This window comes from Lathyrus oleraceus, chromosome 4 (assembly GCF_024323335.1).
Source record: "Lathyrus oleraceus cultivar Zhongwan6 chromosome 4, CAAS_Psat_ZW6_1.0, whole genome shotgun sequence".
NCBI classification, from domain to species: domain Eukaryota; kingdom Viridiplantae; phylum Streptophyta; class Magnoliopsida; order Fabales; family Fabaceae; genus Lathyrus; species Lathyrus oleraceus.
Genome location: NC_066582.1, coordinates 237,743,185 through 237,815,273, shown reverse-complemented (window position 1 = coordinate 237,815,273; position 72,089 = coordinate 237,743,185). Strand labels below are relative to the sequence as shown.

Below are 72,089 nucleotides of genomic sequence, written 5' to 3'. Positions count from 1 at the left end.
ATTGAGAGTTCTTGGACTTTTTGGAAATGGGAGAACAAGATCTTCAACTTTCATGTTGGGCAAAAATTCATTTGAAGCTTGTATCATGATGTAAGTTTGAGGATCAAGACTTTCCATTTTCGGTAAGTTTCAGTTACAGGTCCAGTTTCCATTTTTGGAAATTTCTGATCTGGCTTCAAATTCTTCCATGATGGTGTTTGACATGATATATGAGGCCTATTGGGACATGAATAAGCTCTCTCAAACCATTTCCATTCATCAAAACACTGATTAAATGGACAGTTGACCAACAATTGACTTTTAGGGTTTCTGACTGTCTGTGCATTGACTGATGACCTCTGAGCCTCCAATCTTTGACCTAATCACTTCAAATGGATCCCCAAGTCATGTGAACATGTTGGACCAACCCTAGGGCCTTGGCTCCTTGAGAATTGTGCTTGCTTGCTTGGTTGACTGATCTCCTGATCAGTTTGACCTAACTTCTTGATTGGCTTTGCACTTGAGGCAAAAGAGGCAATGCAATTCTATGCAATGGACCATGATATGCTATGACCTAATATGAGAATGTATGTACAATGATGGGTGCAAATTTGAGGTGCTACAGCAAGGTACTGAATCAACCAACTTAGCTGGGAAAAAGAATCGGAACTCCGCTAGGAAACAAACACTTTGCAGGGGAACCAGAACAACACAAACAACTAGGGATACCCAAAGGGTCAACTGCTTGGGGAACCTCTTATGCTTAGCACTTAAGGACTTGCTGCTCTTTAAAGTGTTGTTGATACTTCCTTTTAATTGCTTTGAAAATTTCTTATTTTTATATGTTTTAAGAAAAAGATTTTGATTAAAAATTTTAAAAATCCAAAATGATCATAATAAAATTTAAACTATTGGCTGAAGTAAATAAGAGTAGAAACAATTGGATAAAAGCTCAACTTTATTTAATGGGATGGTAGTCTATAAATGACAAGACTCCATAGATTTTTACAAAGTTGAAAATGATAATTTACATGGAAAAGGGCTACATTGAATACAAATGATCCTTAATCCTTCTACCAACTTTTGATATTCATTGTGCTCTTGACCGCTGCTGGGATGATGAATCGACGTCAACCCTTGTACTCAAAGTTCTCCAAAATTGGACGATCAGTAGACTGCAATTACTTGCCATAATCCCTAATTTTTGCATAAGTTTCCCCAAGGTGGGGTACTCAACTTATCGGGAATTTTTTTCTGTTTTTATGTCTCTAATTTTTGCCTGGATCGCCCTTTCGGGTTTTCAATCCACCGAGACGCTCTTTTTTGCCTAAGTCTCCCTTTCGGGTTTTCAACTTAGCAAGCTATTCTTTTCTTTTTAGGCGAAGTATTTCTTGACTGCATCGGCATTCACATGACGAGTGAACTCTTCGCCATCCATAGTTGTAAGAATCAAGGTGCCACCTGAAAAGGCTCTCTTAACAACATATGGCCCTTCATAACTAGGAGTCCATTTTCCCCTAGAATCTGGTTTGAATGACAAGATCTTCTTGAGCACAAGGTCACTTTCTCTGAACACACGAGGTCTGACCTTCTTATCAAAAGCTTTCTTCATTCTCTGCTGATATAATTGACCATGACACATGGTAGTCAATCTCTTCTCTTCAATCAAATTCAGCTGATCAAACCTGGTCTGACACCATTCAGCCTTAGTTAACTTGGCTTCCATGAGCACACGCAATGAAGGAATCTCAACCTCTACGGGGAGTACTGCTTCCATACCATACACAAGAGAAAAAGGGGTTGCCCCTGTTAAAGTGCGGATGGATGTACGATACCCATGCAAAGCAAATGGGAGCATCTCATGCCAATCTTTGTATGTGACAACCATCTTCTGAATAATCTTCTTAATGTTCTTGTTTGCAGCTTCAACATCCCCATTCATCTTGGGTCTGTAGGGAGAAGAATTATGATGTGCAACTTTGAAGTCTTTACAAAGAGCTTCCACCATATTGGTATTCAAGTTCGATCCATTATCAGTAATGATCTTGCTGGGCACACCATAACGGAATATAATCTGATTCTTAATAAACCTTACAACAACTTGCTTGGTTACATTCGCATACGATGCCCTTCAACCTATTTTGTGAAGTAATCAGTTGCTACCAAAATGAAACGATGTTCATTCGAAGCTTTGGGTTCAATCATCCCAATCATATCAATTCCCCACATGGAGAAAGGCCATGGGGAAGAGATAACATTCAATAGTGTTGGAGGAACATAAATCTTATCAGCATAAATTTGACACTTGTGGCACTTCTTCACAAACTTGCAACAGTCAGATTCCATTGTCAGCCAATAGTAACCTGCTCGTAACATCTTCTTCGCCATTGCATGTCCATTGGAATGAATACCAAAGGAACCTTCATACACTTCAGTCATCAACAGGTCTGCTTTGTTTCTATACACGCATCTGAGCAAAACCATGTCAAAGTTTCTCTTGTAAAGTATATCATAATTCAAGTAGAAATTACCGACTAATCTTCTCAAAGTCTTCTTATCTTTCAATGATGCCCCAGGCGGGTAAATCTGACTTTGGAGGAAACATTTGATGTCGTAATACCTTGGCTTCTCATATTTTATCTCTTCAATAGCAAACACATGAGTTGGCCTATCAAGACGCATCACAGACAGATTGGGAACTTCATTCCAATACTTTACCACAATCATTAATGCCAACGTCGCAAGAGAATCTTCCATCCAGTTCTCATTTCGAGGGATATGATGAAATTCAACCTTTGTAAAGAAAGTTTAAATCCTCCTCGCATAATCTCTATATGGTATTAAACTGGGTTGATTTGTCTCCCAATCACCTTTGATCTGATTCACAACCAAAGTTGAGTCTCCAATGACATCCAAATACTTGATTCTGAGATTCATGGCCTCTTCAAGCCCCATAATGCAAGCTTCACATTCTGCCATATTCTTCATACACTTGAAAGGCAATCTAGCTGTAAATGGTAGATGTGTGCCTTAAGGAGTAATGATCACTACCCCAATGCCATTTCCATATTGATTAACAGCTCCATCAAATACCATGCCCCAACGGGAACCAAGTTCTGGCCCTTCTTCAAGCAATGGTTCATCACAATCTTTCATTTCAAGTACAAAATCTCTTCATCAGGAAAATCATACTGCACTGACTGGTAATCTTCAATTGGTTGGTGAGCCAAATGGTCTGCCAAGATACTACCTTTGATCGCTTTCTAAGATCGGTATTCGATATCATACTCTGATAACAACAACTGCCAATGGGAAATCCTCCCAGTTAAAGAAGACTTCTCAAATATATACTTGATCGGATCCATTTTGGATATAAACCAAGTGGTATGATTCAACATATATTGATGCAGACACTTAGCAGCCCAAGCCAATGCACAACAAGTCTTCTCAAACATAGAATACCGAGTCTCACAGTCGGTGAACTTCTTACTGATATAGTAAATTGAAAATTCTTTCTTTCCAGTCTCATCTTGCTGACCAAGAACACAACCCATACTATCTTCAAGCACATTCAAATACATGATCAATGGTCTTCCTTCAACAGGTGGAGACAAAATTGGAGGTTCAACCAAATATTCCTTGATACTATCAAAAGATTTCTGGCAGTCTTCGGTCCAATCACAAGACTGATCTTTTCGAAAAAGCTTGAATATAGGCACACATGTGGCAGTTATGTGGGAAATGAATCTAGAAATATAATTCAAGCGGCCGAGAAAACCTCTGACTTGCTTCTCAGTTTTGGACGCAAGCATCTCTTGTATTGCTTTGACCTCGGCAGGATCAACTTCAATACCCTTCTCACTGACAATAAAGCCCAACAACTTACCCGAACGAACACCAAAGTACATTTATTGGGATTCAAGCGGAGTTTATACTTCCTCAAACGCTAGAATAGCTTCAACAAGTGCTTAACATGTTCCTCTTCATCAATTGATTTAGCAATCATGTCGTCGACATAAACTTCAATCTCTTTATGCATCATATCATGAAAAAGAGTAGTCATTTCTCTTTGGTAAGTTGCACCAGCATTCTTTAGACCGAAAGGCATCACTCTATAATAGAATATTCCCTAAGGTGTAATGAATGTGGTCTTCTCCATATCTTCGGGTGCCATCTTGATCTGATTATATCTGGAAAATTCATCCATAAACGAAAATATTTTGAATTTAGTAGTATTGTCTACCAACATATCAATGTGTGGCAGAGGGAAATCATCTTTCGGACTGACTTTATTCAAATCTCTATAATCGAGACACATGCGAACCTTTCCATCTTTTTTCGGTACAGGCACAATATTGGCCACCTATTACGGATACTCATCGTTCACAAGGAAACCGGTGTCAATCTGCTTCTGCATTTCCTCTTTGATTTTTACAGCCATATCAGGATGCGTTCTTCTCAACTTCTGCTTGACTGGCAGACATTCTGGCTTCAACGACAATCTATGCTCCACAATCTCAGAATCCAAACCAGGCATGTCTTGATAGGACCAAGCAAACACATTTAAATACTCTCGAAGAAGATCAATCAACCCCTTCTTGACATCTGAACACAAGCGAGACCCAATCTTGACTTCCTTCACATCATCCTCGGAACCCAAGTTGACTAGCTCAATCTTCTCTTCGAATGAATGAATGGTCTTTTCATCTTGCTCAAGAAGACGAGATGATTTATCACTCACTTCTACGTCACTTTCCTCCTCGGCCTCAAACACGGGGAATTCAAAATTTGGAGAAGGAGAAGGATCATTATATTCAATGGGGTTAGGAACCAACATGCATAATGATTTGATATTTTGATTTTAGAGAAGAGAATTTGTGACTAAATATTATGCAGATGGACAATTATATTGTTTATTTATGTTTTTTGTGATTACCATTTTCAGAATAAAGCAAAAAGTAAAAACAAAACATCATAGATGTGGATGAATAGAATTAATTTTATTAATGATCAATTTAAAAATGCTTTAAACAATGTTCACTTATCCCTTAGGCATAGGAGAAGGATTTTAAAAACATATAAAAGCAATTACTTAGATCGATGCAAAATAACAGGAACATCCACAGCAGTTCAATTGTTGCAAGCCTTCCCATGGGTCACAAAATTGGTGCAGTCTTCCTCTTCGTCATCTTCTAGCACAACAGCTAAGTGTTGTCCATTGCCATGAACGAACCCTCCGCTACGAAAGCTAAGTTGCATATCTTCAGACCTTGCGGTTGATGAACCTTTCTGGAACCCCAAACCGGTTCTGCCTTTGTTATCGGAGACCTCTACCATGCGCCCCCACTAATCAATAGTGCCTTCTTCCACAATCTTCTTAGCATCTTTCAATGAGGACATAGGTGCCCTAACTCTCTTTTCAGCAGCAATAGATAAGGCCTGGAATGGAGTTCCAACCTCATCCTCAGCTTCAACATAAGAGAAAGATGACAAATGGCTAACCAACAACGCCTTCTCTCCACCAACAATCACTAGCTTTCCATTTTAAACAAATTTGAGTTTCTAGTGCAATGTGGAGGTAACAACTCCTCCCTCATGAATCCATGGCCTTCCCAACAAGCAACTGTAGGCCGGGTGGATATCCATTACTTGAAAAGTAATTTGAAAATCACTCGGACCTATCTTAACTGGAAGGTCCACTTCACCAATAATTGTCTTGCGCGAACCGTCAAAAGCCTTGACGATTACACTACTATACCTCATAGGCGCTCCTTGGTATGATAGCTTTGATAGAGTTGACTTCGGAAGCACATTCAGTGACGACCCGGTGTCAACAAGCACATTTGACAAAGCATCCTCTTTGCAATTCATAGAAATGTGCAAAGCCATGTTATGATTTCTGGCCTCCTCAGGGAGTTCTTCATCACAAAAGTTGAGATTGTTGCAAGAATTGATGTTAGCCACAATATGATGAAATTGATCCACTGTAACATCATGTTCAAAAGCTTGTTCCAGAACTCTCTGTAGTGCTTCTCTGTGCGCTTCAGAATTCATGAGCAGAGACAACACTGAGATTTTTGAGGGGGTTTGGAGCAGCTGCTCTACCACATTAAACTCACTTCTTTTGATCAACCGAAGTACCTCATCATCATTGTTAGCTTTCAAATTGCTGGATTCACCAGACTTACCCTTTGAAACACCAACTGGATCTTCAACAGGCATTTCCACCTTCTTACCAACAACTAATTCTTCCTTATCCTTTGGGAACACCGGCCCAAACACTCGACCATTGCGGGTCACCTTGGTAACATCAGCAATGCTCACCACGGTGCTAGTCGTAGGCAACAGAATCTCTTGACCACCTTATATCATTGTAGCATTATACTGATACGGAACAGCTTTATCAGATGAATACGGGACTGGGCCCGCTAACCATATAACCAACGACGATACTGATTTATTGTTGACATTGTTACTGTTGATGTTGTTGTACTGGATTACTAATCTCTCTGGCTTCTTGAAAACAGGCACTATGACATTTACATCTTCATCTACGTGACGGGATTGAATAATTTTAATCATGCCTTCATCCATCATTCGCTGGATGTCCCTTTTCACAACTTCACAACCCCTCGGGTTAACACTACAAATAGCACAACCCTTATGGTCATGCTCACAATCACTCACCAAACAAATTTCCTTATGCATCTGCACCAACGACCTCCTGATAAAACGCACATCGAAAACTTTAAACTCGCCAGGACATCCATCCACCATATTCACAAAAGAGTTCCCATGGGCGGGCAACAGATTTTCTTTCACATTCGGCGCACGGTCCTCGAAGGACACCATTCCACTCTTCATCAGCTTTTGAACCTCATACTTGAGTGGGTAACAGTTCTCTATATCATGTCTGGGTGCTCCTTGATAAAAATCACAATGGAGCTCAGGCTTATACCACCATGGAAGTGGTTCTTGAATCTGTGGCGGGTTTCTCGGTTGGATCAGGTTCTTGAGAACCAAAGACGGATACAATTATGCGTACGACATAGGAATCGGGTCGAAAGAGACCTTCTTCCTCTCAAAGTTTTGTTGATGATTATTTTTATTGGTATTGTTGTTGTTGTAGGTGTTTGCTCGTTGTTGCGGTTGTTGTTGTTGACATTATGGTTGTTGCACTGGTGTTGATTGTTGATTAGAAAATACCGGGATAACGGAAGATACTTGATGGTGGTGTTGACGGAATGATTGATTCCTTCTGAATGAGGCCTCCTCTGCCTCTCACTACTTATTGCATTCGCTTCGTTGTCCTTCTTCCTGCTGAAATTATTGTCATACCTCTTACTTGTTGATGCCTCATCTTTCGACAAACGTCCCTCTCGGACTCCTTCCTCAAGCCTCATCCCCATGTTTACCCTTTCGGTAAAGTCACTGGGGGCACTAGCAATCATTCGTTCATAATAAAATGAACTCAGGGTCTTTAGAAATATCTTTGTCATCTCTTTTTCCTCCAAAGGAAGAGTGATCTAGGCAGCCAATTCCCTCCATCTCTGCGCATACTCTTTAAATGTCTCCTTATCTTTCTGAGACATAGACCTCAGTTGATCTCTATCAGGCGCCACGTCCACGTTGTAGTTATACTGCATGATAAAAGCCTCTCCCAGGTCATTGAAAGTGCGAATGCTTGCACTATCCAACCCCATATACCAACGGAGCGCAGCACCGGTCATACTATCCTAGAAATAATGAATCAACAGTTGATCATTATCGGTCTGAGTAGACATCTTGTGAGCATACATCACTAGATGACTGAGTGGACAAGTATTCCCTTTATACTTTTCAAAGTCAGACACTTTGAACTTCACCGGGATCTTGACGTTAGGCACTAAACACAACTCATCAACACTCTTTCTAAACAAGTCCTTACCCCTCAATATCTTCGATTCCTTGCACAGCTCAAGAAACTGATCTTTGATTTCATCCATTTTCTCGTAGACATATGGACCCTCAGACGGATCGGAGTGATAAATGGTGTCCTCTAGACGAGGTAAGGTGTGCACAACGGGAGGTGGCACAGACATGACCGGGCTAGATGTCGGCATGGAAGCAAATGTAGGCGCAAAGCCTTCAGGCATAAAGTTGGACGGCAGTCCCCCACGGGAATCCGGTTGGAATGATGGGCACAAAAATGAACGGTAGCTGCATGCATGATAGAGGTAGCACCTCTGAAATAACCGTCTTCGCAGGAGGAGTTACAGGCGTTGGAGAAGATTGACTCTGATCAGAAAGAACTGACTCCATCATGGCAGTCAGGCGGGCAATCTCGTCCTTCAGCTCTTTGTTCTCTTGCTCTAGATGCTCCATAATTCTGGGATGATTGGCGCGGGTGTTGTATCGATGAGTCAGCTTGGCTAAAGCACAGAAGAAACACCAATGAGACATCTGGCGAAAGAGAAACCTGCTTATGCAAATGATGCATGAAATGTAATGCTTGATTATTTATTTTTTGTTTTCAAGGAACTTACTATATCATTTGCAAACATATATATCAACAATTGCAATATTTTTTATATGACCAAAAAATCTCTTTTCATTTATATAATTGGAAGGATTACACTGAGTACAATTTCAGAAACCAAATGAAAAATACAAGAGAAAAGGAGACTAGTCATCCTAAGGATCCCTAACAATGTCATAAGATATGGCTGAAGGCGCGTACTTCCTTCGAATGCGACAGATCTCGGTCTCAAAAGAAGCCTTCATCTGAGTCTTCTCGAGGACAAGCTGGTCAACAATCTTCTTCCAAGCAACGGAAGGCAGAGGCATGCTAGAAGATGAAACCTCTGGCTCTCTCTGTCTCTTTGTCACTCGGTCTTCAAGTAGCTCAATAAGTGCATATTTGTCCTTAGACTCCAACTGCAACTCTTCATGCTTCTTGCTCAAAGCACGGAAACGCTTTTCCCACATATCCTTCTCTTGCTTCATCTTGGCGAGCACGTATTCCAACTCCTCTACATCTTGGTTAGGGAGAGTTAATGGCTCAACCACAACCATAGACATAGGTCTTTCACAAGGATAAGGCATCTTCAATTCCAAAGCTCTCTTATTCACCCAAAGAGTGTAGGCTTCCAAAGCTACACAATTGTGCGGACCAAGCTCAGATCTTCCTTTCCTATGCACATTATGCCAAGCATGCACAATCTTATGCTTCAAATGTTGGGGATCTTTACCCTCTCGATAGAAAAGACCTTCTAACAAAGTGTTATTAGGTTTGTCTCTCTAGGGGAACCCAAGTTGACGACGGGCCAAAGCAGGGTTGTAGTTAATTCCTTCTTGTGTACCAATGAAAGGCACATTAGAGAATTCACCACAACTATCAATAATCTCCAAACTGCTTAAAGACGGATCATACCAAACTATATCGTCATTAGTGAGAGACATAAGTCTCTGAGACCACCTTAGACATTGTTTGTTCTCCACAAAAGCAGGTGTCTGAGGCAAGTGTGAAATAAACCACTTGTACAGAAAAGGAATGAAACAGTCGATAGTTCAACCACCCTTAGAATTCCTTAGATGTAAAGAGAAATACATATCACCCAACAAAGTAGGCATAGGATTACCAATCAAGAAAAGTCTAATAGGGTTAACATCAACAAAACCGTCCATGTTATGGAATAAAGCTAATCCATAAATGAGCAATACAAAGATAGCTTCAAAAGCATCCAGACTACTGGCTTGACCAAAAGTAGTAACTTCCTTGATGAGGAAATCAGATGGCAACCCAAACAATCCTCCTTTCTTCATCCAATGAACCTCTATCTCAGACTTCTTCAAGTGAAGAGCTTCAGCAATAAGATGAGATATGGGAATCTCTTCCAATCCACTAAAAGGCACTCTACTAGAAATAGGTATCCCCAAAAGATGAGAATACTCCTCCAATGTAGACACAAGCTGATAATCTGGAAACGTGAAGCAGCGGTAGAGAGGATCATAGAACTGCACCAATACACTCAAGAGTCCTTCAACCACATCAGCAGACAAGATGGACAAAAGCTTCCCATGACGTTGTTTGAAGTCCAAGGGATTTAGTACAAAAGATGCTAGCTTCCTTAACTCTTTCAAGCCGGGACATCTGAAAATGTACTTCTTAGTGTTCCTTCGTCCACAATCCATGGTCTGAAAATATTTGCAAATGACACCTCGGTTCCTTAAAATTTTCGTGTGATGAATGTTAGTTCCCTTGCTATGAGAACATGCAAAGGTAGTTGTGGCTTAAGAGGATTGAAAAAATAGGTTGACAAATCATCATATGTAGGTGCCCTAGCACTCTCAAACATACATCCAATTCAGTAGTGTAATATTTTGGATAAGTAGAAAGTGCTTATGTTACATAAATGTATTCATAATCATTAACATTGTCCATCATTGATGTTGGTTTTGGTGCTTGAGAAGTTTCAGAAGAAGCTGGTGTTGGTGTTCGGGGTTTCATGTTTTCAAATAAACCATTGTTGTTGTTCGACATTTTTCAGCTCAACTATGTGTTTTCTAAATGAATTGAATTGAGTGAGCATGATTTTGTAACATTGCACTCTTCAAACTTATAGTGTCAGTTTAAAATTTTATTTTTCATTATTCATTGAATATTAATAAGTTCACCTATCACAAATTATATTGTTTTAGAGAAATATATATTTTTTAAAATTATATGTTATTTTACAATATTAATAAAATATTGATGTTTATTTTTTATTATTATTAATTGTTCAAATATTTTGTTATGTAATTATATTAATAAAGGTCATTTTATAAATCAATTATAATTTATTTATATAATATTAATTTTTTGAAATATCAAATATAAGAATATATATATATATATATATATATATATATATATGTTTATATATATATATATATATATATATATATATATATATATATATATAAAATAAAAAATAAATTAGTTTGATTACAAAAGACATAAATAATCAATTTTTTCAATTTTAATATTAATTTGAACAACTTTAACACCTAATTTCTAATATAATAATGTTTTAAACAAATATATATATATATATATATATATATATATATATATATATATATATATATATATATATATATATATATATATATATATATATATATATATATATATATATATATATATATATATATATATATATATATATATATATATATATATATATATATATATAAAACATCAATTCAATTGGCGCCTCCTCTTTAATCCATTTTTCTATTTGAAACATTTTATATTAAAAATTATACAAAAATATTAGTTTATTTGATATAAAAATTGAAAAACTTAGTTATTTAAGTAAAATTTTCTTCAAAAAGATACCTGAAAACAAAAATTATTAAAAGAAGCCCAGAAATACATACGCCGAACCACCAAAAATTAATATCCAATTTTTTAATTTTTCTACTTTTATTACATAAAGTTAATTCTAGATATATCTTTTTTTATATTTATTATTGACTTATTACATAATTGATATAGATAGTATTTACTTCAAATTAAAAGAAATTAATATATTTAAAAGATAATAATAATAAATAATAATAATAATAATAATAATAATAATAATAATACTTAACTATAGTTTGGTATCCTATTTTACCTGATTCATGAAATTAATCTCTCTATTTTAGATTTAAACAGTTTTGTCACCTCATATTTTTGCCCTTAAATTATTGATTTTATTTTTAAATAACAAATTTCATGACAAATAATTGTATATAAATATATAGCGGAATTTTTTAGACACAACTATAAGTTAAAAAACAAACATTTTATAGATTTCCTATGAAAAAACGGTTGAAATTACACCCAAATCTTGGAGAATTCTGAATCAATATTGACGAACAATAATCAATTTTTCTAATTGATTCATTCTCTTGTTCTTCACTCTTCACTCAAGTGAATCAACCATATCTTCATTGCAAGATGGTTCTGCTGCACAACGATTATTAAAGAAGAAAAGAAAAGATGAATTGGGGAAGAAAAAAAAGAAATTAGGATTTTTGAGAAAAGGGGAAGAAGGAGAATGTTTCTGCAGTGTTTCTCTCTTCCTTCAAACTGAAGTTTTTATTCGATCTTTTCTCTATGCAACTGCATTCAAATAATGATATGGTACCTCTCTATTTATAGGTTAAGATTGCTTGCACACCAAACAATCTCTAACTAATATAACTCAGCTAAAAACACAATAAAGTTAAGTCTAATAATTTATGTCGAGATACACTTCTTCGACATTTCGACAATTATACAATTTCTAAATAGATCATTTCGACAACAACCTTTCGAAATGGTGCTTTGACACAAAGAATTATATTCTCAGCAAACACATAAGAGGGAATCAAATATTGCTTAAATTTAAAATAGAGAGATTAATTTCATGAATCAAGTAATATTGAAGGACCAAAATTGCAATTTATCCTAATAATAGTTAATGTTGTATATTCTAGACCCTAAAATTTTATTATAAATCATATGAAAATTAGAATTATTTACATATCACAGTCAACTATGTGTATGATTCTAAAATTAATTATATATTAAAAGTTAAATATTTCTAAGGATCAAAAAATCATACTTGTTTGACAATATACAAATTATTTTAAATGACCATATATTATAATTTTCTTAATTTTATCTATAGAAAATTAAGTTTTGATACGACCTTATTAATGTTTATTTTATCATTAATTATTTTTTGAAGAAAAAAAATATACCTTGATAATCGATATCGTAAAATAATTTTACACTGTCAATCAATCAACAACATGTATTTTGCTAAATCATGCTTATATTTTAAAATTAAGTTAATGATATGAGAAATAAATAATTTGTTATTGGATCACAATTTAAATCTATTTTACACTGTCAGTCTGCTACATTTAATTTCCTTTTTTTTTGTTTACTATTGTATCTGATTTTACTCAAATAGAAAATATAAATTGAATATTACAAATTGAATTCATTTTCATATGTGTTTATTGGATCTCACACTACTACAAAAACTACCTTTCATCTCGGTTGAAAAAGAATTTTATTTCAATTGGGTGACCGAGGTAACATGGTGTATCATGGAAAGTTCGTTTTTTTCCTTCTATGACCACTATTAACCGAAGTGAAAAGTGGCACTGGTCATATCACTACTACAAGTAACCCCGTGTCACCTTGGACGTGAATGAGATATAACTCTGATTACACAAGTGAGGTAACAAAGGACAGCGTGAAAACTTCCACTTTATTCCTCAATTTTTGAATAATTGAGGGGAAAAGTGACTTTGATCATGAGTTCGATCCCAAGCAATTGTATTTTTTAAATTTTTAAAACTGCATTATTTTTTACCTCGGTTTTAAACAATAACCGAGGGTAAAGTTCTATTTATAAAATTTTATTTTTAAGCAAGTTTTTTTTTGTTTTAATCGCAAAGCATCAAATTTGTTGACAAATTCTAAATTTTCATCATCATCGTCAACAACACCACCAATAATTACAACAAAAACAAAATCAATAGAATCCTTTAACAATAAATCTCAACAATAACAACAACAACAAAATTTATAGAATATTTAAACGCCAAATCTCCAAAACAAGAACAAGAACAACAACAACAAATAAACAAAACCAATATAATCGTTAAATATTAAATTTTAACAACAACAACAACAAATAAATAAAACCAATAGTATCATTAAATATTAAATTTCAACAACAACAACAACCTTAAATATTTTACTTGATACAACTACAATTCACATTAACAAGTTACTTTCATGATTTTCTAGATAACATTAACCATTTTTAACAAGAAATTACTAGAAAATGTTACATTAAGAAATCAACCTTGAAATATTTTCCTGGTCTTGCTTTCATTATCATTGTTTTCAATATATTATGTTTAAATTTCAGAACTTTGTATCCAAGATGGATAGTTATGTCATTCACGTTTTGATTGACTAGGGAAAGTTTCATGTGGATAACTAATATTTCATGTTGATTGATGAGTTGAGAATGTTTTGACCATTGTTACTTTATAAATGGATGACAAAGATTCGTTACTTAATTTATTTATCAAATTGGTCATAAATAAAAAAATAAAACAAAATACGCTACTTTGCCCGTCGGTTTCCAGCATAACTGAGGTGATAGATCATAAAAAAAATTTAAAAACTAAAAGATGATAAAATATAAATGTTGGGATTCGAATGTATTTCTTTTAAATACTTTATCATTCAGTTTCCAGCTCAACCGAGGTAATAGGTCATTAAAAAAATTAAATATTAAAAGGTACTAAAATATAGTTGCTGGAATTCAAACTGATGGGTCATCATGAGGGGGAAGCATATAATTTGTGTCAAACACTTACCTAAAAGTCAAAGACTCGCCCAAACAAGTGAGAGAGGCACCACACATTCACCTAAAATCTTAAGATGATAGGTGTACGACTCATCTTACTTATAAAGTGCTTAACCTCTACTTTTCTAGGCAATGTAGAACTTAGAACTCACAGTTGTTTCTCAATAAAATTCACACTTATTTCCCAATAATATCCCCCTCAGTTGTGAGTCCATCCACTATTCTTTCCCTCAAGCGAAAGCTCTTTCATCCATATACTTGTATCGCCATTGAGAGACACCATTATCTTGGTATGGGCACTTCAACGGGACACGCCGCCAGACCACTATACCAGGAAGACTTTCGACACAAGGAGTCGGTCTTTTACTAGAACCAAGATCTGATACCACTGATGGGTCATAATGAGGGGGATCATACATATTCGGTCAAATACTCACCAAAAGGTCTAAGACTCACCCAAACAAGTGAGAGAGACACCACATATTCACCCAAAACCTTAAGGTGATAAATATATGGGTCTTCTTACTTATAAAGTGCTTAACCTCCATTTTTCTAAGAAATGTGGGACTTAGAACTCATACATGTTTCTCAACACATCTCACACTTGTTTCCCAACAGGCATGTCCTCTAAATATTTTACCCATTAGTTTCCATGCAAATCCAGGTAATAAATCATAAAAAAAATTTAAAAATATTAAAAGGTGCTAAAATATAGTTGTTCTGATTCGAAGGCATGTCCTCTAAACACTTTACTCCTCGGATGCCAACTCAACCAAGGGAATGTATGGTATTTTAAAAAAAATGTGACGCGTCTATGTTTTACACTTCAGTTTTTTGTTGGGTGAGGTGTATGTTTTGTCATAAATATATTATTTGTAGTAGTGTATATTCGATTTTGAGCAATAACATTTTCAAAATGAAGCATTAGAATGAAATCCTCACTTTCCCCCTCGGCTGGAATGACAACCGGGTTTAAAAGTAGCAAAACGGTCAACTTTACTCATCAGTTGGGACTCTGAACCGAGGAGATATGTACTAGGGAATCACTTTTTCCTTTGGTTGGGAGATCCAACAGAGGAGAAATCCATTTTTAAAAAGATATAAATTTTATTAATTTTACATATTTTTCATTATAACATAGACTTTTATGAAACATAACGGAAATGGTACCATTTTTTTAATATATTTTGTGAGTCAGGCATAAATGACATTTGTGAAACAAAATTATACATTATATACCAAAATACCAAAATGCAACACATTTTGATTTAAAACTATACATTATTTACATCATAATCAAAATAAAACACATTATGTACCAAAGCCATACATTACATACATCAAAATCAAAATGGATCACATATTATATCAAATGGTTAACAAACAAGAAAACAACCAACAAATCAAACCAACATCCACGTGACACATTAAACTCAAGAAACCAAGATGCTCAGCGTGAATAAGCGTCATATATGTCTTCTTCTATGATCCATTTTCTGCAACAGCATGACCATTGCATCTGGTCATGTGTTTCCATCACTAAAAAATAATTTATTTGCATGCATCCAATGAAGTCAAATGTCATAGGTTTGGTTAACTATTTTCATCCTTGTTAACATTGGTCTAAATATTTTTTATCTGCATATTGAATCATGCATTAGTTTGCATAAGAAGAAAAGTCAAAGTCAATGTTTGACTTTTGACTTTGATTCGTTTAGATGTTTATTGCATTTTAGTTTTAACTTTCCTTTTATTTAACTTCTCTTGTTAATGTATATAATGATTTGTCATTTTTATCAAATAAAGTTACACATTTCAAAAATAAAAGAAAAATATCTTTTGTTTTTTTTGTCATCAATAAGAATTAATTAAAATGGTTTTCTTTTCATTATTTCTTGAGACATCCTTTTTAATACAAAAAAATCATAATTTAATCTTTTATTTACATCATATATTCACATCTATTTTACAACATAATTAATGACACAAAAACATTTAATAAAGTTTGTTTTACATTACTAGCACACTTTATATCATAAATAATAAATTAGAATAAAATTGTTTTTTATTTGCATACTTTGCAAAAGAAAGGAGTATTACAAAAAAATAGACAAAATAGATAGCATTTTCTTTTGACAGCTTCTATTACACATACTCGTCATGTGCTCATCATCCCACCATCCTCATGCTTCATCATCATCATCATCATCATCATCATCATCATCATCCTTCCATCACATGCCCTCCAAAAGAAGATTATCACATGAGCTCATCAACATACCATAGGCATTCCACATACATCCATAACCATAAAACCATAGAAAACAAACTCAAACCAACTCAAAATAGGAAACAAATGAGTGTTTCAAACCATGTGAAAATCATCATCAACACGATACACCATCCATGTACATACATATATCTTTTATTTGAATTAAAACCAAAGAAAACAAAGAAAAGAATCTCATAAGCAAGAACAAAACACGTGAACCACCACATGCCATACCACTCACCAAAATTCGTCTACAGACATACACAAAAAACACACCAGGAAATCACAAAATACAACAGATTTTCACTTAATTCAGTCACAACCTTTGATTAACAAACTTCACTCGGATCACCAAGTCATTTTCCCCCTAATTTCATTTTCTCATCACAACTTCCCCCCCTAAAATCTTCACTCACTTCACCTCACTTTTGTTGGTGTAAGCCCTAGAGGCCAATACATTTTGGTACTTGTATCGAATAATAAAAGGCATTCTCTTTATTATGGTTGATTAATAAAGTCCCTGGAATAGATAGTCCGTTTAATGTATCAAGTGTGACTTAATCATGAGAACACATTAAACATAAGGACACTATTCCTAAAGTATCCGTAGTCGAGCTTTAGTGTGAAGTGGGATAACATTAAAGCATTAAGACTATTATGTTTGTAGACTGATGATCACATCTCATGGATCATGGATAAAGAGTTATCAAGTCTTAAACATAGGTATGAATATTAGGAGTAATATTTATACCGGATTGACCCGCTATGAGAATACTATATAGAACGTTATGCAAAGTGTCATAAGTTATTCTCATGGTGATAATAGTGTATTCCACTCTTCGACCTGAAACCACTATGGATCCTAGGTGTGGAGTCGAGTGCTTTATTGCTGATCCAACGTTGTCCGTAACTGGATAACCATAAAGACAGTTGATGGGTACTCCACGAAGCATGCTGAGGGACATGAGTGACCTAGATGGAATTTGTCCATCCTGCATAACAGGATAAATGTCTATGGGCCCAATATTGAACTAGACAAGGATGACACGGTCTATACCTTGTGTTCAATATAGACATAAGGGCAAAAGGGTAATTATACACATAAGTATTATCACAGAAGGTTTTGTCAGATCACATGACATTTTCGTGTCTTGGGTAGCAGTGATGTGTTGCTAGATACCTCTCACTGTTTATTATATTAAATGCGTGATTTAATATAATTGCCAACGTCACGAAAACCTACAGGGTCACACACAAAGGACGGTTTGATGAGAGATAGAGTAACTAAGGAATACCGTAAGGTGCGGTGCCCTTAAGTAAGTTATAGAGCATCGTAAGGTACGATGTACTTGAGTAGAATACGAAATATGGTAAGGTACCATGGGCTTAAGTGATTTTGGGCATATTATAAGATATGGGCCAAAATACACTTAAGTGGGCTTTTTAGCTTGAAGCCCACACAAGTGGTTCTATAAATAGAACCCTTGTGCAGAAGCAAAAATTTTGCGGTTGCATTCTTTTCGTTTTCTCTCTCTCTCTCTCTCTCTTACTCAAAGCCTTCATTCGTACCAGCTAGCACTGAGATTGAAGGAAACCGTTCGTGTGGACTGAGTAGAGACGTTGTCATCGTTCAACGTTCGTGATCGTTTAGTGGATCTGCATCAAAGGGTTTGATCGTCACAAGAGATCTGCATCAAAGGGTTTTGATCGTCAGAAGAGATCTTCACCAAAGGTTTCAACCGTCATAAGAGGTAAATATTCTATCACTGATCATGACCATTCGTAAGGATCTCTAAAGGAGAAATTTTTTAATTTCCGCTGCGCTTTGGGTCGCAATTCTCCTTCAACTTTCACCCTATATAAATCACCTCCTGTTCACTCAATAGAATATGTAAACTATCCTAATATCACTCTGCAAAAAACCTCTTAAATCCATTCACATCAAAGCTCATAAATGAAGAGTTGCTCAGGTTCATCCCTAGAACCTAAGATCACTCATCGGTTGGTTTAGGCTTATATTCATGTTCAGGGGTTTGTTTAGGGTTAGATTTATTAGTTATTTAGGGGATTATACGGTTTCTAGGAAGGGTGTGGTGGTGTCGTTGTGGTGTTCATAAGCACCACCATGCTATTCTTGAAGCACCGTTGTGTTCAATCTTATTTTAAAGGGTTTTTTTTTGTATTTAAGTACAGAGAGCATAGGAGGATGGCATAGAGAAGTAGAGGTGAGGTCTTAGACTCCATAGATGGAGTCCCTCCATTTTTCTTATTTTCTCCCAATATCCCTTGGTGCCACATAACCAACATGTGACAGCCTCCCCTCTAGCTCTCGCAATGACTTCTCCCTATTTTGATTAGTTCGACACGTGCACTCCCACGGTACTAGCATGCATCCACACACTTACTCTCATTTGATCAAAATGGACTTAAGATTAGTAGTTAGATCAAATGGGTAAGAGAAAATTCAAATCCGACTCTATGGGGCTTTGACTTCGTGTTTTAGGTTCTCACCAGTTGAGCTCAATTTCTTTTTTTCACTTGAACACTCTTTTTTTATTTTTACACCCCCATTATTTTTGTTTAGCAACTTGTTTTTTTTTCCTTTGTATTATTTCACTTTTAATCTTCTTTCACTATTATTATGATTATTAATTAATTGAAATTTATTTTAATTAATTAATTTGGTTAATTAGATTTAATTAGTTTAATTAATAATTAGATTAATTTTTTCAATTGATTGATTAAAATAATTAATTCTAATTAACCTAGTTAATTAATTTAAGCAAATATTAGTTCATTAATATTACTTGTTTATTTCATTAGCTCCACCATATTCCCCATTCTCATGCATTCATCTTTACCCACTTTCCTCATTTAGAATTTTATTGTTATTATTTCGTTTATTTGTTAAAATAAAAAAGAAATGAAATGAATGATTAATACTGGTAAATAAACTTATTTTCTAAAGTTAAAAATCCTTAGTCCAACGCCAAGTTGATTTTCAAAACTCAATTCACTTCTAACCATTTTCACAATTCGCTTCTCAACGAAAATCAAACGTTTGGCCCAACATCAAGCTCTTTTCATAATCAAAATAAAAATGATTAATTCATACTTTGACCATTTTCAACAATAATAAAATAAAAAGATTATCTGGGTGAGAGGTCAAGTCATAGCCCCGAGTGTTAAACCAAGGTCGTAATAGCTTGTAAGTCATAAATACTCTTCTTTTTCCAAAATTCAAATGCGTCTCCTTTTTGCAATAAATTGAAAGAAAAAGACTACCTGGGTGTAATGTCTAGGCATAGTCCCGAATACTAGGCCCAAACTATAATAACTTGCAACCCGAAGTTTTTTTCTTTCTCCTAAAACACTTGTAAATGTTCAAACTTTTTCGCAACAAATTGATTTAAAACGACTACTTGGGTGTAATGTTCAATCATAGTCCCGAGTATTAGACCCAAACTTTAATAAATTGCAAGTCATGAATACTTGTATTCCAAGTTTAAAAACATACTCAAACACATCAAACCTATTTTCTCGGCCTCACGCGATCGAAAATCTTTTCAAAAATAACATTGTTTAGTCTATTTTAATGTGAATGCAAACAAACGCTTTAAGCCTCCAATTGAGAGCACAAGCAAAGTTTATCTTTTAAAGCGCGATCTAAATGATAAATCATTAAAAATCACCAACCAATACGTATTTTCCTATAAAGAACTATATAGCTTTGAATTCCTCATTTTACCTGAGGATACGTAGGAGCGAGACTCACAATCTCGTCAAACACCATAATAAAAACATTATGCAATCCCTTTTCTATTCTTTTTTTGCATATTTTGTCACTCAAAGAAAATAAATAACATAAGCTAATATTCCAATCACAAATCTAACTAAAAGGTTCCCGTTGAGCATAACGGACACGAAGGGTGCTAATATATTTTCCTTGCATAATCGACTCCCGAACCCGAATTTGGTTGTGATGACCATCTTCATTCTCTTTTAAGGGTTTTACCCGTCACAACGGGAAAAAATACTGAGTAACCACCATATTTTATTCATTCCTAATGAATAGAGTAAATAATGATAAAACCCTAAAGGAAAGCATAAGATGGTCATCGCAACCAAATAAGGATTTGCGAGTCGGTTAAGTGAGGGGAAGGTGTTAGGCACCCCTCACCTTTGTTTTACCCAACATGAACCTCCTATAGCCTAGGGTTAAGTGTGTTTGCTAAGTGATGTTTTTATGTATTGTCTCTACTTGCTTCTTGTTTACATAAAAATGGGTCATTACAAAGGGATAAAGTGGGAAAAGAGTTACTTTTAAGTTATGGGACTCGTCTTGATTTCATAACCTTTTGCCTACGTATTTCCTATCGAGTGATGTGAAAAATTAGAGTCTACGTAGTTCGTAGGTTTGTTGGTTGGTTAATTTTATATGATAGTGTTAAAGTTGTTCTTGCGTCGAAAATTGGTTTGTACTGCTCAGACGATGAAGGCTTAAGCGTTTGTGTTTTGTTTCGCGTTAAACGTAACTTGAACTATCCTTTTATGAAAAAGATTTTGAAGAAAGTGCACAAGGGCACAAAATGAGTTTGATGAGGGGATTCAGTTTAAACTTATGAATAAAATGGTTTTGTCTTTTAATCTTTGTTCTGATTGTAGGAATTTTTATTTTTTTATTTTTTGTGTTTTCGTACATTTGATTTTTTTTGGAATAATGATAAACTAATACTTAAATAAAATAAGTAAAAAATAATAATAAACTAAATTAATTAATTAAACTAAAATAATTAAGATAAACAAACACCAAAGGGGGTGCAAAGTGGATATTGTGAGTGCAAAGATTTATACCATAATATATTAGTCGAATAGGCCCAACCAAAAATACCTAATAACTAAACTTAATTTTAAATTATCAAAAAACAATAAAAAATAAAGAAAAAACTACAACACCAGCTAGGGGCGCCCCCACTCCCTTCTTCACATCACTTGGTCAACCTTTCTTTTATAATTTTTTTCATTAGATTTTAAACTAGCCACATACATGGTAACATTTGGTTGATAAATTTCCTCCCAAGTTGAAGGCTTTAGAGCGATATCATACTCATGCTCTCACTACAAGAAAATTTGTCATCACCCAGGGCGAAAAACCCTCTGCAACAAGAGAAATTTGTGGGTAAAGGTAAATTACCCATCACTTATCGACGTTTACATGGACCTCGATAAATCATTCCTCGGTTACGTCTACCGACGACAAAAAAATCCCTCGATTTTATCATCGGTCAAACCTTGAGTATTTCGTGGATAACCATACCAGATAATAGCAAACATTTTCCCTTATATTACCTACGAATACACCGTTGGTAATATTACTTGGGGAAAACCCTCAGTAAAATATTTGATTTGTTATAGAATGCTATAAACATTTAAGTCGTATGTAGTATTATTTTTTTGAAAAATAGGAATACCAATAAATTACTGCATGCTTTATATATATATATATATATATATATATATATATATATATATATATATATATATATATATATATATATATATATATATATATATATATATATATATATATATATATATATATATATATATATATATATATATATATATATATATATATATATATATATATATATATATATATATATATATATATATATATATATATATATATATATATATATATATATATATCAACAAAAAATCTAACTATTGTAACCATTGATCCTTATGTTAACAAAATTAAAACTCAAACTTTAATATCAAATCACAAAGCTAAAAAAACCTACCAATTCAACAAGATTGATATAAATAAGTCTCAACATAAAAAGTATTCCAAAAAAATATGAATGTCAAAACAATTTATAAATTAAAAGTAAATGATAATTTAATCCTATGTGCTATCAATAGAGTCATTATCGCCGTCTGAATCATACTCTTCATAATTTGGATGACCAAGGTGTCGTTCACTTAGAATAGAAGCAACACTCTCAGATAATTCCCTTATTTGTGTCTCTAAATCTTGTGTGCGTTTATTTGCATTTCGACATTCCTCTCGTTTAATTTGAGCATCATCCTCTACAGAATTTGCTCTCTTTTCAATTGTTTTTATTTGTGCAGAAACCTGACGACTATATGCAGATATATGTGATTGTTGAGTTAAATAAAAGACACCTAGTTTATAATTCTCAGACATGTCCCTAGCACTATAGAGATGTACCCTAGTGTTGCCCCCAACAAACTCAGCCCATACATAAATCCTTTGAAGGACAAACTTCTATAAGCATGCTTACAAAGAAATCAATACATTTTTTAGGAACAATCCAGTTTGTTTTGCAAGCCATAAGTTTCACGCATACTGAAAGTTTGGATTTAGAAGCACCCTCATATAATGGTTGATTCACAGAAGTTAGCAAATCATAGAAGTCTCAAGCTTACGTATTTGTGTAAGAACAAGATTTCATTCTGCATCTAGCCTTTAATTTTGATGATAACAATGCATTATTTCTTAGAGAACAATTTTATACACTAATGATTTTTATCCAGTGTGTAACTTTTGCTAACAGGTTCTGACACTGAAGCATTGACATGTGACATCATCAGATTCTAGAATCAACTCACTCTGACTTTGAATAGATACAAGTGCTTTATAAGATGTTGTCAAGTTCTAGAAAGCTATTAGACAATGATTCTGATGAACGTTTGTGTTAAAGATCCTGATTGCGACTCTCATTGAAGAGCCTCTGAAGGATTTTTAGCCTTTAAGATTTTGCGCTCAAGTTCTGAAGATTTTGAAGAACAAGATTTGAAGACTCTAAAGACCAGATTATGAGGAACGATGTCAAGACTCTAATGAATGAGGTTTTGAATATTCTCTCAACTAGTCTCTAGATCCTTCTAAGCATGTTTCAACATCATTTTATCAAAAGCCTATAAAGATTAGAAGATAAGATCAAAAGTTTTTGCGCCAGGAAAATAGTACACAGCACAAGATCACCCTTTCGTCCACTATGCTGATTTTATGGGCTAAGGATTGTTATACAAAGAGACAAATGCAATTTGTTATTCTAATTATATCGTCCAACAAATATTTTAACTGCTTATATAAAGGAGACTTGAAAGATTAGAAGTAGTTGTCAACACTCACGTTATTGCTTATACACACGCTTCAACTAATCTTTTGATCCTTCTAAGCATGCTTTAACATCCTTTCATCATAAGCCTCTGAAGATTAGAAGATAAGATCAATAGGTTTTGTGTCAGGAAAATAGTACACATTACAAGATCACCTTTCCCTCCGCTGCGCTGATTTTGTGGGCTAAGTACATTACTATTGTACCATTTTATAAGGACATTACTATTGTACCATTTTGTCTCATATATGTAAACCGTTATACAAAGAGACAACTCCAATTCTACCCTCCAATAGATCTTTTAACTACCTATATAAAGGAGACTTGGAAGATTGGAAGTAGTTTCCAATGCTTACGTTATTGCTCATACACACGCTTTTCCTGAAGTATATATTTTTTGTGTATAGTTTTTGTAAACACAAATGGAGTTTTTATTCGTTACTGTTTGAAAGAGTCATTGTATTAAACTTGTGTTAATCTGCTTTCTTAGAAGCAATATTATAAACATAGTCTTGTAAATCTCATTTGTTTGAGTGGTTTTCTTGAGTGACTAGGTTTTAGTCAGATAGACTCAAGAAGACAAAGATGGTTTGTCTTTATGGTGTCTCTAATCAGTTTCGGTTATCGTGGATTAAGTCCTTGTTGAGAAGGCAAAATCACCTTTGAAGGATGGACTGGGGGTAGCTTCGTTAATAGTGAATCAGTATAAAAATAACCTTATTATTGTTCTTGTTCATGTTCTTGTTTAATTGAGTTGGTTTTGAAAAAACTTCCATTTTTAGAATTAAGCTTGTGGCATTTAACATGGATAATGAGAAAATTTGTCCATCATACATAAATTGACTTTAATTTTTTAAAACTTAAAAGGAATTATACAAATTAAAATTAATATACGTTTTCTATCCAAAAGATTGAAAAACTTGTACAGGTGCAATCGTGAGAGAGAGATGAGAAATTTATATTAATCGTGTAGTCTTAAATTTGAGGTTTATCGTGTTATGAGAAAGATGAGCGATGAGTCTGAAATTAAATTCTTTATTTTAATTTATTTACTTTCCATTTTTTTTTTTTTTCTAGTTTTTTTGGTTCAGTCATTTTATTTTTTTATTTTTCATTAAACTTTTGTTTTTCTTTCTTTCTAATTTCTTCTTTAAGTTGTTTCATTCCTTATTTTTTAAAATATGTTTATTTTTTATTATTTTAATCTTTATTTTCTATTTTTTATAATAAGTAAATTTTTTATAATATTAATTTTTTCTTCTCATTTATAATATTTCTTTTTAAATTAAAAATATATAATTTATTTTAAATAATATTTATTTTTTTTCCAAAACATTTTTAATTAGTTTTTTAAGTTTTATTATTGATTTCTTTGTAATGTGTTATATTATTAAAGGTCTAGGTGTCAGTAATTATTGACGGCTATAGACTGTGGGTATTATCTATGGGTAAAGTATCGGTAACATTTAAAAAAATATTTAAACTTGTCACGTTTATCCATAATTTAACGACGGTTGGACCGTCTATACTGAAAATATTATCGATGAACAAGGTGTGTTGGTAATTGTTTATAGGTAATTTGAAGTTTTCTTGTAGTGTTATCTATTTGAGTCAACCCAAAGTTAGTTTTAACTTCGGAGCCTCTGCGAAATCTGGTCAGAAAGAGACTTAACTCATGGTTATATAGATATGTTAGCTTAGGAGGTATGCTTATTCTTCTTAATTATGTCCTTAATGATTTACCTATTTTCTTTCTTTATTTCATTTTTTCTTAAGTTGCATGTGAAAGTGTCGAAGAATTTGGTTAGGATTAAAATGATATTTCTTTGAGGTGGGGTGAAAGGGATATCTAAAATTTCATCAGTTAGGTGGTCTGAAGTGTGTAAATCTGAAATTCTGGTATCAAATATGAGATGTCGAAGGTAATGTCACAACACTAATATCTGAGTAAAACAAACAGGATAAAGATAAATAATAGTAATGCAAGAGACACAAGCAATTGTTAACCCTGTTCGGTCTAACTCACCTACATCTGGGGGCTACCAAGCCAGGAAGGAAATCCACTAAATAGAATCAGTTCAAAGACTCTCCGTACACTTCAACAAGTTACAGTCTTTCTCACCTAATCTCTACCCGTGTGACTTCTACCTAAGCACTCTTAGATATGAGAACCCACTCACTCCCCTTCAATCACACCTGTGATTTTAAACAACAATTCCTTGTGAAAAGAAGACACTTTTCAATAACACACACTTGATTTTGCTTAGCAGCTTTAATCAAGTAGACACACACTTGATCTTGCTTAACAACTTTGATCAAGTAGACACACACTTGATCTTGCTTAACAACTTTGATCAAGCAGACACACACTCTTGCTTACAAGCTTAGAGTGATAATTTCCAACCCACAAGTCAGACCAATTCAATCATCTATGGATGAATTGAATGGCTTACAAATCTCACAACAAAACAAAACACAAACCATTATATTCTCTCAATATTTCGCTCAGTATTGGTTGTGTTACAAATCAGGTTTTCTGAGTCCCTTTTTATAGAAGCTTTCAGCTGGGCTTGGACATCTTGAAAACCCTAAACTATTTTCCAATTAAATCTTCTCATGACAGCTGGTTAGATCTCCTTGGAAAATAAGTAAATCAGGTTGTAATGAATGATTGAATGCGCCTGCAAATCAGATCTTCAATCATACATAGATTGCCATTAAATGCGCAATCACATAACACATAACATTCACCCTGGATGTTTTGTGTACAGGATGTCATGACATCGGGTCTGACATCCTGGAACAATCCTGCATAAATCCATTTATAATTTCCAGCAGGTACATAATATCAGATGCCATGACATTGTGTATGACATCCTGAAACAATCCTGCATAATTATATTTTTTAAACTCCAGCAGGTACACAGATATGTTAAGTTAAGACATCACATGCAACATGTTGTGAACACTCTTTGTTTGACCAAAATTGCTGCCAACACTTAGTGTAGCATCTCAAATTTCCCCCCCTCATTCATGCATTCATTTTTAGGTCATTTAACATTTCATATTGCATTGCATCATATCAATCAGAATCAGATCTAAGAAGCTTGAACGTCATCCTAGACACTTTGTGGATTCTATCTGGGTGGTCAGTCAACACAAGGGAATGACTTGAGTTACTTCCAACATGTTCAAATGGGGTCTATTCATCATTCAAAACGCTAATCTCGAAGGAGCAAAAGTCTGTGCCTAAGTTGTCATGCTCGCTAGGCTAGCAGCGTGGTTCGCTTAGAGAATCTGAACTATCATGCTCGCTAGGCGAGCAAATTCTTCGCTAGGTGAAGCGCACGCGTTTTTGAAAAATATAACAGCAGAATCTTGGACTTGGACCTCTCATTTGAGCCCACCAAGGCACGAAAATCAGGTTATAAATTCTAAAGTTTCAGTGGAATAAAACCTAGAGAGAACAAAAAGAGAAGAGCTAACAGAATTCGGAGCAGCCTCTAGAGACTGAAGGGAACTCATCTGCAAAGAACCAATTCCCTCTCATATAAACCCTAAGATTGTTCTGCAAACCAACAGTGCAATTCAATTTCTTTCGATCTCTCCAGTCAGGTTTGGCCTATTTCCATTACTTTATGCTTTCAATTTGGAATTTTCGAATGTATGAGGAACTATGGTTGAATCCGGGAGAGTGGGTATAGTTAGGTTTTTCCTGGGGGTTTAGATATGCATGAATATATAGAACAATGCCTTGAATGTTTGATCACTTAATTTCTGAAACCGTACTGTTATCAGAGAAGAATCCAAAACCCGCAGGCGTTCGCTAGCCCATCGCTAGGCGAGCCTGCAGCGACGCTTTGCTAAGCCTTCGCTAGGCGAAGCAGTAGCGATCGCGACAATAGTTTTTTTTCTGTTTGCTCTCCAATTTGTGTTGTGTTCGTTATGACATGCTTTCTATTGCATCCGTGCACTGTTCATCTGACACTGTTGTTGCTATGATTCTTCTGTTTGGTGCAACTCTTGATTGCACCCTATCTTGTTTCTCTAACCTGTTTGTTGAGTTTTTGTGAGGGCTCACATGACTCCTGAAGAGATAGCTTGCTTGGTATTCCACTTTATTTGTGGGATACCATTTGGAGATTTATTCTGATTGCTTTGCTGACTTGCTTTCTTTGATGATGCTAGCTTGAAAGACCTCTGGGTTTCTTGTTTCTTTAGTTGTTGTTACTTTGGATCTTTATCTGTGGGGTAGATCTCTTGATCCCTTTATCTTTCCCGCATTTTACCGCTTTCTTAGCTAGAAGACCTCAATAGGAGGCAATGTTTTCTTTTGTTTGTTTACTTTTGTGCCCAAAGACCTCCAAGAAGAGGCACCAGTGCTAAAGACCTCCCCGAAGAGGCAATTGACGGATAAAATGGATTAGTAGTCAATCCCCTGTTATTCAGTGTGTCGTTCTTTATGCTCGCACTACGTGTCGATGCTTCAGAACCAAAGCCCAAGATCTCTTGTCCGGTCGTCAGTGGAGAGGGTTCCACCTTTCTGAATCCCCACTTTTTTTCATGAGCTCACCCTGTCCAGGGTTAAAGCTATGAGGTCTTATCCTCATTACCCTTTTGATCTGCTCACCCTGATGTTCAGTGTCAATGGTTAAGAGCCCATTTGATTACCTTTCCATGGCTTGTTTGTCGAGGTTGATATGACCCCTCTTGACTAAAGCCCTACCCATGTATGTTTGAGCCCCCTTGTTGGCCGTTTACTTTATGCATGTTTGTTTTGTATGGTGTGGTCGTCTCCCCATAGGGTTGCTAGGCTTCGTATAGTCTCTCGTCTTCATGTCAATTAAGGTAGCACGGTTCCTTCGTCTAGGACTTCTTTTTTTGCATGAGCATTCCTAAAACGCAAACAAACTCATTGATTTTTCTTCTCCTAAGAACACGTTAACTCCTTTTACTACAGGCGAGTAAGTCTCCAAAGGTCGAGCATCCGGTAGATTGCGTAGTAACGTCGTTCATCTAAAAAACACCAAACAAACCCGTAGGTAGCCGAACTACGGTTTGCTCTGATTCTCATTCCAGATGAGATACGTAGGCATAAGACGCGATGTATTAGCGAGCATACTCCTCTTTAACCCATAGGTAGCCGAGCTACGAAGACTCTGATTCTCATATTCAGATGAGATACGTATGCAGTGGATGCGACATCCGTACGAGTCATTTTCTTTTGACCCTTCTTTTAGTAAATAGTACATGAGATATACACACACCCTTTAGACAAGAACGACAAAAGTGGATCCTGTAGAGTACTACGGATGCATAGGGGTGCTAATACCTTCCCTTCGCATAATCGACTCCCGAACCCAAGATTTGGTTGCGAGACCTTGTCTTTTCCTTTCCTTTTTCCAGGTTTACTTCGAGCGTTTCCTTTCCCTCCTTTGGGATAAATAACGCACGGTGGCGACTCTTCTGTCATCGCTCTTTTCGCCGGTTGTTTTTTCGCATTCCCTTTTTTAGGTTGCGACACTTAGAACCAACAAACTCCCCCTTTGGAAAATTTTAGCTAAAACATATATCTATCCATTTTGTTCACAAGAAAAATTATCAGCAGTTAAACAACAGTTTAAGCAGCAGCAGAAGCAAACAGAATTACTAGTTATATAAGCAACTAGTAAAACACACAAATGCATAAGGGTACTTCTTCTCCCCCTAAATTTGTGCAACATAAACATCTCCTTTAATAATAACAACACCTATAACCACAACACCTGTAACAATCAGAGTCACCCTCTGACATCTACTTCAACATCACCTATGCACCACATCATATCTCCTCCAACATCAGCTGCACAGAACATGAGACATCTCCCCTAACATCACAGAATAGAACAACATTTTGTTTTACACATCACCTTCAACAGTAGTTGTTCATCTGTTCAACTACACCAGCACATACATCTCCACAAAGCTCCACAAATTTAACTGCTCCATATAAACACTTCTCCCCCTTTTTAGTCAAAATTGACCAAAGGTGACTAATTAGATAAAATAAATGTCAATTAGCCTAGTAGAGAATGTCACAACAGATGTTATAACATATAAAATGTTAAAACATAAATGTTAGGAGATACAAACCATAATTATACACAACTGTAATAGCTGAGATAATTAGAAATCCATGGAACTCATTAAGAGCCCAAATATTACATAAAGGCATCAATAAAGACTGCCACAAATTACACACATTTAAAAAAAACAAATTCTTCAGCATCAAAAGAGAAGGGGGACCAGCTTTTATAACAGCACACACAACAGCCACACCAACCCAGTCTTCATCACAACACACACAGTCTTCATTTCAGGGGAACCATTACCACTCAGTCTGAGGAAGAGACATTATCTTCACCTTCAGAATCAGAGCTGCCACTAGATTGAGCATTGGACCTCTCACTTGAGGTATTGGCATCTGAATCCTTGGTCTCACAAGCCTTCTCCATCTCTTCCTTCTCTAAGCTACCAATAAGAACCTCCAAAGCCTCTTTCCTTGCCTTGGCAACCCTAATACCATTATCCAGCTCCTTACAAGTTTCCTTTAATTGATCAATCAAGCTACCTTGAGAGGCAGGCTCCTTTCTTGTAGATGTCATGACAACATCATTGACATGGCTTCCTTCAAACAGCTTGTAGTGAATGGATAATGGAGGCTTTCTTCTGCTTTGAATGTCACTTGTGTTGAGAATTCCTGGTTGTTGGCTCAAGATAATTCCACATATGATAAATGGAAAGGCAATGGGCAGCTTCACTGCATTAGTGGAGGCATGTCTGACAATTTGATCAAACATAAACCTTCCAAAGTCAAAGTTTATCCTGGTTCCAATAGCATAAATGATTCTTCCAAGACCAATGGAGATGGTTGAGATATGATTAGTAGGCACCCAGTTGGCTGAACCAATCTTATGCAAGATGGAATATTTGACAGTTAGCTTGCCAGCTGATAGGTGATTCTTACTAGGCCATTCCTTAACTTGGCCAGCAGTAATAGTCCTACAGACTTCATTGTCTGTAGCCTCTAAGTCCACACCTCCTTCAGTTCCTCTCCCTAGAAATTTTTTGATTATGGTTGGGGAGAATCTCACACATCTACCTCTTACAGAAACCTTGCAGAATCCCTTGCTACTCTTTTCAGAAATATCCTCAGGGATATTCACAACAAACTCTTTTACTAACCCCTCAAAGAATTAGGGGTAAACCAACAACAATTTTCAACAGACCAACATTCTTGATCAAATCCATCACTTCCTTCACCTCTACAGCCTCCTTTCCCAGCTCCCTTTCAACAACAACCCTCCTTTGAATGACAAACTTGCACTTGGCAGCACCATCTTCAAGATGGAAAGAGATGTTATCTAAGTGCACAACTGCAACTTTGCCTGGAGACTTCTTGACAGTCTATCTTTTAGCAGGAGAGATGTTTGGGACATCGTCTTCGACATCATCATCAGAGTCAGAACTCTCTCTGACCTTCCTCTTCTTAACCTCAACTTTACTCCAAGATTTGGAGGGTCCTACACCAACAACCTTTTTCATTCTTTTTGCTGTCCTCATTTCAGCCACAGTCTTCCCTTTTCTGGTCCTCAGTTTCTTTACTACACTTGGTTTCACGAGATGGACCAAGGTGTCATCTTCTTCCTCAGAACATTATTCCTCCAGATTAATAACATTCTCAATAGTTTCATGAGACACATCTGCTGGTTTCTTACTAGGTAAGGTTTTACCTAGAGAACATAATCCCTCAGCAGCCACTTCCTTCTCTAATCTAGATGAATCATCATCTTTCTCAGCTTGGGGTTCCACCTCAGGAGAGGGGTCCCTTCTGGACAGAGGGGTAGAAACACCCTTGACTGCATGCCCTTCATTCATAATCCTAGTAACTAAGTTCCTAATGGTACGATCAGTAAAGTGCATGTCATCTTTATGAGGAGATTTTTCAGGAATGTTACCTTGCTTACTTCCAGCTGTGGAAGAAGGGCCAGGAGCGTTGCTTGGAATCAAGAGGAGTAACGTCCAACACGTCTTCATCTAGAAACTCCATGGAGGGAGTCCTTGCGTGATGAGTGGGTTTTGATCCTGAGGATGAGGGATGTTGAGACATTTTGTTGAACTTTTGAAAAAAATCTCTTTGCCCTAACAAAGGTTTTTTGAGAAGTTGGATGAAGATGGAAATGGTTGTGTCTAGGTAGCGTGTGGAAATGGCATAGATACTAGTTCCAATACTAGGTAATGATTCATCATTAATGTGGCTCTTTCTTTTAAGTGGGCAGACAATATTTTTATTACCTTTTCCACTCCACTTTAATTGGCATAATTTCACAAGAATCTAAATCCCCAATTTACGTCTTACATATTCAAACTGATTATCATCCAAACCCCTTGCAAATTTGTCAGCTAATTGCATTTCATGCTTTAGAGCTATGAATTTGTCTTCCACAAATTTTCTAATTGAGTGATGACAGCAATTAATGTGCTTGGTACAACTGTGCTGAATAGGATTTTTGGACATAGTTGTAGCATTCAGGTTGTCATAATACAATGTCATGACATCGTGTGTGACATTGTATGCAATCATCAGTAGTTTCAACCAACCCTGTTGAGAACAGCTACTTCCATCTGCTATATATTCAGCATAAACACCTTTTTCATCTTTCAAATGTGTAGGAGCAGGTGTCCTTTCACTCTCCATCCCAATCTTCTCAACATTGTTCTTGGCACTTTTGCTTTGAGATAGACACATAGGCCCTTCTATCTGCTTGACTTGTAGCCCAAGTCCAACAAAGCTCTTTCCAGCTTCAGACTGTATATGACAAGCAACATGTTCAACCATCTGATCCAACTTCCTATCTATTTGAGCCATCATGAGCTTTTCTCCTTTGGAAGTGATGTTAAGTCTGAGTTTCTGGTGTGACATCCTTGTCTGACATTTCCCACAGACTTTCAATTTGGGAGTTCCTCTAGCAGATGTAATCATCTTCATCCCTTTCTCTTTGATTGAGGTACATTTTGAGGAGTAACTAATTTGAGAGCTCCACATGTAACAGTTGTCTTTGGTTCTGACTCCTTCCATGATCACTTCACTTTCTTTGTTGGTAATCAGACATTCAGTTTTAGTGAAGTTAACATTTAGACCTTGGTCACATAGTTGACTGATGCTTATTAGATTTGAAGTCAAGCCTTTAACAAGTAGGACCTTGTCAAGTTTAGGAACTCTAGGGCATTCAAGCTTTCTTATCCCCTTGATTTCACCCTTTGCTCCATCACCAAAGGTTACATAGCTTATGGCATGAGGATGAAGGCTAGTTAACAGGTCTTTGTTTCCAGTCATGTGTCTGGAGCACCCACTGTCAAAGCACCAATCTTCTTTGGCTGAAACTCTGAAGGGAGTGTGAGATATTAGACTTGTAACATTTGTCTTAGGAACCCATTGCTTCTTATTAACAGGATTGTGCTGTTTGGGTCTTGGTTGATAGTGAGTCTGATGATGAACATGGCTAGGATAACCATACAACTTATAGCAGAAGGGCTTCAGGTGGCCAAATTTTCCACAGTAATGGCATCTCCATCTTTGATGTTTCCCTTTCTGCTGTCTTTCCTTCTGATGTTGTGACATACGACGTGACATCTCAGGTTGGCTTTTAATATGGCTGCACTTAGGTTTGGATTTAGGTTTGCAACCAGTGTAACTGCACTCAGGCTTAGATCCATTATACCCAATGCCAAATTTGTCTCCTGTTATTTATCTAGTTTGGAGAATCTTGTCTAAGGAGTCAGATCCATTGTTTAACATCCTTACATACTTGGTCATCTCCTCTAGTTTGGAATTCAAGAACATAGCCTTAGTTTTTAACTTGGAGATGGTTTCCACATGCTTTGCCTTCTCATTCTCCAGCTGTACTATCACTTTCTTCTGGCTTTGACTTTCATCTAGCTTGGAAGTCAAAACCACTTCTTCTGTTTTTAATTTGGAGATGGTTTCCAAGTGTTCTACCTTATCATTCTCAAGTTGAGTTATCACATTCTTCTGGCTTTCAACCTGTTTAGATACATCTGCACTTTTGTGACACAACTTTCTGTAGGTAGTGGCCAACTCTTCAAAGGTTACTTCATCATCACTTGAGTCTTCATTAGAACCCCATCTTCCAGTCAAGGCAGTCACCAAATTTGCAGACTCTTCTGTTTCACTCTCATCAGACAAAGTGGCAGCAAGACTCATCTTCTTCTTCTTGAGGTAGGTTCCACATTCAGTTCTGATGTATCCATACCCATCACATTCATAGCACTGTACTTATTTTCCTTCTTTGGGCTTATCATCTAACCTTGTTTTTCTTCCAGCATTGTTGGATTTACTGATGTCAGATGAGATGTTCTTGACATTAGCCTTAGATCTTACATCCATCTTTTTCACCAGTCTGTTGAACTGTCTTCCCAACATTGCTACATCATTTTCAAGATCCTTATCAACATCCTGACTATTTTCCTCCTTTGTGTTAGATATGAAGGCTATGCTTTTGGTTTTCCTTTCAGATCCATCATTCATTCCCATCTCAAATGTTTGGAGGGAACCAATTAGCTCATCAACTCTCATGTTGGAGATGTCTTGAGACTCTTCTATGGCTGTCACCTTCATAGCAAATATCTTAGGGAGTGACCTGAGTATTTTCCTTACTAGCTTCTCATCTGACATCTTCTCTCCCAGGGCTCCTGAGGCATTAGCAATTTCAAGAATCCTCATATGAAATTCATGTATATTTTCATCTTCTTTCATCCTTAAATTTTCAAACTTGGAGGTGAGAAGTTGTAGTCTAGACATTTTAACTCTAGAGGTGCCTTCATTAGTGGTTTTGAGAATGTCCCAAGCATCTTTAGCCACCTCACAGTTGTTTACCAACCTGAAGATGTTCTTGTCTACTCCATTGAATATGGCATTCAATGCTTTAGAATTTCCAAGGGCTAGATCATCCTCCTCCTTGGACCATTGTTCTTCAGGCTTCTTGTCAGTTGTGGCTTCTCCTTCCTTAGTAATTAACGGATGTACCCAGCCTGTTAACATAGCTTTCCAAGCCTTATTATCCAGAGATTTTAAGAAAGCTACCATTCGAGGTTTCCAATAGTCATAGTTAGATCCATCAAAAATTGGTGGCTTGTGAACAGATCCTCCACCTCTCTCCATTGTACCAGAAAGTGTTGTCCCTAGATCTCACCCAGAACCAGAGCAGGATGCCTGCTCTGATACCAATTGAAATTCTGGTATAAGATATGAGATGTCGAAGGTAATGTCACGACACTAATATCTGAGTAAAACAAACAGGATAAAGATAAAGAATAGTAATGCAAGAGACACAAGCAATTGTTAACCCAGTTTGGTCCAACTCACCTACATCTGGGGGCTACCAAGCCAGGAAGGAAATCCACTAAATAGAATCAGTTCAAAGACTCTATGTACACTTCAACAAGTTACAGTCTTTCTCACCTAATCTCTACCCGTGCGACTTCTACCTAAGCACTCTTAGATATGAGAACCCACTCACTCCCCTTCAATCACACCTGTGATTTTAAACAACAATTCCTTGTGAAAAGAAGACACTTTTCAATAACACACACTTGATTTTGCTTAACAGCTTTAATCAAGTAGATACACACTTAATCTTGTTTAACAACTTTGATCAAGTAGACACACACTTGATCTTGCTTAACAGCTTTGATCAAGTAGACACACAGTCTTGCTTACAAGCTTAGAGTGATAATTTACAACCCACAAATCAGACCAATTCAATCATCTATGGATGAATTGAATGGCTTACAAGTCTCACGACTAAACAAGACACAAACCCTTATATTCTCTCAATATTTCGCTTAGTATTGGTTGTGTTACAAATCAGGTTTTCCAAGTCCCTTTTTATAGAAGCTTTCAGCTGGGCCTGGACATCTTGAAAACCCTAAACTATTTTCCAATTAAATCTTCTCATGACAGCTGGTTAGATCTCCTTGGAAAATAAGTAAATCAGGTTGTAATCAATGATTGAATGCGCCTGCAAATCAGTTCATCAATCATACATAGATTGCCATTAAATGCGCAATCACATAACACATAACATTCACCCTGAATGTTCTGTGTACAGGATGTCATGACATCGGGTCTGACATCCTGGAACAATCCTGCATAATTCGATTTATAATTTCCAGCAGGTACATAATATCAAATGCCATGACATTGTGTATGACATCCTGAAACAATCCTGCATAATTATATTTTTTAAACTCCAGCAGGTACACAAATATCTTAAGTTAAGACATCACATGTAACATCTTGTGAACACTCTTTGTTTTACCAAAATTGCTGCCAACACTTAGAACCAACAAAATCAAAAAAGTCTAGGGGTCTGGGTGTTAAAGACCTTAGACTGGTAAACATAGCTCTTCTTTCTAAGTGGAGATGGAGGCTTCTATCAGACTTCTCTAGTCTTTGATCAAATATTTTATTTGCCCGTTATAGCGCTTCTTATGTGTACTCCTGGTGTAGAGGTAGATCTTCGGGGAACTACTCATGTTCTACTTGGTGGAGATGAGTGACCCTGCTCGGATCCAAGAAGGATGATCCTATAAATTAGTTTGAGGAGGCCTTGTCTAAAAAGGTTGGTTCGGGTTATTTGACCTTCTTCTAGAAAGATTCTTGGCTTGGTAGTACCCCATTATGACTAAATACCTTAGACTTTTCCTCATCTCTGAAATCCAAAAAGGGTATGTGTCTGAGGTTGGATCAGGGGTCTATAATTTAGGATCTTAGATAAAGACATTCTTTTTTGTTCACGAAGAGACTTTTGTTGTTGAATTTTTCTCTTCTCTTCAAAAGACTCGTCTCTCTACGGAGCATGATTCGTAGAGGTGGGTCCATGCTAGTGATGGCTTCTTCTCTGTGACCTCCTCTTATCAAACCCTTGTTAAGAGGACTTCTACATTTGTTGAAATTGTTAAGTTTGCACTCTCTCATCTTTCCGCTGTTTGGGATAGCTAGGACCACCTAAACGGTGCAAATTTTCTTTTGGCAACTTTGTGTGATAGGTTTCCTTCTAAAGAAAATCTATTTGGTATAAGGTTTTTGGATGATTAGGCATGCATTTGGCTTTGCCTAGGGATCTATGTCTTGTCTTTGAGTTTTTTTCTCTCATTCCATCCTAGGGCTAAGATAAGGGGTGGTTTTATTTTGATTTGACATAGGTTGTGCCGTGGACTATTTAGTTGACTAGTAATGATAAATTTTCACTGATGTATCATTAATGTGAAAGAGTTTAAGGATAAATATTTTTTATTTTGCTTAGAGTTAGTTCCATCATAAGCTCAAATAAACTCTTAATCTTTCAACGATTGACTTTATAATCCTATCATGTGTCTGATCCAATAACAGGTCGAAATTCTTAGTTTGTCTCCCCAATCTTATGTGATTGGCATTGATTCCCGTGACTTTGGTTTTGTTTTTGTTGGATCAATGGTCTGAAATCTAACTTGGTGTTGTTGTGGCGGTTTCTCTTCTGTTTTGTTTGCTGGTTGGTTATGGTGTTTTGTGTTGAGATTTGCTCTATTTTGATATTGTTGTAGGTTATTGTTGTTTAAACAACTGTTTTCTTGTTTGAAACTTCTTGTTTTTTTTTCATTGTACATTTTTGTAGGTTTTAACTTTTTATAATATATTATTTTACCATTAAAAAATATTTAAAAAAAACATGATGCACTAGTCTTATTTAATTAGAACACGCAAAACAAATCTTAGGTATTACTATATGTGATACAAATTTGCCAACATAAAAGTAAATAGTGATTACTAGCTAGGTAGGTACTTGGTAACTTATTTTTTGATAATAGCTTTTAAGTTATTAATAACTATACTTTTATTTATAAAAAAAAATGAATGCTAAAATAATATATTAAAAAAAGAGTAAAACAACTCAAAGTAAAAAGAAGCAGCAAACATAAGGAATAAAAACATAGCAAAGAGAAGAATGAACGAAAACATACAACCATCAAACACACAATAAGGAAACGGAAATTCAGAAACCATCCACGCAACGAATCACCATCCAACAGGGACCAAGCTAGAGCTGAGAGATCAAACTCATCAACAACAGATCAAAAGCTGAAGGAAACGTAGCCAGTGGTAGAGGGATTAGAATTCCAAACAAAAACTCCAGGGAGTAATTTGTTTTTTATGAGATATATGATGCCCTCCATAAGCACTGGGTCAGGAGGATTGTTGTATCCTGCTAGGACTTTAGAAGGACGGTAGGTAACTGCTAGTTTCTTATACAGTTCAACAACTTCATCTTGTGACGAGAATTTCTGATTGTAGAATTGATAATCAACTAAGTCAATGATCTTTTTGTTGTCCAAATACAATTTTTCATAGTAAGATTCAGCTAGTTTTGTAGGAGCAATTGATACCACATTGATGGACAAAGGTTTATCATTCTTTAGTTGCCTTATAACTTCGCCAACATAAATGGAAAAATCATCCTCGTCTGATTTGACGATATCATAGTGAATATCAATACCATCAATAAGGTTTTGGTCTTTATGAGTTTGGTTGTAACGAAGGATGATCTGTCTGATCGAGTTGACAGCGTAGATCATCCATGTATTTTTATCGAATGGATTGAATGGAAATTCTTCGCCGACGCCTCCGATGCTTATTATCACCCTCACTTCTGGATTGTTATCCTTGAATGTTTTTATATTTTCAGGACTGAGATGATTAACGTTCCATGTGGGATTGAAGTTCCCTGTGCCTTTTCCTTGTATGTAGGTTTCACTAGCAAACCCTAAAATGAAGTCGTTTTTTTCGATTTTGGCGTTGAAATTGAGTTGAGTTGGTATATGAAGTATGTATTGACGATATATGGTTAGATCAATGTTTTCATTGGTATTATAGGAAGACATTTTGTGACAATTGGGTTTGATTTGAATGTGTTTGGAATGACAGCTTCTTAATGCCATTTTATAAGCATGTTTTCATGTGCATTCAGATTAATTAATTGATTAGTTCAAATTACGAAGGAGGAAGGAAGTTTTTTAATAATTATAAAATAAAATAGAAATTACTTGGTTGATGAAATTTGAAGACTTTATTGTTCAAAAAACATTATTCATTCATTTGTTTTCATGTTTGTGGTGTGTTCACACTATAGTTGTTAGGAGAATTAAAAATTGGAATTATTTGATACTTCTCCTTTTTTTTTATTATCATATTGCTACATTTTAAATAATGACTTTAATATGACCCTTTAAAAAATTGTGCTAAGAAAGATTCATACTATCACCATTTTGATTTTGATCTCTACTAAGTAGATGAGGGGGAAATGATCCCTGCTACTCAAGATTGATTAATATATATTTGGATAAATTTAACTTGTGTCTAAGGATAAAAATTAAGAGATAAATAAAATAAAATAAATTGGAAATTATGAGATAAATTTAATACAAATACAGAATTAAAATATAATTTAGTTATTAAATATTTTTTAAAAATATTATTATATCTTACTTGTATTTTAACTTATTTAGAAGTATAATATAGGGTATAAAATCATTTTAAATACATTTTAGTTTTCATTTAATAAGTTATTGTTTTATTTTGTAAATATTATATTATTTTAGTAATAATTTACTTATTCAATTAGTGGTGACAACCATATTCATTGGTGTGTTAGCTGATTATTTATAAGTTAGAAACCTCGTAATGAAATTATCATATTTAAATTTTTTTATGTATCATTTCATATTTTATTTTGGCATTCACAATCATTAACGAATTTAATTAATGATATAATAAAATGAAAAAGATTATAGATGTTGTTATTGAAATTTTATATTTATTACTGAATGTATGATTTGCAAATAAAATATATAATTTTGAAAATTATATTTAAAATCTAGGAATTCGAGAATTTGATGTCTTAAATGGTTATTAGATTTAAATAGTAACAAAATATTCAGATTTTTTTTTAAGTTTTTTGGATCAATCTTAGGTTTGACTCTATATTTCTCATCGATCAAATTTGAATTAATAGTGGATATTTTCTATTGAAAAAATAAAGGGGGACATGATTAAATTTTATAATTCCCCTAACAAACCATAGTGTGAACGTAATAGATAAGTAATTTTATTCAAAGAAAGATAATAGAAGCAGACACAAAAGTAGTATATGGATCCTCTCCTTCCCTTTTCTCATGCTTCTATCATGTTCAAATCCTAACCATTCATTCACTTTATCTATTTGTCTCTTATGAACCATTATATTTTATATAGATTTATTAACCATTACATTAAAAAAATGACGGAATCATAAAAATTGAAAAAGATCCAAATTGCAACAGTATTTTTAGAAGCATTTAATAGACGGTTTTTTCGGCTGTCGTAGCAGAACTTGATCTCTCCCCCTATTTAAATTAAGATGACTACTTCTAAGGTTTTAGTATTTTCTTCATAGTTTTTGCAAAATAGACCTCCTTTAAAGAAAGTATGTTAAAAAATGGTAACTATTCGGAGATTCAGTTGAGTTGGCCTCTAATCTTTTTATTACTTGTGAGCTAACTGTGTGGCATAGGATTACCGAATGCTTGTGTTGGTAGATAGTTTTTTCTAGAGATCATAAGCTTATTTTTAGTCTTTCTTCTTTTAAGGTCATAGGATCAAATTCTAGGAATGGTTTTGTTATGATATTACACGCTGTAATTTGGATCATTGAAAAATCGAGAGTCTGTAATAAATAGAGTGTAATAAATAGAGTTGTGCAAACTATCCAATTTTGATAAATCAAATCATAACCATATTTATATTTGAGAAAACCAAAATATGTAATATGTGATTATCATTCTATCTATTTAAAATTTTAAAATATAATTTAATTTTATAATCGGTTTAAAAAAAATTTATCCGTAACTAAATTTTTAGTGGCTCATTTCATTTTAACATCACAATGTAAATTAATTTTAAATTGCAATTTCCCCCGGATTGACTTCCAATGTAAACCTAACATTTATAATTACATTTTAAATAAATTATTAATAGATGTTTTATTGCTCTGGTTGATACAGCTAGTAGACAAATTTAATAAAAAAAACCATTTTAAAATTTAATTTAGATGATGCAATAACTTCATCTTTGTAGATGGTTTATTACCTATTTATGATAAAATAAAATAAAAGAGATTTTAAATAAAAAATTGATTTAAGTAAGATTTGATAAAAAAAAAAAAATTGATTAATTATAAATGTTCTAGCCTTTAGTAATGATTTAATAAAAATTATTTCTTAAATATAATTTTTATTATGTTAAACTTTTAACAATAAAAATTTAATTGAAATGCACAGAAGTTATAAAATGATTTTACACAGTAATAAATTAATAATAAACATTGAATGTTAGAATTTTTTTTACAGTGACAACAACTAATTTCTAACAATAAATATCTAAATTACTAAATCAAGATTATTTTTTATTTATACCAATTCAAATCATAATATTTTCTACTATCTATAAATATTTTTATATACAGTTTTAAAATATATATAATTAAAATGATTGTTTTAACCGAGAACAAATGTATCTCTAACTTTTATAAAAGTTTGATTTGTTTTAGCGTTAAACTTTTAAATAGGTCAAGTTTAATAACCAATTTATTTCTTAAACCGGTTTTAGAAAATAATTTTAAATCCAATCCATTGTATTCAATAAATAGTTTTAAATCCAATCCATTGTATTCAATAAATAATTTTAAATCCAATCAAAGTTTATTAGTGAATATATAACCTGCAAATAAAATACATAATTATTGAAAATTATTTAAAATCTAGGAACTTGAGAATTTAATGTCTTAAATGGCTATTAGATTTAAATAGGAACAAAATATTCGGAAAAAAAAGCTTAAGTTTTTCGGATCAATCTTAGGTTTGACTGTATATTTCTTATCGATCAATTTTGAATTAATAGTGGACATTTTCTATTGAAAAAATAAAGGTGGAAAATAATTCAATTTTATAAATCCCCTAACAAACCATAGTGTGAACATAATAGATAAGTAATTTTATTCAAAGGAAAGATAATAGAAGCAAACTCAAAAGTAGGGATATGGATCCTCTCCTTCCTTTTCTTTATATTTTTACCATATGTTCAAATTCTAACCCTTCATTCACTTTATATATTTGTCTCTTATGAACCATTATTTTTTATGTGGATTTATTAACTATTAGACTAAAAAAATGAGGGATGACTGAATCATAAAAATTGGAGAAGATCCGCATTGCAAAAGTATATTTAAAAGCATTTAATAGACGGTAGTTTATTGTTGTTGGCCTCTATTATTTTTTAACAAACATAATGTTGAATGGATTTATATCTTTTAACTGATAAAAAAAAGTGTACAACAAAGTTTATGTTGACACATAATTTTGAGAGATAATTGGTGAATTTAACTACCAAGTAGTTTCCCCTAGTGTGAACTTAACTACCAAGTAGTTTCCCCTAGAGATAATTGGATATTCTTGATAACGTCACATGCTTACCTATATATTGGATATTCTTGATAACGTCACATGCTTACATATATTTAAGTAATTAATTAATATGACACATTGGACTAGATCTGTACACATCCTTATAAAATGGCTTCAAGAGCTACTCATTTCAATCATCCAGAAAAACCCAATTAACTATTTCCTCCTCCAAATTCCAACCTTTGAAATGTCTTCACCTGTAAATGACAAAAGAATTGTGCAACAACTCATTGTTCGTTTGTACATACATCATATACCAAAACACAGAATCGATTCCGATGTCGAGAGAATACAAATGGACTTTATTCTCGGATTTGCCAGCGAGCATTACATTGATGGAAAAGGCGACGGACGTTTCAACCCCACTTGGGAGGTTGATCCTTCCAGTATTGAACGGGTGAAAAAGTTTAAACAAGGTCATCCAGAAGTGAGGGTGGTTATCAGCATTGGAGGTGTTGGCACTGAATTTCCATTCAATCCAGTTGAAAATTTGGTGTGGATCGATAATGCTGCAAAATCGATCCAACACATCATCGAACTCTATGACGATGATCAAAGCGATCAAAATATAATTGATGGTATTGATATTCATTATGATGTGATCAATTCAAGTCATGATGATTTTTCCTACTGTATTGGACAAGTTATAAGACAACTCAAACTTGATAAACATTTAGCATTCAAAATGGTAGTATCTATTGCTCCAACACAAGTGGTGGAATCGTACTACCATATATTGTATTTGAACAACAAAGACATTATAGATTTGGTTGACTACCAGTTCTATAGTCAAAAATTCTCTACAAAGGAAGAAATCATAGAGCTTTATAAGAAACTAGTAGTTAATTACACTCCAGCTCTTGTTCTACCAGGAATTCCTGGTGACCCTATATTGAATGAGACCATCAAATACCTCTTGGAACAAAATGCAATCCCTGGCGTCTTCTTTTGGGATTCTGAAGACTCTATCAATGCTCCCAAGACTATCTCTTTAGAACACCTGCTACAAAACATCTGACTAATCAGTTTCTCATACTGCTCCAATATCTGTCTTTTTCATGTGTGTTTATGTATTGCATGCTTTTATTTTTCTTGTTTTCTCTAAATTTCTTTTATCATTTTGTTTGGAGTGCTAAACTACTTAAGTTATATTATTATCTGTAATGCTTTGAAAAAATAAAGTTTAAGTTTTTTGGACCTATATTTCTCATCGATAAATTGCGAATTAATAGTGGATATTTTCTATTGAAAAAATAAAGGGGGAAAATGATTCAATTTTATAATTCCCCTAAACATAATATAATTTTATTTAACGGAAAGATAATAGAAGTTAATACAAAAGTCTTAAAAGTAATTTTTGTAATTCTAATACGGGTTATAACCGATTACAACAAGGCAAAAGTTATTTATGAGTTCAAGAAATACGGGAAATTTTGTGGGTGTAATCGGTTAATGTCTGCACGTAACCGGTTATCAATGAAAGTGATTTAATTTGTGTAGCAGCTGTAATCAGTTATTTTGTGTTTGAAAAGACCTTCGGTCTTGTGCCTACGTACCAATATAAAAATGAGGGATCAAAACCTCGTAGTTCGTGATATAAATATCAAAGTGAATGCATTGATTTTAACAAAAATTAAGTTTGAGAGGCACAAAGGCCTCAAAATGGTTTGAATTAGTTAGTTCTTTTTGGCTTATTTGAAAGTTTAAGTATAGTTAAGTCTATTTACAAGTTTGATTTAAGAAAAGAAGTTTGAAAATGCAATGACATAAGGACAAAGTTTCTATCTTTTTTGCAAAAGTGGTCAAAGTTTAGAACAAAGTAAGTTCAATCAAAGAAGATTTTGAAAAAGAGAGGGAGATATTTTGAAATTAAAGAAATGGGGAGAAGATGAAGAGACTATCCTATGTAAAAAATTAAAAGTTTAGAGTTGAAAAGATCTGACCAAATGGATAGCAATCCAATAGACAAAAATGTCAATAGAAACCCAGAATCCCCTTGGATTTTTAGAATCAAGCAACACACAAATACACAATTATATTATCTTGAAGAGCAAGACATCAAATAAAGATGGCCACATCCAAGCTTATCCATTCCATGATCTTCTTCAAGGTAGCCCATGTAACAGATGAATTTCACAAGTCACAGGTTCAAAATAACAGCTTCACAATGATCATGTTGCAGATGAACTCAGAAAGATCTTGAATGATTGTATCAAATGAAGTTTCAAATTTCAAGCACTTGGTTTCTCAATAAGTTGGCATTGGCCAAGTCCTTTAGCATAGGAATGTTGCCTAAATTCTAAGTCCATTTGTCCAAGATCAAGCCAACAGTCCACACAAAAGTTTTTTTAGGGTTTTTGTTGTTATTATGTACATTAATGGTCAAAGACCACACAAACAAACAAAGTATATACAAACGAAATGTATCACACAATATGGTCCAAGTGGACAAAGTGAAAATTACATTATCATAAACAACTAGAATGATATGAACAATGGCAAATGTATAAAAGAAGGACATGATTTCAAAGTAAAAATGGCACTGAGCACGAATCTGACCTCAATTTATCCTAACTCCAAGTATATTGAGAGATACATGGAGTTGAAATTTGAGGTACATGAACTGAGTTGCTTCGATTTGGCCTCAAAGCAACTCAATCTTCTTGCCTACATTGGTAGGACTTCAGACAACCAAAGAATCAAGAGAATTGAGCAATATTGAGAGAGAATCAAAGAGATTAAAATTTCTGGAAAATACCTTCAATGTAGGTCTGGATTCAGCTATTCTTGCCTTGGCTCGTGCTTGATCTCACTCCAATGCTTGCAGAAGAAGAATTCAAACTCAATATCAAGTGAAATTCTCAGGATTATCCTATGGAATGTGAGGGTTAGAGGTTGGGGATCAAAGCTGGAATGAATGTGTGTGAAATTCTGAGCATATGGAGCTCTATTTATAGCCAATTCAATTCATATTTGCACACTTTAAGTGAACTTCCAAAATTAGCAATGTGTGATGCATGAGTGCATGGGCGTGTACAGGCCCATAAAATCACTCCGTCTGATCCATAATTGAGTGTAAGCAAGGTTGAAGTCATGTTGGAATGCTAGGCAATTGTGCATGGATGTTTGAAGTTCAATCTTGCCAAATGATGATACCATGTTCAAGCCATACGCAACCTATTCATTTCTTGTCCAAAATGGATGAACTTGGAACTTTTGGAAAGGTTAGATCAAGAGGAACAACTTTCATGTTCAACACTTTTTCATTTGAAGCTTGTTACTTGAATAATTTTGAGGTGGAAGTTTGGAAATTTTAACATATTGAAATTTTTTCTAAGTGTTAAGCCATATGTCTCAATATTCCACCTTGCTTAACTTTTTATGTGAGCTTCAAATGAGAAACGTGTCTTTATCAAAGTTGTAGATATCTCAAATATCTTCAAAATGGTCACAAATTGCATGTCATTTGGATTTGAAATGATAGAGTTATGCATTTTTGAAGTTTGGAAAAATCACTTGATCAATGGTATAGGTCAAAAGTGACCTATAATGTAACCTCATATCACATGCTGAAAAAAGTTGAATTAGCTCTCACTCCAAACATAAAAGTTTAATTAGACCTATTGAATTGGATTGTGAAACTTGGAAATCTTCCATATCATAAAAATTGAGAAAGTTATGGCCTTGGGAAGTTGACTTTCAAATTAGGGTTTAGACAAATTGACCTATAATGTTTCCACATAGAAAATTATTTTCCAAGCAAAACTAGCTCTAGGTATCAACCTGAAAGTTGTTTGGAATGTCATTTAGAGTAAGTTTACTCTTGAAATAATTTTCATATGGTGAAAATTGTAGGAGATAGGGTGTAGGGAGACCCTGTTTTGATAAGATGAATTCATCTGGCCAACCACCATCAACCAACTTGCTAATCTTCAACTCTCTTGACTTTATAGGGTCATGGTAGATTATATATACATGAGATTATGAATTTTGAAGTGTACCTTGAGAAATTTGATAAATTGATGAGATAGCTTGTTGGAGAAGTTACTCAAGATACCCAGTCAAACTAGGGTTTCCAAGGCAAATTACCCTCAAACTCTTGAAGAAAACTTGATCAACATGACATGTAGAGATCATTGGGACTCATATATGATGCCCATAAAAATTCTTGGATCAATTCTTGGTTGTGCTCTTTGTCATGAGGGTCTCAAACCCTAGATATGAACTTGATAGATCAATGGAGATCCTGCCCTACCTACAAAAGAGTTAGACAAATGCAAAGACATACTTTTTGGTATTTTGGTTAGTGAAATGATAAAATACAAGTATGATACAATCACAAAGTGTTTGGTGATCTCTCCCAAAACAAACCCAATGAAGGAGGGGTAAGGAGGATGCCAAGGTATGATCCCAATGTTAATGCTTATGATGAAATTGCATGAGCGATCTTTGGGTCAAAATTAGGGTCTTACAGCTACCCCTATTTAAGGACATTCTAACTGAGGAGGCGAAAGTTAAAATCTTCATGTTGACTCAGTAGAATGGGCTTAAATAACAACACAGAAACAAATTTTGGTCCCTAAGAGACCTCATGGTGCAAATGATATGAATGCAAAAGTAAATTCTTTGTGGGGAAATATGACCACAAAGGAAAAGAAATCAGAGAGAGACCGAAAGTCCGAAGGAGTAAAAATGCATTCCGTAAGGAAAAACTCACTAGGGAGACCGAGACTCTGAGGGGATAAAAGAGGTTACGCGCAGGCCAGACTACGACTTAAAACTGCTGGGAGACTAGGGGAATTCCGTGTGAAATGTAAAGACTCAGCCGGGGAACTAACAACATCCGCAGGTGATACGAGTAAGTCAGGATAAAACTGAAATACTTGAATCATGCAGGAAAAAGCGATTTTACCAAGGAAATGCGCACTCAACTCAACTGGGGAGAAATAAACTCCAACACAGGAGGAGCAAAAATCTATTATCTACTACCTGTTACTAGGTAAGGAGATAATAAAGATCTGACAGAGAGAACACCCATCATCGATTAGGATGAACATATCAAGGATGACTCGCTGGGAACCAACAGAAGGGAATATTCATTACCGGTTACTGGGTAAGAATAGCCTTGCTGGGGAAAACTGCAGAAAAATAGGATTTACAACTACCAGTTGCTGGGCAGAAGACCAAGGGTGAGAGTATCCATCATCGGTTAGGATGAACATATCAAGGATAAACTCGACAGGGAAGAAAATATGTCATCGGTTAGGATGAATATATCAAGGATAGACTTGCCTGGGATTGTCAAGGAGGATACCCGTCATCGGTTAAGATGAACATATCAAGGGTAAACCAACTGAACAAAAAGTAGGAATTACATCTATCGAATGCTGGATAGAATACCGTCAAAGAGAAAATCTGTCACCGATTAAGATGAACATATCAAGGATAGACTCTGCGAGGAGATAAAATAGGAATTACATCTATCAGTTATTGGATAGAATACCATCAAAGAGAAAATTCGTCACCGGTTAAGATGAACATATCAAGGATAGACTCTACGAGGAGATAAAATAGCAGGATTTACAACTACCGGTTACTGGGTAGAAGACCGCAAAGAGAAGGAAACCCGTCATCGGTTAGGATGAACATATCAAGGATTAACTCTCTAGGGAACCAAAAATAGGGATTACAACTACCTTTTTACTGGGTAGAATACCACGAAGAGAATATCCGTCATCCGTTAGGATGAACATATCAAGGATAGACTCAAGCAGGGGAGAGAAAGATATCTGTCACCGGTTAGGATGAACATATCAAGGATATACTTCCTGCGGAAACAAAAATGAATCAACTAGGGACTCCACTGTTGGGAAAACAGGAGTACTTTTGTCGGGTATTGGGAAAGAAGTAACAAACTGCAAACTAAGAAGAATATTACCAGTTACTGGGTAATAAACTCTTAGAAGACTCAAAGCATCTATCTAGGCAAGAGCTAGAAAGAAAACAACCAATCAAGACTCAACCCAATGAGGACATAACTCAAGGGGAGTAATTCCATCCAGATAATCAACTGGGGAGGAGACCGAAATAACAATCATCCACGAGGGAACAACTCAGTGGGGAAAAGAAGAAAGGTTAGAATCTTTCTGCTTAAGGGGCTGACACTCTACAATTGAAGGAAGATAGACACCAAATTCAGTATGGGGATAAAGTACCACCATAACAGAGCATAAGAATCTCAAAGGTAATGATGCAAGTATGAAATTACATGAATGTATATCTATATGTATATATGATGATTATGCCGAAAAAACGATCACAAAGGATACAAAGGTGTCGCACAAAAATTGAATCATCGGTACAATCCTCGATCAATCCACAAAATATGGAGACAACTGCTGGAGAACAGAGAGATCAACATCCCAAAGGCTCAACCCTAGTTGAGGAAGGAGGAGATCTGCTGAGGAAAGAACATCAAATCTGTGGGGAATTTTAGGTCAACACCATAAAAATGGGAGACAACCCTACATAGAATAATCATAACAAAAGTTGCTCATAAACCAGGAGAAAACTCTGACTGGGAGCAAGTTGAATGACGATTAGAGAGGAAACCAAAGCGATCTACTGGAGAAGTCAACCATATCTACTAAAGATCAACCCTACTGAGGAAACACAAACTCCGTTGGGGAAGCCAGAAACTCTGTCGGGGAAAAACAAACACACCGCAGGGCATCTGAATCAACCAACTCAGTTGGAAAAAGAACGAAGCTCTGCTGGGGAGAACAGATACTCCGCTGAGGAACTGAATCAACACAAACGTCCAGGGATACCCAAAGGATTAATTGCTTGGGGAACCTCTGATGTTTAACACTTAAGGACTTGTTATCCATTAAAATGTTGTTGATATTCTTTTTAATTGCTTTGAAAAATTCTTACTTTTATATATTCATGAAAAACTGATTTTGATTAAAAATTTAATTTTCAAAATGATCATAATAAAATTTAAAACTATTGGCTGAAGTAAATAAGAGTAGAAACAATTGGATAAAAGCTCAACTTTATTTAATGGGATAGTAGTCTGTAAATGACAAGACTTTATAGATTTTTACAAAGTTGAAAATGGTAATTTACAATGGAAAAAGGTTACATTGAATACAAATGATCCTTAATCCTTCTACCAACTCTTGATATCCATTGTGCTCTTGACCGCTACTGGGGTGATGAATCGATGTCAACCCTTGTGCTCAATCAAATCTTCAAAACCTTGAAGATCAGCAGAATGCAATTACTTGCCATAATTCCTAATTTTTTCATAAGTTGCCCCAAGGTGGGGTACTCAACTTATCGGGAAATTCTTTATGTTTTATGCCTCTAATTTTTGCCTGGATCGCCCTTTCGGGTTGTCAATCCACCGAGACGCTCATTTTTGCCTAAGCCGCCCTTTCGGGTTTTCAACTTAGCGAGTTGTTCTTTTCTTTTTTAGGCAAAGTATTTCTTGACTGTATTTGCGTTTACAGGACGAGTGAACTCTTCACCATCCATAGTTGTAAGTATCAATGCACCGCCTGAAAAGGCTCTCTTAACAACATATGGGCCTTCATAATTAGGAGCCCACTTTCCTCTAGAATCTGGCTTAAATGATAAAATCTTCTTGAGCACAAGGTCACCTTCTCTAAGCACTTGAGGTCTGACCTTCTTGTCAAAAGCTTTCTTCATCCTTTGTTGATACAACTGATCATGGCACATGGCAGTTAATCTCTTCTCTTCAATCAAATTCAGCTGATCAAACCTGGTCTGACACCATTCAACCTCAGTCAACTTGGCTTCCATGAGCACACGCAATGAAGGAATCTCAACCTCTACGGGGAGTACTGCTTCCATACCATACACAAGAGAGAAAGGGGTTTCCCCTATTGAAGTGCGAATGGATGTACGATACCCGTGTAAAGCAAATGGGAGCATCTCATGCCAATCTTTGTACGTGACAACCATCTTATGAATAATCTTCTTAATGTTCTTATTTGCAGCTTCAACAACCCCATTCATCTTAGGTCTGTAGGGAGAAGAATTATGATGTGCAATCTTGAAGTCTTTACAAAGAGCTTCCGCCATATTGTTATTCAAGTTCGGTCCATTATCAGTAATTATCTTTCTTGGCACACCATAACGGCATATGATCTAATTCTTGATAAACCTTACAACAACTTTCTTTGTTACATTTGCATATGATGCCGCTTCAACCCATTTTGTGAAGTAGTCAACTTCCACCAAAATGAAACGATGTCCATTCGAAGCTTTGGGCTCGATCATTCCAATCATATCAATTCCCCACATGGAGAAGGGCCATGGGGAAGAGATAACATTCAATAGTGTCGGAGGAACATGAATCTTATCAGCATATATTTGACACTTGTGGAATTTCTTCACAAACTTGCAACAATCAGATTCCATTGTCAGCCAATAGTAACCTGCTCGCAACATCTTCTTCGTCATTGCATGTCCATTGGAGTGAGTACCAAAGGAACCTTTATGCACTTCGGTCATCAACAAGTCTGCTTCGTGTCTATCCACGCATCTGAGCAAAACCATGTCGAAGTTTCTCTTGTATAATATATCACCATTCAAGTAGAAATTGTCGGCTAATCTTCTGAAAGTCTTCTTATCTTTCAAAGATGCCCCAAGCGGGTAAATCTGACTTTGGAGGAAACATTTGATATCAAAGTACCACGACTTCTCGTCTTTGATATCTTCAACAACAAACACATGAGCTGGCCTATCAAGACGCATCACAGATAAATTAGGAACTTCATTCCAATACTTCACTACGATCATCGATGCCAACGTTGCAAGAGCATCTGCCATCCGGTTTTCATCTCGAGGGATATGATGAAATTCAACTTTTGTAAAGAAAGTTGAAATCCTCCTCGCATAATCTCTATATGGTATCAAACCGGGTTGATTTGTCTCCCATTCTCCTTTGATCTGATTCACAACCAAAGCTGAATCACCGAAGACATCCAAATACTTGATTCTGAGATTCATGGCCTCTTCAAGTCCTATAATGCAAGCTTCATATTTTTCCATGTTGTTTGTACACTTGAAAGCTAATCTAGCTATAAATGGTAGATGCGTGCCTTGAGGAGTAATAATCACTACCCCAACGCCATTTCCATATTGATTAACAGCTCCATCAAATACCATGCCCCAATGGGAACCAAGTTCTGGCCCTTCTTCAAGCAATGGTTCATCATAGTCCTTCATTTTCAAGTACAAAATCTCTTCATCAGGAAAATCATATTGCACTAACTGATAATCTTCAATTGGTTGGTGAGCCAAGTGGTCAGCTAAGATACTATCTTTGATTGCTTTCTGAGATCGGTATTCGATATCATACTCTGATAACAACATTTACCAACAGGAAATTCTCCCAGTTAAAGCATGCTTCTCAAATATATACTTGATCAGATCCATTTTAGATATCAACCAAGTGGTATGATTCAACATATACTGACGCAGACGCTTAGCAGCCCAAGCCAATGCGCAACAAGTCTTCTCAAGCATAGAATACCGAGTCTCACAGTCAGTGAATTTCTTACCGAGGTAGTAAATCGCAAATTATTTCTTTCCAGTCTCATCTTGCTGACTTAGAACACAACCCATACTATCTTCTAGCACAGTCAAATACATGATCAACGATCTTCATTCAATAGGTGGAGACAAAATCGGAGGCTCAAGCAGATATTCCTTGATACTGTCAAAAGCTTTTTGGCAGTCTTCGGTCCAATCACAAGACTGATCTTTCCGAAGAAGCTTGAATATAGTCGCACATGTGGCAGTCATGTGAGAAATGAATCTGGAAATATAATTCAAGCGGCCAAGAAAACCTCTTATTTGCTTCTCAGTTTTGGGCGCATGCATCTCTTGTATTACGTTGACCTTGGCAGGATCAACCTCAATACCCTTATCGCTGACAATAAAGCCCAACAACTTACCATAACGAACATCAAAAGTACACTTATTGGGATTCAAGCAGAGTTTATACTTCCTCAAGTGCTGGAATAGATTTAAAAAATGCTCAACATGTTCCTCTTCATCAATCGATTTAGCAATCATGTCATCGACATAAACTTCTATCTATTTATGCATCATATCATTAAAAAGAGTAGTCATTGCTCTTTGGTAAGTTGCACCAGCATTCTTTAAACTGAAAGGCATCACTCTATAACATAATGTTCCCCAAGGTGTAATGAATATGGTCTTCTCCATATCTTCGGGTGCCATCTTGATCTGATTATATCCGGAAAATCCATCCATAAACAAAAAGACTTTGAATTTAGCAGTATTGTCTACCAACATATCAATGTGTGGCAAAGGGAAATCATCTTTCGGATTGGATTTATTCAAATCTCTATAGTCGACACACATGCGGACTTTTCCATCTTTCTTTGGTATAGGCACAATATTGGCCACCCACTGCGGATACTCAGCGGTTACAAGGAAACCGACATCAATCTGCTTCTGCACTTCCTCTTTGATCTTCACAGCCATATCAGGATGCATTCTTCTCAACTTCTGGTTGACTGGCGGGCATTCTGGTTTCAACGGCAATCTATGCTCCACAATCTCAGAATCTAACGCAGACATGTCTTGATAGGACCAAGCAAACACATCTAAATACTCTTAGAGAAGATCAATTAACCCCTTCTTAACATCTGGACACAATCGAGACCCAATCTTAACTTCCATCACATCATCCTCGGAACCCAAATTGACTAACTCGACCTGCTCTTCGAATGGCTGAATTGTCTTTTCATCTTGCTCAAGAAGACGAGATAATTCATCACTCACTTCTACATCACTTTCCTCCTCGGCCTCGAACACAGGGAATTCAAAATTTGGAGAAGGAGAAGAATCATTGTATTCAATGGGGTTAGACACCAACCTGCACAATGATTTGATATTTTGATTTTAGAGAAGTGAATTTGTGACCAAATATTATGCAGATGGACAATTATATTGTTTATTTATGTTTTTTGTGATTACCATTTTCAGAATAAAGCAAAAAGTAAAACAAAACATCATAGATGTGGATGAATAGAATTAAATTTATTAATGATCAATTTGAAAATGCCCAAACAATGTTCACTTCTCCCTTAGGCATAGGAGAAGGATTTTAAAACATATAAAAGCAATTACTTAGATCGATGCAAAATAACAGGAATATCAACAGCAGTTCAATTGTTGCAAGCCTTTCCATGCGTCATAAAATTGGTGCAGTCTTCCTCTTCGTCATCCTCTAGCACAGCAGCTAAGTGTTGTTCATTGCCATGAATGAACCCTCCGCTATGGAAGCTGAGTTGTATATCTTTAGATCTAATAGTTGATGATCCTTTCTGGAACCCCAAACCAGTTCTGCCCTTGTTGTCGGAGACCTCTACCATGCGCCCCACTGATCAACAGTACCTTCCTCAACAATCTTCTAGGCATCTTTTAATGAGGACATAGGTGCCCCAACTCTCTTTTCAGCAGCAATAGATAAGGCTTGGAACGGAGTTCCAACCTCATCCCCAGCCTCAACATAAGAGAAAGATGACAAATGGCTAACCAACAGAGCCTTCTCTCCACCAACAATCACTAGCTTGCCATTCTTGACAAATTTCAATTTCTGGTGCAACGTGGAGGTAACAACTCCTGCCTTATGGATCCATGGCCTTCCCTATAAGCAACTGTAGGCCGGATGGATATCCATTACTTGAAAAGTAATCTGAAAATCACTCGGACCTATCTTGACTGGTGTCGTACCTCATGGAAATGAGAACATGACCTATGCGGAACGCGATCGCACACTCGCAATGATGGACTGAACAGAGTCGCCACCGAACTTTATTTATTCCTAAGAAGGAAAGGGGAAATATTGATAAAACCCAAGACAAAACGACAATGATTATTGGTCGTCGCAACCAAATCAGGGTTCGGGAGTCGATTACGCGAGGGGAAGGTATTAGCACCCCTCACGTCCGTTGTACTCAACGGAAACCATTAGGTCAGTTGTGTGCATTAGTGTTAGTTGAAATGTTAGGCTTTTCAAGTTATTAAGTGGGAAAAGAAAGAATATAAGAGAGAAGAATATTTTTGGATTTTTGACGAAGGACTAAACCTAAGTTTTTTATTAGTGGGCCTGACAAGATTTACAAATCCTGCTCCTACGTATCTCAATAGAGAAATCAAGGCTTACGTAGTTCTGGGTAGAAAAGTGTTTGTTTGTTGGTCGACTTTAGCGAAAGCTACTTTGTGTCAAATCGACGAAAACATTGTTGGACTACCCAAAACAGGTGGAAAAACATTGCCTTGCATTGTTTTGAAACAAAGTACCTTTCGTTTGAGAAAAGGTTTGAAGGGTTAATCGCACGGCGGCGAGAAAAAGAAATTGATTGGTTTGATGTGTTTTGAGTAATGGCGAGAACTTGGATGAGCGAGATATCCATCTCGAATCCTAGTCTCAGGAGTGCGCGGTATACACCACGTTCCATTTCCATCTTATTTGCAAAAATGTTTAATAAGCATTAAGTGTTTTTGAGGTTTGATTGAGAAAGGGTTTGAAGAAACCGCATTGACAATTTAAAATGATGGCGAGAGCTAAGATAGGCGAGGCATCCGCCTCAAATCTTAATCTCAGGAGTGCATGGTATACACCATGTTCCATTTCCATCTTTATTGAAAAGTGTTTAATAATGGAATTAAGTATTTTTGAGTTTTTGTTATGAAAATGACTTGACATTAGATCAAGCATTTGATGAAGTTTTTGAAAGAAATGGAATAGAATGGGAAGAAGAAATGGATTGATTTGTTTATTGAGAAAATACTCGACGTTGGATCGAGTCATTATTTTTTATCTTTTGAAATTGTTGATTTTATTCTTGTGTTAGTAGCTAACTAAACAGTCAAAGAAATAAAATAGTAAAATTATTACACATCGGGGGAGTGGGGTACATTTTGTCAAATGGGGATTCAAAATACTGGAATAATTAAATCGGGCCCAAACAACAAATAATGCAATGTATGAGTGTAAGTGCAAGAGAACTGTCTCATTGTAAGAAGGCCCAAGAGTAAGCCATGTGAAGAAAGTAAATAACACAACAAGTTATATTTACAAAACACTTTAAAAATTAAATCGAAAAAAGGATAAAATCGGGATTTGCACGGATGGAAATTGAGGAACACACAAAACCTAAATAATATGCTCAAAGCCGGTTTGCACATATTGACAACAATTAAAATGTCATATGTGATTAATCGAAACGTGGTGAAATACTATCAATATATCGATAAAAATAATCATGGATAAATAACAAGAAAATTGTCAAATCCATAAATTAAAAATCGATGTTTAACATTAAAATCGATGAAAACCAGGGATTGAACCCGGAACCTAGGGTTTAACAAACAATGTTTCTGCCACTAGGCTAGAACTATTTTGTTATTCAAACATCGCCTGCATTACTATAAATATAATAAACAGGCACTAAATATAATTAAATAACAAACATAAGAGTAGGAGTAACAGTAACAGTAGCAGTATCAAATGAAAAGAAGATTGAACGCAAAAGAAAAATCAAATGATGCACATGGAAACAACACAAAAAAAAGAGAATTCGAGCATGTGAGTTACCGAAATACCAAGGTTGCTACCGCTTTGCGTTGTTGTTCCTACCGGTAACGGAACTCTGTAACGGAACTGAGTCGAATGCTGATGTTGTTGTCGGAAGAACGTCGAGTTGTGATATGACGGTTCCGGTTGCAGCCTTTCAGGTTGTAACAAGGGTGGCGGAGGAGAGCTTAAGGGATTTGTGGTTTTTACAGCTGAAGCGTGGAGTATGGAGGGTTGTTTTTGCCGTTTTGCTGTCAAAGGATTCTTAGGAGTTTTTCTTCTTGAACAGTAGCCGCCCCTTCACGCTGAGAATGTTCTTGCTTTTATATTCACCCTGTTAGGATTTGGAATGGGTCACTGAGATCAAAAGAGTATTGGAATTGGAAATGCTTGTGATGTTACCAGCATGTCTATCCTGTTTTGGTGCTTATTCTGAAAAAGGTAACCTGTACATTGTACTTCTTATGTGAAAACGTTCTCATTTTTGTTGCTTGTGAACTTTTACTTCCTTACCAAGTTATTTTACTGCAGTGAAAATGGAAAGCATCAGCAGGTCCACTGTGTATCTTCTTCCTCCAAACTATTGCCTCATGAACTGTGATTAGAATACCGCTACTAGTGTCAATGTCACTACCACCATGGTCCTTAAAAACAGAACCAAAACATCTTCAACTGTGTAGTTGTATCCGTATGACCGTTGTCCATGATTAGAATCAAACTGTCTATCCCCGACATCATCTGATACTTTGAATTTGTTGACATCTTGATCAATAGGATTGATATCCATATTTTTCTTAGACTGAAATTGATTTAATGTAGAGAAATCATGATGTAAGAAAGTGTTTGGTCTTAAAGACCTGCCAAAATCCTCAATATCTCTAGGAGTCGCAACTTGGCTAGATTGAGATGCATCCGGTGTGCTTATCTTGTTTATTAGAGTCTAACTCCATTAAAGAAGGATCCTTCTCAGCTTCATTAACAGACAAATTTTGGTATCTGCTATTTCTTTTTCAGATTGAGATAGACTTGCTAACTTTGCTGCAGTTTCAACTACAACTGGAATGAGACCCATGACTTGCAGAGTGGTTAACAGTAGACACGTTATTGCTCTTAACTGCAACCATGTATGGTTTGACCCGAAGGAGGTGACCGGCCTTTCGCATGATGTCAACAACGCGTGCATGGTCAACCCGAAGTGCAAGGACATTCAGAACATCATTGATAAGATCAGGATGCTCTTGCAAATAGAAGTGAACAGCCTTGTAACCCAACTCCACATTAGCGACTTTGGCGATAACACCTTTAAATTGCATGTGATCCTATGCTTCAGGTGAATGGTTCATGATGGTTGTTGCAGCATTATCAAACTCATCATATTGGATATACAAATAGGTCGGTTTCTCCCAATGTTGTTGTTCATCACAAGCTCTTATGAGTTTAGGAATATTGAGTCGGGTTGCAAATAGTTTGATATGCTCCATAAGTTTCTCTGGACGGTATCTAGCATACATAACTCCCAACTCGGTGAATATTCCCATATGTGCCCATTCTAATCCTAGGCCATTCTCCACGAGGGATATTAATTCGTTGAAGCGAACTGTTTTGGTAATATTCACTTGTCTCTTCCAAGTCATCCACCTGAATAATAATGTTCAGCCCGCATATCTGGACCAAACGGAACTCCTCTTTATCAACGAAGGCGCATATTTGCTTTGGCTGGAAACATTCCTCTGTCCTATCTTTGTCAAAGTCGTGAAAGTCAGAATCCGGGACAATTATTGAGATCGGATTGGCTCTTCCGTGTTCAAATGGAATGCCAGAAACATTCAGAGATGCTTTCCTACATGTCTGTCTTTTGACTTGACAAACATCAAGTTGCACCTTTTCTTTCTCTTTTAGAGCTGCAGCTTCGGATGACAACTTCATTTCTTCGAGTTTCTTCCTAATTACTGTCCTGGCTTTCTCGATCAATAATTTTCTAGCGTCAAATGCAGGTGGAGAGGTATCGCGTAAAGCACGGACTGTAAATGCATTAATCAACACTCTTTTTCTTGCTGTATTTTCCTAACCCACTCAAGCATAGCACTTTTTTGATTCAAGGTTTTCCCGAACTCGAGAGCTATCATTCCAGTTATAAGCTCTAACAAGAGAATGTCGAATCCAAACACATCAGTTTTCTCAGATGATTGGCCAGTGGATAGATACTCCGGCGCAATGTGCCCAACAGTGCCACGGACTGCAGTGGTGACATGGGAATCAGCATGATCGAGAAGCTTTGCAGGGCCAAAATCACCAACAATAGCCTCGTAATCGTCATCCAGAAGCACGTTGGCAGCCTTTACATCTCTGTGTATTATTTTCGGATCACATTGCTCATGAAGGTATAGAAGGCCCCTTGCAGCTCCAATTGCTATCCTCTTTCTTGTGTTCCAATCTAAAACTGGTTTTCCTCTAAGCCTGGAGGCCACACTTCCGTTAGTCAGGTAAGGGTAACCCAGAAGTCTTTCGGTAGGAGTAGCACAATATCCAATTAGGCGGAGTAAATTACGGTGAACTGCCAGGATGATCATTTCCAATTTTGTTTGGAACTGTAACTCGCCAGCACTACCATTTACATCTTTCAGTATTTTCACCACCACCATTGTACCATCTCCAAGCTTCCTCCTATAAACATTGCCAGAACCTCCAGCACCGAGTATATTCTTGGAGCTGAAACTATCTGTTGCATGTTGGAGCTCTTTGAAACCAAGATTTTTAAGATTCCCTAAGCTAACAACAACCTCCTCTTTATAATCACCAATATACAAGATGGCTCCATGCTGTCTTTTCTCTCTATACCAAAAGAGCTCCAAACACACGATTAAGAGAAAAACACAACTAAAGCTGACCCCAAGAGCAATTGCTAGTTTTTTGGGCTTGTGTTTTCCTTGTGATGATACTTGAGAGACAGGAACAGGCATAAGGGTGACTGTTCCAGAGCAGCCTTCAATAGATTTGCTTATACAAATTAACGGGTTTCCAACAATATTAAATGACCTGGCTGGAAACTTGGGCAATGGTCCACTGAGATTGTTATAAGACAAGTCCAAGAAAGTAAGTTGTGTAATTTTGTCTAGCGAAACAGGAAAGGGTCCAGACAAACTATTGTTGTTCAGCCTTAGGTACTTGAGACTATTCAAATGACTGGGAGAAGGTGGAATGATTTGTTACTTGAAAGATCTAAAGTCTGAAGCTTGGGTAGAATTCCAAGTTCCGGTGGTATTTTCCCTGAGATGTTGTTATTCTGCAGTAACTTTCTTTACCCAGTCCCTCCTATCAGCTTCATTTTCAGCCTGCAGTGTATATGATTTTGAGGGAGAAAAGGTGGTTAACGGCGTCAGAAGGAAGAGAACGAACCACCTTTGTTAACTCTGCTACGACTTGCACCAACTCCGATTCCATTCTCGAATGACTGCAAACTGTTGTACACTCTCGTCTAATCTTAACCACTTAAGAGCAGGAATGAACATGAAAATTTCTGCCGCCGCATTGACTCTGCATGCAACCTGTTATGCTGTTCCTGTGCAGTATCAGCATCGGCATATTCCTGAAACTGTGCATGTGAATCGGCCTCTAGCTTGGAATAGAAAAACCTGGCGGAGCTGAAACTTGTGCTCTTGAAATAGCAGAAAGCCTATTGGAAGAAGCTATTGAATGGGCATTGCTTATATTTTCAGCTTCCTTAAAGTTACTGGTAGGAAAACCATTTGCAATAAAAGTCTCTTTCTGCCAGACTCTGATTGAGTGTGTGGCCCTTAGGCTATTGCTAGCTGAAAGCATAAGACGGATGTACATCAAAAGTTTGAATTTCAGATTTTTCCTGCCTTGCAAAAGAGAACCTTGACTAGTTATTATTTTGAACTTTCCAAGAACTAGATTTTTAAAGGACCGGGTTGGCTATCAGTATTATCACTCAACAACTTCACTATATTATAAGGTGATGTTATGGAGTCATCCCAGGGATCAAAATCAATGGACAGGATATTTGAGATTATACTACTTTCGCCCTTATCAATTGTGACAGCATCATTTCCAATATTAACTGTTTTACTAATTAATCTTCCAATGTGATGATCATTGCTTTCATCATGAAGCAAACTGTAAGAGCCGGTACTGTCTAATTTCTCATAATAGCCATTGCATAATGCTTTAGATCCACGAAACCGTGATTCATACCCAACTTCAATATCTGTGGCTAAAAAACCAGTATTTACAACGGTACAAGGTTCACCAGACAAAGTACCTAGCTTTACAATTTCTTGAGTAAGATCATAATTTCTGGAATTGAGTTGCTAAAGTTCAGCTTCCAAATGATCGAGACTGGAAAACGATTCATTGTGCTGCTAAGAGTGTATTTCTTCATATTTAAGACCGGTACTGGTCCTGTCAACAAATGCTTCGAAATCTAACTCAAGTTTCTACAACTGGATACCAAACACACTATTTTACTTGCCACCTGCAGTAAATCACACTCATACTTCTGTTTCATGACTAGAGCATCTAATTCTGCTGTGTTTAAAGATGCTTGAACCATATGTAGAAGATCTGAAATTCTTGATTTCTCAAACTCTACATTTGTGACCAATTGCTTGAGATGGACCAGCTCCTGCCTGTTCATATCAGAATCCTGCACGTGGAGTTTGTATTTCACCTTGTTGTGTGGGGCGAGACCATTCCATAGTTTGCAAATCGAGAACATGTAAATCATTGTAGCAAGTTGCATGTGAACCCCCTCCGAAGATGAGCAAGTATCGCTCCACATGTACAGCAGCAGCATGATCAGACCTTGGGGAAGGAGACACTCCAACGACATCAATTTCGTCCCAAGTCATAGTTTCCAAGTCCAGAATATGCAGGTCATTCAAGAGAGTCCTTTTTGCATCTTAGAAACTTCATGTATTCATGTGATGAGATGTTTTTTTTTATTATAAGTTATTCATATGCCATGTACATGGATGATTATGATTGAATGAATGAAGTGATCGAACTATGAATGAGTATGTGGAAATTCTTGAATATGAGTGGAAATTTTTTTAATGTGAATGAAAAAAATATGAATGTAAATTTGGAACGTGAAAAACGTAAAAAAATATGAAATAGTAAACATGAACAAGAATGAAGGATATGAAGGTGAATGAAGAAAGAATGCAAACGAGTGATTGATGGGGAAAAAATTTCAGGGCCAAAATCGGGGTATGACAACTGGAAGATCCACTTCACTAATTACTATTTTGCGTGAACCTCAAAAGCTTTAACGATTATACCACTATACCTCATGGGCGCTCCTTGGTAAGATAGCTTCGACAAAGTTGACTTCGAAAGGATATTCAGTGACGACCTGGTGCCAACACGCACGTTTGACAAAGCATCTTCCTTGTAGTTCATCGAGATGTGCAAAGCCATATTATGGTTTCTGCCCTCCTTAGGGAGTTCTTCGTCGCAAAAGCTGAGATTGTTGCAAGAAGTGATGTTGGCCACAATGTGATCAAACTGATCCACAGTAACATCATGTTCTACGAACGCTTGTTCTAGAACTCTCTGCAGTGCTTCTCTTAGTGCTTCAGAATTCATCAACAGAGATAACACTGAGGATTTTTGAGGGGGTTTGGAGCAGCTGCTCTACCACATTAAACTTACTCCTTTTGATTAGTTGGAGTACCTCATCATCATTATTGGGTTTCAAGTTGCTGGATTCACCAGACTTATCTTTTGAACAGCCAACTGGGTCTACACTAGGCACCTCCAGTTTCTTACTAACAATTGTTTCCTCTTTATCCTTTGGGAACACCGGCCCAAACACTCGACCACTGCGAGTCACCTTAGTAACATCAACAATGCTCACTACTGAACTAGTCGTAGGTAACGGGACCTTTTAACCATCCTTAATCATTGTAGCATTATACTGATATGGCACAGCTTTATCAGATGAATACGGGACTGGGCCCGCTAACCGTATTACCAACGGTGATACTGATCTTTGACTGTTGTTGTTACCGGAGTCATACTGGATTACCAACTGCTCTTGTTGCTTGAAAACAAGCACTATGACATTTACGTCGTCATCTACATGACAGGATTGAACAATTTGGATCATGCCTTCATCCATCAGACGTTGGATGTCCCTTTTCACAATTTCATAATCCCTCGGGTTAACACTATAAACAACACAAGCATCATGGTCGTGCTCACATTCACTTACCATAAAAACATCCTTATGCATCTTCACTAAGGACCTCCTGATAAAACGCACATCAAAAACTTTGAATTCTCCAGGACAACCGTCCACCATATTCACAGAAGAGCTCCCATGAGCGGGCAACGGGTTTGCTTTCACATTTGGCGCACGGTCCTCAAAGGACACCATACCACTTTTCATAAGCTTCTGAACCTCATACTTCAATGGATAACAATTTTCAATATCATGTCCGGGTGCTCCTTGATGAAAAGCATAACGGAGTTCAGGTTTATACCACCAAGGAAGTGGTTCTGGAATCTGCGGAGGGTTCCTCGGTTGAATTAAGTTCTTGAGAACTAACGAGGGATACAGCTCTGCATATGACATAGGAATCGGGTCGAAAAAGACCTTCCTCTCAAAGTTCTGTTGATGATGATTGTTGTTGGTATTGTTGTTGTTGTAGATGTTCGTTCGTTGTTGCGGTTGTTGTTGTTGACGTTGTTGTTGCTGAATTGGTGTTGCTTGTTGATTAGAAAATACTGGAATTACCAAGGATACTTGATGATGATGTTGACGGGGTGGTGGATTCCTTCTGATTTGAGGCCTCCTCTGCCTCCCACTGATTATTGCATTCGTCTCATTGTCCTTCTTCTTACCAAAATTGCTACCATATCTCTTGCTTGTTGACGCCTCATCTCTTGACAAACGTCCCTCTCGGACTCTTTCCTCAAGCCTCATCCCCATGTTTACCATTTCGGTAAAGTCACTGGGGGCACTAACAATCATTCGTTCATAGTAAAATAAACTCAGAGTTTTCAAGAAGATCTTTGTCATCTCTTTTTCCTCTAAAGGAAGAGTGATCTGGGCAGCCAATTCCCTCCATCTTTGCGCGTACTCTTTAAATGTCTCTTTGTCTTTCTGAGACATAGACCTCAGCTGGTCTCTATCAGGCTCCATGTCCACATTATATTTATACTGTTTGACGAAAGCCTTTCCCAAGTCATTGAAAGTGCGAATGCTAGCACTGTCCAATCCCATGTACCAACGGAGCGCAACACCAGTCAAACCATCTTGGAAGTAGTGACTCAACAGTTGATCATTATCCGTCTGAGTAGACATCTTGCGAGCATACATCACAAGATGACTGAGCAGACAAGAGTTCCCCTTATACTTTTCAAAGTCAGGCACTTTGAACTTCACTGGGATCTTGACGTTGGGCACTAAGCACAACTCAGCAGCACTCTTTCCAAATAGGTTTTTACCTCTCAGTGTCCTCAATTCCTTGTGCAGCTCAAGAAACTGATCTTTCATTTCATCCATCTTCTCATAAACATCCGGACCCTCAGACGACTCAGAATGATAGATGGTATCCTCTACACGAGGCAAGGTGTGCACAACGGGAGGTGGCACGGACATGACCGGGCTAGATGCCGGCATGAAGCAAAAGTAGGCGCAAAGCCTTCAGGCACAAAGTTAGGCGGCATTCCCCACGGGAATCCGGAAGGCATAGTCGGCGCGAAGTGGGCGGTAGCAGCAGGCATGGTAGAGGTAGTCACCTCTGAAATAATAGTCCTCGCGGGAGGAGTTGCAGGCGTTGGAGAAGCTTGATTCTGAGCAGCAAGAACTGACTCCATCATGGCAGTCAAGCGGGTGATCTCGTCCTTCAGCTCTCTGTTCTCTTGCTCTAAGTGCTCCATGATTTTCAGATGATTGGCTCGGGTATTGTACTGGTGAGTCAGCTTGGCTAAAGCACAGAAGAAACACCAATCAGACATCTGTCGAAAACCTGCTTATGCAAATGATGCATGAAATGCAATGCTTGATTATTTTTATTTTCAAGGAACTTACTATGTCATTCGCAAATATATATATATATATATATATATATATATATATATATATATATATATATATATATATATATATATATATATATATATATATATATATATATATATATATATATATATATATATATATATATATATATATATATATATATATATATATATATATATATATATATATATATATATATATATATTTAAATGGCAATTGCAACAATTTGATATGATAAAAAAATCTATTTTTTATTTATATAAATTGGAAGGATTACACTGAGTACAATTTCAGAAACCAAATGAAAAATACAAGAGAAAAGGAGACTAGTCATCCTAAGGATCCCTAACAACAATGTTAGAAGATTTGGCTGAAGGGGCGGACTTCCTTCGAATGTGACGGGTCTCGGTCTCAAAAGAAATCTTCATCCGAGTCTTCTCGAGGACAAGCTGATCAACAATCTTCTTCCAAGCAATGGAAGGATGAGGCATGCTAGAAGATGAAACCCCGGGCTCTCTCTGTCTCTTCATCACTCGGTCTTCAAGTAGCTCAATAAGTGCATATTTTTCCTTAGACTCCAACTGCAACTCTTCATGCTTCTTGCTCGAAGCACGGAAACGCTCTTCCCACATATCCTTCTCTTGCTTCATCTTGGCGAGCGCGTCTTCCAACTCCTCTATATCTTGGTTAGGGAGAGTTAATGGCTCAACCACAACCATAGACATAGGTCTTTCGCAAGGATAAGGCATCTTTAACTCCATAGCTCTCTTCTTCACCCAAAGAGTGTAAACTCCCAAAGCTACACAATTGCACGGACCAAGCTCGGATCTTCCTTTCCTATGCACATTATGCCAAGCATGCACAATCTTCTGCTTCAAATGTTGGGGATCTTTACCCTTTTGATAGAAAATACCTTCTAACAAAATGTTATTAGGTTTGTCTCTCAAGGGGAACCCAAGTTGACGGCGAGCCAAAGCAGGGTTGTAGTTAATTCCTCCTTGTGTACCAATGAGAAGCACATTAGAGAATTCACCACGACTATCAATAATATCCAAACCGATCAATGACGGATCATACCAAACTATATCATCATCAGTGAGAGACATAAGTCTCTGAGATCACCGTAGACATTATTTGTTCTCTACAAAAACATGCGTCTAAGGCAAGTGCGAAATAAACCACTTGTGCAGAAGAGGAATGCAACAGACAATCATTCCACCACCCTTAGAATTCCTTAGATGCAAAGAGAAATACATATCACCCAACAAACTAGGCACAAGATTCTCAATCAAGAAAAGTCTAATGGCGTTAACATCAACAAAACCGTCAATGTTAGGGAACAAAGCTAATCCATAGATAAGCAACACAAAGATAGCTTCAAAATCATCCACACTACCGGCTTGAGTAAAAGCAGTAGCTTCCTTGACGAGGAAATCAGATGGCAACCCAAATAATCCTCCTTTCTTCACCCAATGAGCCTCTATCTCAGACTTCATCAAGTGAAGAGCTTCAACAATAATACTAGATCAGGGAATCTCCTCCCATCCACTAAAAGTCACTCTACTAGAAATAAATATCCCCAAAAGATGAGAATACTCCTCCAAGGGAGGCACAAGCTGATAATCTGGGAAATTGAAACAATGGTATAGGGGATCATAGAACTGCACTAGCACACTCAAGAGTCCTTTAACCACATCAGCAGACAAGATAGACAGAAGCTTCCCATGACGTTGTTTGAAGTCCAAGGGATCTAATACAAAAGATGCTAGCTTCCTTAACTCTTTCAAGTCGGGACATCTAAAATTGTACTTCTTAGTGTTCCTTCGTCCATAATCCATGGTCTGAAAATATTTTCAAATGATACCTTAGTTCCTTGAAATTTTCGTGTGATGAATGTTATGATGTGCATGAATGCAACAATCACACATAAGGGATCACACACAGGGCAAACAAACAAAGGTCAAGGGATGAATCAAGTCTTTGTCAAGATCAATCATCCATTTTGGTGGATTATGGTTTACACCTTATCAACACCCAAGTTCCATTGATATTGACAAGACTTGAATGGATCAACCAAGAATCAAGGGTTTGTTGTGAGTCATGAGCATGGAGTATGGGTAAGAACCATCCCAAAGGAGTGAACTAAGGATAAAAACATGTAGATCATGTTCTAAAAATTTCCCAGAGTCTTAATTCCAACTATCGGATATTACAGGTTAAGATGACTGACTCATCGACCCCTAATATTCTCAAGAGAAACTCGTCTGAGTGTAGTATCGCGTAACAACTATTATCAAGTCTACACTTGAACAGTTTCCGCGCTACGTCCTAAATAGGCTAAGATGGGTTAAATGTTCTAAGGTCCTCAGCTTCTCGGACCCAATTTGAGATAGCAATGCCTAACCACAAATACTTGTGCGACATTTCCAAATCCAAAAGAATCTCCACTGAGTGGATGGATCTCAAGCCAACTTGTTAAGGACTACTCCACACAAGTCGAATATGACTATACCATCCTCCTATCTTAATTGCACTCAAGTTCGGGTTAGAACTTATCTCACCACTCAGAGATCACCAAGCACAACAAGCAGATTATATCACACACACGTATATACAAACATCACATATATATACAAATATATAGATACAAAAAATTAGGCTAAACCCACTGGAGACTACTCCACAGCAGAGTCGCCACTTAATTTCTGTAGCGGTAAATTCATGATCATCAAGCTATGGATAAGCTAGAGATCAAATAACAAGAGTCGCCACCGCGCTTTTAGTTTTTTCCAAGGGAAAAGGGAAAAAGTACGAACAAAACCCAGAAGTAAGAAGTTTTCAAATCAAAACTAATAAAATGTCAGAGATTACAGGTAAGTGGGTTGGTTACACAGAGGGAAGGTGTTAGCACCCAAAGTGTCCTAGGTACTCCTAGGGAGCTCTTTCTTGTGTGCATATGTATTTTGTACAAATGGGTGTTTACAAACAAATAGAACGGGGGGATGAAAAAATATTTCATTAATTATATTTTTGTGTTTGACAAGACCTTCGGTCTTGTGCCTACGTACCAACATAAAAATGAGGGATCAAAACCTCGTAGTTCGTGATATAAATTTCAAAGTGAATGCATTGATTTTAACAAAAAATAAGTTTGAGAGGCACAAAGGCCTAAAAATGGTTTGAATGAGTTAGTTCTTTTTGGCTTCTTTGAAAGTTTAAGTCAAGTATAGTTAAGTCTATTTACAAGTTTGATTTAAGAAAAGAAGTTTGAAAATGCAATGACATAAGGCCAAAGTTTCTATCTTTTTTTGCAAAAGTGGTCAAAGTTTAGAACAAAGTAAGTTCAATCAAAGAAGATTTTGAAAAAGAGAGGGAGATATTTTGAAATTAAAGAAATGGGGAGAAGATGAAGAGACTATCCTATGTAAAAAAATAAAAGTTTAGAGTTGAAAAGATCTGACCAAATGGGTAGCAATCCAATAGACAAAAATGTCAATAGAAACCCAGAATTCCCTTGGACTTTTAGAATCAAGCAACACACAAATGCACACTTATATTATCTTGAAGAGCAAGGCATCAAATAAAGATGGCCACATCCAAGCTTATCCATTCCATGATCTTCTTCAAGGTAGCCCATGTAACAGATGAACTTCACAAGTCACAGGTTCAAAATAACAACTTCACAATGATCATGTTGCGGACGAACTCAGAAAGATCTTGAATGATTGTATCAAATTAAGTTTCAAATTACAAGCACTTGGTTTCTCAATAAGTTGGCATTGGCCAAGTCCCTTAGCATAGGAATGTTGCCTAAATTCTAAGTCCATTTGTCCAAGATCAAGCCAACAGTCCACACAAAAGTTTTTTAGGGTTTTTGTTGTTATTATGTACATTAATGGTCAAAGACCACACAAACAAACAAAGTATATACAAACAAAATGTATCACGCAATATGGTCAAAGTGGACAAAGTGAAAATTGCATTATAATAAACAACTAGAATGATATGAACAATAGCAAATGTATAAAAGCTAGAATTAAATGACACTAAAGTAAATGGCTTGAAATTAAAATTTAGTAGTTAATAGGTTAGAAGTTAGTATTGTTTTGCTTTTGCTTTTCATTTTAAGACATTCTTTGGAGAACACTCAACCCACTTATCACAAGCATGGATCCTTGAACCAAGACATCTTCCAAAGGAAGGAAAAAAGGCCAAGTTTCCAAACAATACCATGAGAGAAGGGAGACTTACAATCTCACTAACTAGAATGATTATGCCTTTTGTGTCACAAATTTAGCGCTATGTTAAGCAATCGTAGTTGGACTTATGTAGAAGTCATAACTATTTGAGGTCGGCAATAGAATTTTGGTGTTAATGCATGTTAGAGACATAGTATTATGAACTATGCTCATGAAACATACCACACACAAAAGAATATGCAAAAGGTGTGGCCTAATCTCATCCATACTCATGTTAATTTTTCAATCAACTAGCCTTAGGATTTTGAGATATCATAGTCCAAATGGAATGAATGAATAAAGAAGGGGAATGGATCAAAACACAAATTGGTCAAAGGAGAACTTTTACCAAATTAATATCATCCATTCATTTTGAGAGATGGAATGTACATTCCATCAATCCCCTAAATCCAATGATATTAATTTGACAAAGTCAAATCAACCTTGACCAAGGCCCAACAACAATAATCAAACTCAAACAAGTCATCACAACTGGTCAACAAATTTATTTGACATTTATTCAAATTAAAAATACTAAAGTAAGGCATTTAAATTAAATATGGTTTGTCCAATTCCTAAAACCTCATCAAAACACCAAAGAAATGGCCATGAGATTTATCATAGGTCAAACAAGGTCAAAGGACCTTGGAGAAAAAATTTCATAATTTTTGGACATTTAAAAGTATTTTTAAACAATTAAAAACAAATGAAAAATCAATTAAATCATGAAAAATATTAATAATGATCCAAAAAATAATTTTAATTCAGAATATGAAAGAGGAAATTATTTGAATTTTTTTTGTGAAACTCCCATATTTTTTGGATCAATATTAAAATTAATATGAAATAATGAAAATAAAAAGATTAAAATGAATATTAAATGATCAGAGAAAACGTGGACCACTTGATCTCCCTCATTAATTGAGGTGGCAGATCAAGTGGTCACAAGCACGCAATCCACGATACGCCTGAGTCAGCGCGCCAGAGGAAAGGTAATTCAAACCAACGCACGAGATTATTTCATTTCAAAAGGATCATATGGCTTTGAACACGCCAACTCACCACCGGAGCTACAGCTCCTGTCTCTTTCTCAGGCGAGTCTCGCCGGACTGGTTCAGTCATAACCATCACCAAAATTAAAAAGAAGGACACGATTTCAAAGTAAAAATGGCACTGAGCACGAAGCTGACCTCAATTTATCCTAACTCCAAGTATATTGAGAGATACATGGAGTTGAAATTTGAGGTACATGAACTGAGTTGCTTCGATTTGACCATAAAGCAACTCAATCTTCTTGCCTATATTGGTAGGACTTTAGACAACTAAAGAATCAAGAGAATTGAGCAAGATTGAGAGAGAATCGAAGAGATTAAAATTTCTGGAAAATACCTTTAATGTAGGTCTGGATTCAGCTGTTCTTGCCTTGGCTCGTGCTTGATCTCACTCCAAATGCTTGCAGAAGAAGAATTGAATGCTCAAAAGATCTTGGATCCCTGGAGTTTTGAATCTCAAAACAGTGAGAATTCAAACTCAATTTCAAGTGAAATTCTCAGGATTATCCTTTGGAATGTGAGGGTTAGAGGTTAGGGATCAAAGTTGGCACGAATGTGTGTGAAATTCTGAGCATATGGAGCTCTATTTATAGCCAATTCAATTGATATTTGCACACTTGAAGTGAACTTCCAAAATTAGCAATGTGTGATGCATGAGTGCATGGGTGTGTACAGGCCCATAAAATCACTCCATATGATCCATAATTGAGTGTAAGAAAGGCTGAAGTCATGTTGGGATGCTAGGCAATTGTGCATGGATGTTTGAAGTTCAATCTTGCCAAATGATGATACCATGTTTAAGCCATGCGCATCCTATTCATTTCTTGTCCAAAATGGATGAACTTGGACTTTTTGGAAAGGTTAGATCAAGATGAACAACTTTCATGTTCAAAACGTTTCCATTTGAAGCTTGTAACTTGAACAATTTTGAGGTGGAAGTTTGGAAATTTTAACATATTGAAAATGTTTCTAAGTGTTAAGCCATATGTCTCAATATTCCACCTTGCTTAACTTTTTATGTGAGCTTCAAATGAGAAACATATATTTATAAAAGTTGTAGCTCTCTCAAAGAACTTCAAAATGGTCACCAATTTCATGTCATTTGGATTTGAAATGATATAGTTATGCATTTTTGAAGTTTGGAAAAATCACTTGATCAATGGTACAGGTCAAAAGTGACCTATAATGTAACCTCATATCACATGCTCAAAAAAGTTTAATTAGCTCTCACTCCAAACGTAAAAGTTGAAGTAGACCTTTTGCATTGGATTGTGAAACTTGGAAATCTACCATCTCATAAAAATTGAGCGAGATATGGCCTTGGGAAATTGACTTTCAAATTAGGGTTTAGACAAAATGACCTATAATGTTTCCACATAGAAAATGATTTTACAAGAAAAACTAGCTCTAGGTATCAACATGGAAGTTGTGTGGAATGTCATTTAGAGTATGTTTTATCTTGGAATCATTTTCATATGGTGAAAATTATAGGAGATAGGGTCTAGGGAGACCCAGTTTTGATTAGATGAATTCATATGGCCAACCACCATCAACCAACTTGCTAATCTTCAATTCTCTTGACTTTATAGGCTCATGGTAGATCATATATGCATGAGATGATTAATTTTGAAGTGTCCCTTGAGAAATTTGATCAATTGGTAAGATAGCTTGTTGGAGAAGTTACTCAAGATACCCAGTCAAACTAGGGTTTCCAAGGAAAATTACCCTCAAACTCTTGAAGAAAACTTGATCAATATGACATGTAGAGATCATTGGGACTCATACATGATTCCCATAAACATTCTTGGATCAATTCTTGTTTGTGCTCTTTGTCATGAGGGTCTCAAACCCTAGATATGAACTTGATAGATAAATGGAGATCATGACCTACCTACAAAAGACTTAGACAAATGCAAAGACATATTTTTTGGTAATTTGTTTAGTGCAATGATAAAATACAAGTATGATACAATCACAAAGTGTTTGGTGATCTCTCCCAAAACAAACCCAATGAAGGAGGGGTAAGGAGGATGCCAAGGTATGATCCCAATGTTAATGCTTATGATGAAATTGCATGAGTGATCTTAGGGTAAAAATTGGGGTCTTACAATTAGTTTCAAAGTGTCTGATCCTTCGAAGGACCCAAAGTTGTATATTTTGGTTAAAACTTATATGGTTCATAGCCCAGGTGTTTTGTAAAATCAAAGAATAACATGCATTAAAGATGGGAAGTGTTCCAAGTATTACCCGAAGAAATTCCAATATGAGACTATTGTTGATGAAGATGGATATCTTGCATATAGGAGAAGAGATAATGGACACAAGAATCATCCTTCACAATGGTCATGTAGTACCTCAAAACCTAAGTTTATAGTTTAAGTATGAAGCCCACATCAACATGGAATGGTGAAATAAAATTACTTCTATCAAATACTTATTCAAGTACATAAACAAAGGTTTTGATCGAATATTTGTTGCCATTCGACATTCTGAAGCTACTACATATGGTGAGAAAAGCAACATTGATGAAATCAAGGAATATCTAGATTGTCGATACATTTCCTCAAGTTAAGCATGTTGGAGGATATTCTCATATTCTATACACAGGAGGAAGCCATATGTGGAGATATTGTTTTGTTCACATGGAAGGAGAAAATTCTGCTTAGTACAAAGACTTTGAGCAAATTAGAAATGTTTTACTCAAACCAA

General features: G+C 36.0%; 2 protein-coding genes and 1 pseudogene across 2 annotated transcripts; 1 reads left to right on the top strand and 2 right to left on the bottom strand.

Annotated features, from left to right (window-relative positions):
- Positions 1 to 37,554: 37,554 nt before the first annotated feature.
- Positions 37,555 to 38,795, bottom strand: LOC127074795 (chitinase 1). Its single transcript, XM_051016159.1, has one exon. It carries the CDS (start codon positions 38,772 to 38,774, stop codon positions 37,968 to 37,970), a length of 807 nt encoding a protein of 268 aa, XP_050872116.1. The 5' UTR covers positions 38,775 to 38,795; the 3' UTR covers positions 37,555 to 37,967.
- A 3,781-nt stretch (positions 38,796 to 42,576) lies between these two features.
- LOC127136845 (chitinase 1) lies at positions 42,577 to 43,407 on the top strand. Its single transcript, XM_051063359.1, has one exon. It carries the CDS (start codon positions 42,577 to 42,579, stop codon positions 43,405 to 43,407), a length of 831 nt encoding a protein of 276 aa, XP_050919316.1.
- A 13,777-nt stretch (positions 43,408 to 57,184) lies between these two features.
- Positions 57,185 to 60,784, bottom strand: LOC127136844 (probable LRR receptor-like serine/threonine-protein kinase At2g23950; annotated as a pseudogene).
- Between the last annotated feature and the right edge of the window lie 11,305 nt (positions 60,785 to 72,089).

Bases quoted from the DNA above. Each gene is read 5' to 3' on its own strand.
- LOC127074795 (XM_051016159.1), bottom strand. From the start codon at position 38,774: ATGTCTTCCTATAATACCAATGAAAACATTGATCTAACCATATATCGT.
- LOC127136845 (XM_051063359.1), top strand. From the start codon at position 42,577: ATGTCTTCACCTGTAAATGACAAAAGAATTGTGCAACAACTCATTGTT.